This window comes from Phoenix dactylifera, chromosome 6 (assembly GCF_051530095.1).
Source record: "Phoenix dactylifera cultivar Ajwa chromosome 6, Ajwa_hap1_PhDact_Kaust_v1.1, whole genome shotgun sequence".
Classification (NCBI taxonomy): domain Eukaryota; kingdom Viridiplantae; phylum Streptophyta; class Magnoliopsida; order Arecales; family Arecaceae; genus Phoenix; species Phoenix dactylifera.
In genome coordinates, this window is record NC_143195.1 from 6288980 (window position 1) to 6361068 (window position 72089).

The 72089-nt window shown below is 37.1% G+C and overlaps 2 protein-coding genes and 1 pseudogene across 3 annotated transcripts; 2 read left to right on the plus strand and 1 right to left on the minus strand.

Annotated features, from left to right (window-relative positions):
* Window positions 1-771: 771 nt before the first annotated feature.
* Window positions 772-7395, plus strand: LOC120108050 (uncharacterized; annotated as a pseudogene). Its single transcript, XR_016395674.1, has 10 exons — window positions 772-1906; window positions 2006-2547; window positions 3788-4251; window positions 4345-4486; window positions 4651-4996; window positions 5079-5150; window positions 5242-5454; window positions 5554-5576; window positions 5901-5923; window positions 6285-7395. The product of XR_016395674.1 is annotated as an uncharacterized LOC120108050 (transcript).
* Window positions 7396-10897: 3502 nt separating this feature from the next.
* Window positions 10898-32310, plus strand: LOC103714957 (ubiquitin carboxyl-terminal hydrolase 9-like). The gene is made up of 13 exons (XM_008802448.6): window positions 10898-11445; window positions 15226-15450; window positions 16487-16631; window positions 21778-21837; window positions 21921-22016; window positions 22601-22996; window positions 23141-23281; window positions 26997-27167; window positions 28400-28657; window positions 28743-28891; window positions 30413-30979; window positions 31071-31347; window positions 31533-32310. The coding sequence occupies exons 1-13, from the start codon at window positions 11297-11299 to the stop codon at window positions 31701-31703; spliced, it is 2805 nt and encodes a 934-aa protein (XP_008800670.5). The 5' UTR covers window positions 10898-11296; the 3' UTR covers window positions 31704-32310.
* Window positions 32311-46671: 14361 nt separating this feature from the next.
* LOC120108394 (glucan endo-1,3-beta-glucosidase 11-like) lies at window positions 46672-49319 on the minus strand. Its single transcript, XM_039121995.3, has 2 exons — window positions 48049-49319; window positions 46672-47951 (listed from the first exon to the last, which is right to left on the minus strand). Exons 1-2 carry the CDS (start codon window positions 49213-49215, stop codon window positions 47838-47840), a joined length of 1281 nt encoding a protein of 426 aa, XP_038977923.3. The 5' UTR covers window positions 49216-49319; the 3' UTR covers window positions 46672-47837.
* Window positions 49320-72089: the final 22770 nt, after the last annotated feature.

The following is a 72089-nucleotide window of genomic DNA, read 5'->3' on the forward strand; positions in this document are numbered from 1 at the left end:
ATATGGCTGAAGCCACAAGATCCGTTGGGATTGAGGTAGTCCACCTCTCAATAAAAATGTGCCGAGTTTTGAAGATATGATGCATTAAAGTGCTTTCAGAAGTAATAGATGTAGATGAGCAAGAAAATACAGACATCGTTAAGTTTCCCTTCCCTGCATGGGAGGGAAGTCCACCAGTACTATTCCTGGTGGCAGGAGTCGGGTTGCAAGAAAAGTTTGTTTTTTTCTAATTAGGCCAGGTCTCGGGGCAACGCTCGGGCTTGGATGATACTGAGTCTTTCAAGCTGGCCCAATTGGGCTCGGACTAGAGTTTTTGAAAAAAATTTGAGCCTAGGCCTAGCCCGAAGCCCGAAAAAATTTCGAGCCAAGCTTGTGTAGAGGTACCCCGGCTTGCCTGGCCCATTTCCAACTCTGCTCCCTTGTCTCTAACGCCGAGTCCCCCCTCGCCGTCATCTGCTTGGCATTGCCGCCCTCCAATCCTCCTTCTGCCATGCCCACCAGGAGATCGCTGACCCTTGCTGCCATGCCACTGTTGACCTACTCCAGTCCTCCATGTCTCTTGCAAGCTTCGCGATCTTGTGTCCTATGCTGTCGACCACCTCAACCTCGCTAAGGTTGCCAATATCCTTGAGAAGAATAAGAGACCCCTTGCAGGTAGAAGCGCAGGCGAAGCCCAAGCGGTAGACGCTTGAGGCCAGATTTGAAAGCTTGAAGCCCAACAAATAACAAGCTCAGACTTGGGAAGAAGATCCAAAGGTCCGACTGGACCCAGCCCGGACCTGGCTTCATTAACTGATTCTTTGCGCTGAGCCTGAGCGGAACCCAGCCCGGCCTGCCCGTTGAACAAGTTTACGCGGGACGCCAGGGCGGCCACCATCTCGGACGCAAACCACATCGTTAAACCGGAACCCAGTGTCCCTCGGAGTTAAGGAGCCTTTACGCGTGGATCCACATGGAACCGGCAGCGCCGCTCGGCTTCCCCTGCTTCCGGACGGTTGAGGGAAAAGAAAGAGCGAACGCGGGAAAAAAAAAGAGAGACAGAGAGCGAGCCGGAAAAGAAAAAGCACCGGCATGAAGGGGCGCTCGCGCCGGCTGCGGCCGTCGGATCCGCCGGATGACTGGGGCAACAGTTCCTGGACGGTGGACTGCTCCTGCGGCGTGACGTTCGACGACGGGGAGGAGATGGTCAGCTGCGACGAGTGCGGCGTCTGGGTCCACACCCGCTGCTCCCGCTTCACCAAGGGCGAGGCCGCCTTCTTCTGCCACAACTGCAAAAAGGCCGGCTCCGCTAAGCGCCCCGGCCCTCCGCCCCTCGATGAGGCCGAGGAAACCGAGGTCGCCCAGTTCCTCATCGAGCTCCCCACCAAGACCGCCCCCGGCCCCAACCGGCCCCCCTTCCGCCTTTGGACCGACGTCCCCATCGAGGACCGGGTCCATGTCCTGGGAGTCCCGGGCGGTGACCCGGATCTTTTCCAGGGCCTCTTCTCGGTCTTCACCTCCGATCTGTGGCGTTGCACCGGGTACGTGCCCAAGAAGTTCAGTTTTCAGTACAGAGAATTCCCTCGCTGGGATGAGGAGGAGGGAGAGAACCTGGCCAACACGGGGGCTGACGTTCTGTTCTCGTTGTCGAAGGAGATTCTCCCTTATGTGCCCATGAGGAGTTTCGAGAGGAAAGTGTCTCCGGATGGGGTCAAGAAGCTAGAGGTAGAGAAAGTTTCCAGCAATGGTGGTGGCAGCTGCGGCCACTCAACGAGTGCTTCGAAGAAGGAGAGGAACAAGCTCCCGACCTTCGGGGCTTCTTCGGGTAAGAAGAGGAAAGAAGAGTCAGGGGAAGAGAAGGACCGAAGCGCAAAGAAGAAAGCCAGCACTGATGTTGATAAAGCTCTGGCTGATAGTAAGAAGAGAGGTCAGTACCGCATAAATTGTTCTTGAATAATTTAAATTTATTTGTTTATTGATTCTTCAAGAATTTGGTTTTCTTGTCTTTCGGGGTTTATTGTAACAGGTTCCGTTCCTATCATTGATGAAGGGGTTTTCCAAGTTGCAGAGTCTGATGTTCCAGATGGGAAGGGCAGAGATAGGAAGGAGGAGATGCCGGTGAAGCCGACTTCTACTGATCTCCCAGAAGGTACAGGTAATTGTGATGAGCACAAACACCTAGTAGATGTTAAGACTTCTGTGGGAGCATTGTCTGAACAGGGGCTGAAACAAAAGGGTTCGATGGAAATATTCGTGAAGGTTGAGAAAGTTGATTGGCCGGATCCTGTGAGGATGGAAGTTCCTGGAAAAACTGATGCTGCATCTGATGGGGAAGGAAGTTCTCTGCCTAAGGAATCCGTGAAGGAAGAGGTATGCTTTAACTTGATTGTTTTTACTGTATTCATCTGCTTCGAGAAATTATTGTTTGTTTGGAAACTATTCATTGCACAAACCTTACATAAGATGAATTCTAAAGGCTACCTGTGCATCTGTCAAATAATCTTTAAAGGTGATGGATCCCACAAAGGTTCTTGGGAAGAAATAAAAACAGAATGTAGAAGCTTATTTGTAGATCCGTGAACTCAATCTGATGATAAAAAATTGTCACATTCTTTTCTTTCTCTTTTGCACCGAACAAAAGGATTAGGAAAGTAATAGAGAAAATGTGCAATTTGATTTATTTAACAACCTTAAAAGAGGAACAGAATACTCATATTGCACATATAAAAATAGGAATACGATTTGATGAGATGCATGTATATTGATCTTGCAGAAAACCTTGTAAAAGACAATATGGTAAGATGGAGAGCTTATTTCTGAAAGTGAATACCTAGTTAGGTGGAAATCTATATGTTTGAGTTGCAAATTTGTGGCAATTGTATAAGTTAGACTAACAAAAAATTGTGATGGATTTAGCAATGATGGAAAGACATGCTAGAAGGCATATCAATTCAGATTCATATATAATACATATATCTACACATATGCATTTATATGTAAATAACAATAAAGCAAACAAACATATAAACTGTCTCCTAAATGCTAAGATATAATAAGAATAAGTGATGCAAAAGTGGGCAGAATACCAGGAAATCGAAATTATAGGTTATGCTGTGAAGCTATTTTGAGCATGATAGAATATTGTTTGGTAAAAGTAACAATGGTATTTCAAAGTACTTTGGCTTCATGATAGAAGGATCAAGTAATGAGGCAATTACTTGACTAGTAATTGATTGAAACATTTTAATCTGATTTGAGAAAAGGTTAGTGATAGTACCAAAAGAGTTGGTGGTTATGAGTTAGGCAGTTTGGGTGACATATTGACCATTAGTTTGAAAGCAATGACAAGTATGCAAACCACTAATGGAGAGATGTAGTTGTTCTCAATCAACATGCTTTCACCCAAGGTTTGCCGTCTCAGTACTGAACCCCGTACTGGTGCCATACTAGTACAGTGTCGGTACAGTACGATATGATTTTTTTTTTGGCATACCGAGTGTCGATACGCCATCCTACCGAGTATTAGTACCAAACTAGTATGGTACGATATGCCCCGTACCGCTTGGTTCGGGCTGGTACGGCATAACTTAATTCACCAAAGGTCACTTAAAGCATAAAGTTCAGCAAATGCTTTTTGTTGTGTGTTGGACCCCAATAAAAATTAGTCTGAGATGTGCACCCTCTTCTAGTTTTTTTGATTGCTTAAAGACTATATAATTATTTGTAATATTCATTGATTGAATTATTTTGACTAAACGTTGAAATATTGAGTTGCACACTAGTTATTAACAATTTATTTTGACCAAAGGCTATTCATCTAATTGAACATCGAGTAAAGGTGAATATATGTAATGTTGGCAAGAAAGGCAGTGCAACAACCACTGTATCTTCCGAAGAAAGCAAGCAAGAGGTTTCAAGACAACCAGCAAAAGGCTGTCCAAAAGGTTTGATATCTTCTGGATCTAATCATCTCAAACAAGCAGAACTTATGTTTCTTCCTCTGAGCCTACTTCGTTAGATTCAAAAGACCAACTACACTGTCCATCATCAAAAGCAGAAGAGACAACAACTGTGTTAGGCTCTGGTGAAACGAATGAATCATCACAGAGTCAAACTGCCTTGGTTCAAATTAAGATGTCTTCAAACTTAAGCCAGAAAAATGAAAAGACCCAACAACCAAATCCCCAACCCGCATCAAAGGTGTTCAGTAGTTCGATGCCTATGCATCCGCCATCATCTGCTAATGCTACCACAACATTAAGCGATGGAAAGGTGAGACTGAAATCTTCATTAGCTGTGAAATTTATTTGATAAAGAAAAAAATGAATTGTGAGGTTTCTCAGATTCTCTTCCTCTGTTTGACAGCTTGCACTACTTCTACATCAAGAGCTAAACAGTTCTCATAGGGTTCCTAGGGTACCACGTGTGCGGCAAGCAGCAGGCATGCAATTGGCTCCAACTAGAAGTGTGCTTTCAAAATGGTCTTCCCAGAAAGGATCAGGTTTCGGTAAGACTAGTTTCCCATTTATCGTCTCTCTAGAAGTATAGCTCACAGTAACACTGATTTCTTTTTTTTTCTTCTGTGCTATGGTAGATTAATTGAGATGATCGTTTTATTATATTTATGCTGAGTACAGGGTTACTTGATTTAAGCTTTAGCGCATTTTGTAGGTTTTTAAGAGGAAGAATAAAGAGGATGCATCCAGAGAGAGATCGCACAGTTCTCATGGGATAAATGATGAAACCAGAAGTATGGGCAGGATGCAGTTTTCACCTGACAGGAAACATCAAGAATCTTCCTTCATGCCCAATGGTTCTGCCAAGAATGATACACAGAATAGAGCTTCTGATACGGTGACATCGGTGAAGAAAAATATTCCTCTTGGCTCCACTGTAGCTACAAACAGCGGTCCTCCTTCCTCTTTTGAGGGCATTGGATCAACTTCATCATCAATAGGTGACTTACCTAAGGATGTTCCAGGTGACGATGGTACTCTTGCTCCATGCACTTTGCCAGGTATCTTCCTGTTTTGTTTCAAGTGAAAGAGATCAAGTCATTGGTTCTGTCACCAATATTTCCTATACGTGATTTGTTGCAGGGTTAAGTGACGAGCTTATGAGTAAAAAACAGGCAAATCACATATGAGGAGCTATGTGATGCTGTTCTCCCTGTATGACTTCATTCTATCAGATGCTAATCTTATGAGTGTGTTTACTTTAGTTCTGATCTTGTATGTTGTTTCCTGTGTTACTATGTTGCAGTACTGGAATGATCTGAGAAAGCCAAATGGGGTACGCTATGCTTATCCTAGTCATTTATATGCTGTTCATGATTGCCTGAGAAACAGGACTGAATGGGCTCATCCCCCAAAGGTATGCATCGAACAACAGTGTCATCTGTCTATGCATGTAATTTGTCTTCTATTGTTTTATACTTTTGCGTTCTTCCTTATTTTCTTTGCAATATCTTTATGCTAGGCAACCATGCCTTTCTGATACATTAACCTATAATTTTGATGACTCACCATTAGATGAAGTCACTATCATACTGTGGTTCTGTTTCAATTAATGCAGGATAAGGGGTACCTATATGCCAGGTAATTATGGAAATTTTTGTATTGCTTTGCCAGTGTATTGCTGTGGATTCCTCCTTCCATGACTGCCCTTTCAAGCCGGATTAGATAGGAAGTTGGGAGGTTGATGTAAGGACATTTGTTCCTCATTGCTGGACCTTGAAAGGTATTACAAATAGCAGTGAATGCTTGTGTAAATAAATATATATTAAAGGCCTGTTTGTATGCCCAAGTACACTATCCATGGGTTCTTCCTTGCAGGTGGGGCTGCTGTGTAGAGAAAGAGAGTGAATGTACAAATAGGAGGATTCAGCATAAGCTGTTTTCCTTAGCCCTGAATTTTTTCAGGATGCTGGAATTCATCGAACAAGGTGATTTCTGCTATTTTGAAGATCGTAGGATAGTACGTTGCGTCCTCGAAGTCATAGAGGTTACCATACAAGTGAATTGGCTGTCCAGACAGGCCATTATGTAGAACTAAATTATTTGTATTTGTATTACCAAGACAGAACTAGCTCGGCATTTTTTATTGACTGTCCAGTTTATGGATGACCCTTGACTGGAATATGATACACCAAGCAATTACTTGGAAATCTTGTAATTAAATAGTCTGGAAAGTTAGCCCACAACACACCATAAAGTCCTACAGACAAGAGGTTAGTGTTACTTTTTTGGTAACAATTGGTTTGCTGTCCATCTTAGATGATCGGTCAGCTGCTACTGGTTACTGAGACATGGTCTTCTGCTGCTATACATGGATATTGTCATTGCATTTACATTTTTCCAGGGTCAGCTCTGTATTATCAAAGCCAGTTGTGGATCACTTGTTTGAATTTTTCTGCATTTGGCTGCATCAAAACTTGAATAGAATAAAACCTTTGCAGACCAATTCCAGCGAGAAGAGGCGAAAGCTTGATTCTGACATGCCAACCACAAAATCAGAAAATGAAAAGGCCAAGAACAAGGCATCTGGGGAGGTAGAAGATAAGAACACGGAGTTGCATCATGAAGATTTCCCAAAGGGCAAGTGAAAGGCTCGAAAGCGAAGACGGCTTGAACTACAGGGCAGGGGTGTGAAGGAAGCCCGGGAGAGACGTAGTCAAGGTGCTGCTTCGGACGATGATCCTGCTACCTTCTCCCATTCTAGCAATGAGGGCCACGAAGACCTTGTCAGCGAGGATGAAAGTCAGTCTACCGGGTCACATGCTGTTGAAGCTGAGCTCTCTAGTTCTAGCTCTGATGATGCGGAGTGATGCAATGGTGATGATGGTTTTTGGAAGCACATCATCTGAGAACATGGCTGCTCGTTTGACCCATCAAACTGTGATGTTTCTTTCGGTTTGCAGACCCATTGCACGGTCCACTCACAAATTTGCCCAGAATCTGTGTGAGAGATGCAAACACCACAGGTCTGAGAAATATATTTTTATCAGCACATGCACTTTGATGGGGGAGGGTATGCTCAAATTTCTGGACATTATGTTGTATCGTGGTCTAGGGACACAGCAAAGAAGTCTGCGAGTGTAGCATTAGTTCATGTAAAATCTGTCTAAAAGCTAGTTGTTTTCTGCTGTCGTAGCATGGTGGTGAACAAAATATAAGCTCACAAGGTTACTTTTCTCAATAATAGCAGCAATCTTTGTTTATGTCGATAGTCAGAAATGAATCATGTACTGTTCTTTTTCATGATCTTATTCTTTCTATTTCAAGAATTGGGAACGCCCACAACTTATATCCATAAACAATGGCTCTTTGCCAGTATTGCATCAGCTACAAAATAGTTTACTCTAGCCAATGAGCATGATAAGGCCAGCCTCACCTTAGGGCCCGTTTAGTTCACGGAATGGGAAAATTGTGGTCAACGTGAAAATAAAAAATATTATATTTTGGTTAAAGGTTTCAAAAAAGAAAGATGGAAAAGTATCTTTCTTATGGAATAAGTTTTCTATATTTTATAAAAAAAAAAATCAGATAGTATGTAGGAAAGCCACTTTTCCACGGCTTAGAAATTGTGGTAATTTTTTTTAGCAAAAATATTCTTAAGTCATCATGATTATTTTAATAATTATTTTTATTAGTTAGTCTTAGACTATTAAATACATACTATTAAAAATTACGACATCCTCAAGAAGTTGTCTAACTATTAAAATGGTTAGAACTTTAAAAACTCAACCCAATAAATATTTTAAATATTTTTAGTTTTAAAAATATTTAAAAGTAGCTATTAAAAATTATGCATATGATGTTTTATTGGTATTTTACACAATTTTATTAAGGATATAGCATGTATTTTACATAATTTTTGAGGAAAGTAGATGCTCAACCAAAAGTTTTTTTTCTATGTGTATTTGAAAAGTATTTTTTCGATGTCACTTTTCCATAGTCAACCAAATATGCAAAAACTATTTTCGAAGTATTATATCTGGGCATAAAAAAATATTCCAATGACGAAAAAATTTTCTCGTGAACGAAACGAGTCCTTTATAATGTGAATATCTTCAAAACCAATAGCATGATTGATGCAGTCTTGAAAGAGGGTATAGATGTTGGAGGGGATAAACTCACCCATTTCATAATAGATAATAAGATGAGAAATCACTTCCAATCTATACCATTCTTAGGTGAAGTTCTAGAGTTGTGTTAAACATTTTAAAGTAACACTTGAACTTTGTAACTTCTTATTGATGACCATGTGTAGACGAGATGGGCATATTATAGTATATGGCAATCTATATATACTAGCAGTCGCACATCTAATGCATGTTAAAAAATATAAAGTAATAAACAATGAGCTCAAGATATTAGGGGATTAAAGAGATAAAATGCATAGATTGGCGATGTGTAAACAACATATTTAGAGGTTTTCATTTTACAATAGAGTCTAATTATTTTGGATATTTAGAAAAAAAATCATGTAGATGAGAGATAAAAGTGCAGAAATAATAGATGTGCACATGGTATAGCCAACTTAGTGGCATTAATGCAGCCCTAATTTTTGGCTTAGTAAATATCAGTTTTTGTAACAATATTTTTAGCTGCATGATTTTTCTCAAGATCTGAAATTTTTTCTGATTTTATTAATCTCTGACCTTGACTAAGATCAAGTTAGATTTGAATCTAAAAATGATGAGATATGATTTGATAAAGATTGACCCATTATACATAGTATAACTGTTGAGTGAGTAGTATGTTCATTATACTATAATCTGATTTTTTGTTAGGCTAAATTTATATTTTATGATTGTTATCAGGACCTCTAAATCACCGATTACAATAAGGTCCCATGATTGTTTACACTAGATTTTTCATGTTTAATTTGTTGCATGTAATTCATTACAAATAAATTATCCGATACAACCCGGTTAGGTCTATGATGACTAGTTTACCTTGAAATCTATCACCAAATTAGAGATGATGATATTGGCTATTTCAAAATCTCGGTTATTGGTTGGATTAGTTTTGGACTGAAAAAATTAATCTAAACAATTTTCCTTATTGTATTTTGGATTGGATAATTATTTGGATTGAAATTAAGAATTGATCTAGAGTAGTTACAATGCATCTTCACTTTACTGAAAAATTGATGAGCATTATCACTTATTTCCATCAGTATTTAATTATTTTATATTTGAATTTAAGCATTGGAATTTATTTTCAATTCAAGTATATGCTAAAATAGTTAATAGACTCTATAGTTTCACTTATATCATAGGATGGTGCAAGTACGATACTTTTATGATCGCATCACGGGAATAGGTTTTTCACTGGATTGGTGAGACTTATCCTGAAATAATCATAATAGAATATCATTTTATTTAGTGAGAGCTACTGATCATATTTGGATTATTTTTTTCTTTTGATAATATCTTGGATTCATCGATTTGACATAAAAAATGAGCTATATATGCTTGTTATTGCATGGCATATATTTACAATTGCACATGGATGGTACTGCGGTATGTACCCATATGATATGATTGTTGAATATGATGTCAATGTATGTAATTGATTTTAATTATTGGTCTAATTAGTTTAAATTTTAATTCCCCAACATGACTTGTTAGGATGGTTTAGAAGACCATTGTAAAGAGATTATTAGATTAGGTACTCACCTTATCACCTATAAATCACCTATTTTTGTATGTATTTCTCAAATCAAGAAGACTACAAGGAGATGATCAGGATGCTTTAGAGTGGCACATTGACACTAATTGACTACAATTTAAGTTTATTTTTTTGGTTGTATGTGGCATCACCATCACCATCACCATCACCATCTTAACAAATATTTATTTTTTTATAGCTATCACTTGATATTTCTAGCTAAAAAAAAATTAGGTTAGTCTTATTCAACCTTAATGAGTGTAGTTGGTTCAATTAAACACGAAAGGAGAGTTGGCCTTTCTCGTTAATCCACATATTAATTGAAAGTTATTATTCCTTCTCCAGCCTAGATAAAAACATAATTTTCGTTAATGTGATCTCTTGTTGGTGTAATAGTATTTTGTCATATGCTAAGTTCGTATATACAAAACTCGAATCCTAGACTCCCTTTGATGCCTCCACTTACTGGACTCCCTCTATGTAAACCATATCAAGTCTTATGCAATCGTTTCTTTTCGGAAATATCATCTCCATGTGCTATGCTTTCTTTACTTTACACAATCATTCATATACACCCTAGTTAGTTAGTTAATGTCTTAGAAATAAAAGAAATATGTTGTCGAAAATAATGATGCATCTATTGAATTATATAAATTATAGATGATTGAAACCATCTATACATTCTAGCATGTACATTGTGCATACCCTACAATCAATAGCCAAGTCAACCCAACATAATCTAATCTAATCCAAATTGTGTTTTATGTGGCTTTTAGTTACATGGTTTGAGGTTTACTTGTCTTGAAGCTGAAGTTCCTTGAGTGGGTTGCCTGCTTATCCTTGGGGCCAAAGAAACCCAAAGTCTAGTTGACCACTATAGCCTTGTCATTTGGGTCATATTGACTGGTATTCGGACATTATGAACCGTGTCCTTCCGCGCGTACTAAATTTAAAAAAGAGACAAAAAAAAACCTAAGTTTTGGCCGGCATGCAAACTTTCTCCACCGTCTCCTCTTCCTGGATGACCTCATCGTGACTTCGGCTTGCATTTTTTGGCGCGAAAGAATGATTGATGACCATTTGATCTTACTCAACGCACATCTCAAAGCAAGCCGCCCTCACGCATCTTATGCACAGATCTCGAGGCGACTACTGTGCTATCGAACGGTGATTCGCGAAAAGGAAGGTGAATCCTTCTTTCACGCGAAAGATATAACCCAGAGCCCTTGTTGTATATTTCCAAGTTCTCTTTTTCTAATTTTCTGCGTCCTTCCTTTAACGGGATCATCCAGAGAGATCTTTCGTTGTTATAAAGCGGCTTCCGCTCTCCGAATTTCGCGTCGGCTACTAACCCCTGCTCCTTCCCTCTATCTCTATATATCTGGTCCAAGATCCTCTCTTCCCTCCCTTTTTTATTGGCTTCGATCTAGGGTTTCGAATCTCTCTCTCTCTCTCTTTCTCGCGATCCTTTCCTCACTTCTTCGATCGACTTCTCCCGGTTTCACTCTCCTCTGATACCTTTTCGATTTCGGAACCGTCTTCTCCGATCGCCACAACGGAGCGCGGAGTGCTTCTGGCTGGAATTCGAGAGCCAGGGGTCTTCTGTAAGTGGATGCTTGTTCTAGTTGTGGGTGCTTAGGATGACGATTCCCAATTCGGAGAACTTCCTCTCGGGAGGAAGCTCTGTTCCGTGCACTCCCGAGGAAGAGAAAGAAATCGTATTAGAATTGACCAGAGCCGCGGAGGCTAATCAGAAGGAGGGGGATCTGTACTACGTTGTCTCCCAAAGGTGATTCTTTTCTTTATTGTCTTTGGTAATGTTTGAAATCCATATAGCTGTTGTTTTATTCTTTATATGATTTTTGCCAAAATTTTGTATCTTTATATGACTATGTTAATGTAGTTGAAAATTTGGGATTTTAGTTTCTTCTGAGCAACGCAATGCATATGCTCGAAATTTGGTAAATATGTATTCTTGCGATGAAAAAAATATGTGATAAAGCTGGTTGCTTTTCGGTGCAAATTAACTGCGCTACAGTAGGTGTACCCATGCCATGACAATTCTTAAAAACAGTCTTTAATTTTTCAATATCTTCGCAATTGTTGAAGGTCAGCTCTTTAGATGACTTTCCTTTGCCTGGTAGTGACATGCCTAAATAAGATAAGAAAGGCTGTGAAGGCAGCTCAAATAAGTCATTAGAAACAGGGAGACAATATTCGAGAGTAGTCAAATGCTCATTGGATGGAATTTGATCAAGTTATGAAAATCCATCAATTCATGTGGAATAAAGTGTCAGGAGAAGGGTGGCATATGCACTTGGGGCGGATGTGCATCAGATGGGATTGGAAGATGTTGTGCAAATACATCCATTCTTTATAGAGAATGAAAGGAGTGAAATCTAACATTAGAAGTGACACCTTTGGAGAGAGAGAATGTGTGAGACAAGGTTTAGGGAGAGAGAGAGAGAGAGATGCACCCATGCTTCTACTCTTTCTGACCAATCCACCCCTATTAAATCCTGTTAGATCCGTGCTTCATGTCCCACATTAAAGTGATTAGTTATGTTTGTTATGAGTTTTCTTTAAGTTTTATTAATAAAAGAAGGACTTAATGAGGGATGAGAAACGATTTTGAGAGAGAGGGTGGTAGGTGACATCGTGTATGTACGTGTTTAAAAGACTTTTATGATATAAAAATTATATGCTAACTTGATAATCTATATTGTGTATGACCAAAGGAAGGTAAGGAAAAACACTAGTGAACATTTTTTTTTTTTTGCTTTTTAGAGTAGACTAGCTGCTACATGTGCAATGTACATGGACAGTCATCAAATTATTCAAGATCTGGAGTCCGACATGTGGGATGCATGCGAGAAATATTATTGATGGCTGTGATTCCCCATTGGTGATGAATGAGTCAACAAGACACATCAGCATGAGCTTTCACTCTGCATTTTCTTCAACATGGTGACAAATGCATATTACAGTGAGAAACTTAAGCTGGAGGAAAGAAGGTTGAGTGATCTTTTCAGCCCACCACTGGCACACAGTCTGCTATTACACTTTCAATCCAATAGATGATCTTAACAAAAAGTTGGCTTTGATATTTCTGAAGAGTGAACTATTAACTTTGAAACTTGAGGATAACAAACTCAATATTTGAAAAATATAGACAATAATCATACCTCATCACATGGGTTGTAATATGCTTTTGATCCCTTGATTGAATAGAGAGGTTCTTGAGTTATATTAGGACAACTGCCCCTAGGTTTTGTTGGATTGGTCCTCTAGCATGGATAGTTTCTTTGCGGTTTCACTTGCCAAAAGGAGAGAAAGTGCAATTTATTTCTCTAAAGTTAGAGACCACGATGTTGTGTACAGATGTGAAGTTACATGAAAAAGAAAATAAATTTGCAAAGAATAGGCAGTGTGTCATCAGGGGATAAGAAATTTTTGTCAAAAGTAAAGTTTCCTCTGGATTATCATGAAAGCTTTTATCTGAATGTTGTTAACTTGATGAAGGGGACACCCAGGTGGCTTGAAATACCAAGAATTTTCCAAGATGATGGTGCCTTAATATGTGATGGATGAGATTATAAGAAATTGCAGCTAGTTTAGGGATTGATCTCCTTACAAGACTAAATGACATGGATCTAATGCAGTGACTAGATCCACAAGTTGAAAATCTGATACAGGAAATAAATTTCAATGCAGAACAAAAGAGGGGTGATGCTTGATCGAATCCCCATTTTAAAGAGGTTATGGAGTTCACCATGCATAAAGAAGGTTAAAAAATAAACATATCAGCAATTTCTTTTTAGCAAAATGAGAACTAAAGGAAGAGGTGCTGTTCAACTGCTGTGTCAGCCCTACATTTATTCGATGTTGCTAGGGATCTCAGTCTTTAGGAGAAGTAGAAAGAAAGAATGGAAGGAAAAGCAGTCTAAAAAAATTATGGAATAGATTATTATGGGTTTAACTAAATCTCTAAGTAGCCTATTCCTTTTTAACACATTTGATAAATTAGAAAAGGTTTGCTAAAGGAGCTTAGAAGTGAATCTTTTGCCCAGTTAAATTTTAAATACTTCATGTTGTAACTATTTTTAGGCTCTAGGTTTTGGAGAAAATAGAGTATAGCACAGTGGAAATTGTGGAGACTTTGTATAGGCGAGATTATACCCATGGTGCACCATTAGATGCCATCAGTTTCCAGCTTGAACCTCATGCACAGGAAACAATCTATTGGACAACAAATTAGACATCGAGAAGAAAAGAAAGAAGGCCAGAAGTTCTATAACTTTCAATCTGTATAAGACTTACCTCAGATATTGTATAGTAGTCATGGGTGATGATGGAAAAAAAAGAGGAGAGCATGGAGGGGTAAGTTATTTAAGGGATGTCGATAAAGGACATTTTTTTAATAATCTGATGGGGATAAGGAGATAAGGCTGCAATTTTATTGGTGATATTGAATATTGTTCGCTAAACATAGAAGTTCAATGAATCTTGTCTTCATCAAGCTTGTGCAAAGTATGAAAGATCTTGAGATAACCTCTTCTAGGTTGTCATTTTAATTGGTAGGGCCATCTTACTTGAGAGGAAATCATGGGGATTGTGCGAGAGAGGAGGTAGCATATCTATAGTGGGCTTTAGCTTAAGTATGGAGGTGCTCTGCTTGGCCTCAACCTCTGCTTCCTACTTTATTTTCTTTGGATCATGACACCATATTGCATGCAATATTCTACTTTCTTCCTCAAAAGGAAGTGGTTTAGGGACTCAAAATGGGAAATTTAGGGTTTAAAGCTTTTTTTTATTGGTAAGCAAGTTTAAAGCTCTTCCTCAACTTTTAGGTTTTCTAGAAGACATATAATTTCAAAAGAACATTTAATAGTTCTCACTTGTCTCAAGTTTTCTTCAAGTTTGGGTTGAATCGTCCCTGGATGGTTGTGGAAGTTATTCTACTGCAGGAAACTTCGCTGATCTGAAATTCATTTTCAAGCTTGAGTCTTCCATGTTAGGGTTTTGTTGCTTCAGATTCAAGCAGTGCTTATTTTGGTTTCCAAATCAGGTCTGCTGCATGATGCCTTAAAGCCTATAATATAAAGTTTCATTTAGTGTCTGGTTGTATGATAGGACTCGATCGGTACATACGATGATGAATTTTCTATGTTTTTGTGGTAGTCAGGTTTCCTCAGCGCCTGGATATAGATATAAATGTCAGCTTTATGCCTGTATTTGACTTGGTAACAAGGGTTGCCCATTCTCTAGTGATGGAGTTGTAGATCATTTAACTGCAAGAAGCCTTTTTATGCTTCTCACTCATCACATATCTACATGTAAGATGTATCTTTTCTTTTTCTTAACCATGTTGTCAAACAATTTGGTATGGAGAAAGTTCTATTTCCTTTTAGTTTGAGAGTACATTGCAGTTCGTTTTAGGCTTTACAAGTTATATAACTCTCTTAGTCGACTATCTTTTTTTTTTTTTTTTGTTAAAGCAACTGAGCAAGCTTGCTCATAAATTTTAGTTGCATGATTCCGATGCAATATGTGTCTATTGCTTATGCAGATGGTGGAGGGACTGGCAAGAATATGTGGGGTTCGACAGGTTCAGGGAACATTCTAGCAAGGGCCATCTAAGCATCCTATCGAGACCTGGAAGAATAGATAATTCTAAGCTTGTATTGAATAGAACAGACACAGAAGGTAATGAACTTGATCTTCAGAGGCATCTGCAAGAAGGAGAAGATTATACTTTGGTTCCCCATGAAGTTTGGAAGAAGCTCCTTGAATGGTATTTCATATTGTAACTTTTTAAAGAAATGTTCTTTTTGTTATTAAACGATCATATGAAATTTTGACATCAAATTTTGACATCTTATGCAATGTTTCATTGACTTGAAATTTTAATACCAAAGTTTGCAATCTTGGTATTGGACGGACCTCATATCAATAACGTGGTATGATACATTGTCAACATGCTTGGTGTTAGTTCGGCGTACGGAGACTTGGTATGAGCCTGTATCAAGTCTTGATCGATATCGTTATGATACGGTACACCCAGTAAGAGGTGATGCACCCTAGTATGGTGAACCTTGCTTAATAATGTTGCAAAAAGAGTTTGGAATTTTTGATCTTTCTCTCTTATATTCTTTAACATCTCAATCTTCAATCCAGTGATGTTGTAGTGTTATTCCACACAGCTTGCCACCGATCCATAAAAGGTGATTTACAAAAGAACAACTGTCACTCTGAAAAGAAAGTTTAGAAATCTCAAAATTGTTAAAAATCTTTAAAAGTTTCAGAAATCATGAAAGACACTTTAAGAAATAAAATCTTGAAGACGATGTAAACAAGTACAAGAAAAAAAAATTCTTGGATTTAACAGTAAAATATCTTGAAAAGTTCTCTGTAGTTCATGAGATTTTTTGAAAATTATCAGGGTTCATGGTATCAAGTGGCTTTCAGAATTTTAAAAAAAAAAGACTTTCCTTTTTTTTTTTTTTTTTTTTTTTGGGGGGGGGGGGGGTGGGTGTGGGGTGTTAACCATTGGAACTCTACCTGTTCGTTTTAAATTTGCAAATTGCTAATCTTTACGGTAAGTTATGTTTGTTGTAAATAACGTGATTAGTAGTCAGGATGTTAAGAGACTTTCTCTAAGTTGCATGTTGATTTTGCACCAACCTTCATATATATGAGTGGTTACTTTAAGCTTCATATTATACAGTCAATTATTTACTAGTTTTTTTTCCTATAATCTGTGTTATCATATTTCCATTTTTTTCTCTCCAAATGCTTATTCACTTTTATCTTTCTGGGTTGTTTGGCAGGTATAAGGGTGGACCAGAACTACCAAGGAAAGTTATTTCTGAGGGTGTTATTGTTAAGGAGCTCAGAGTAGAAGTTTACCCCCTGTGCCTTAAAATAATTGATGCAAGAGACGACTCCCAAAGAACAATTAGGATTAGCAGAAAGGTACTTCCTGTTTTTTACCTTTCAGCATGATACATGCAACCTATATATTTCTAGTCATTTAATGTGGTGTGGTTGAAGAAGCTACTTTTTTAGGTAGCTAGTACTAATGTCTTTAGATAGCTAATATTTTTTTAGTGAGGTGCATTTTTAGATAGCTAATACTTGTTTAGATAGCTAATACTTTTTAGATACATATATATTTCTAAAATGTTTCAACTCATGTGGAAGAGATGGCTAACAATATTGAGAAAGGAGTTACAGAGATACGAGGAGAATCAAAAGAAAAGGGGCAATCTGGTAAAAAAAACTTGGTGGTGGAATGAGAAAGTTCAGTTGAAGGTTTAGGCTAAAAGCGAGTGCTATAGAAGACTATATAAAAATAGGAATAGAGAAGTGTGTGGACTGTGGAAGCTATAAAATGTCTAAGAAGAAAGTTAAAAAGGTCGTATTGGAGGCTAGTTCAAAGTGTATGAACAGTTATACTGCAAATTAGAAATTAAGGATGATGAGAAATGTATAAGATTACAAAAGCAAGAGAAAGGAAAACTAGAAACTTAACTTAGGTTAAATGCATCCAAGGTGAAAATTAAAATGTTTTGGTTAAGGAGGATGAACTCAAAGAAAGATGGAGTAGTTATTTTGATAACCTATTCAAAGAAAGTTATGCAGACACTTTAAAATGCCATATTAGTGCATTGAGGATAGGATGTTAAATACACACGAAGAATTAGCCTATCTGTGAAAAAAAGCTATGAAAAAGATGAAAATAAGAAAAGTGGTCGGACCTGATAGAATTCCTATTAAGATTTGGAAGTGTTTAGGTGACACGAGAGTTACTTGGTTGACTAATTTATTTAATAAGATTTTAAAGATCAAAAAGATGCCTCATGAATAGTGGAAGCACATTATAGTACCAATTTATAAGAATAAAGTTGATATTCAAAATTGTTCCAACTATCGTGGTATTAAGCATATGAGCTATACTATGAAACTTTGGGGGAGAGTGATTGAGAATGGATTAAAGTATGATGCAAGAATATCAAAGAATCAACTTGTTTTTATACTAGGAAGGTTGACTGTGGAAGACACTCTTCTCCATCGGAGGGTAATGGAAAAATATAGAGAAAAGAGATAAGGGTTTTGTATAGTTTTTTATGCATTTAGAGAAAGTATATGCTAGAATCTCTAGAGAAGTCTTATGGTAGGTGTTAGAAAAGGAAGGAGTTTCTGTTAGTTATATTAGTATGGTTAAATATATGTATAACGGAGTAGTTACTAGAACGAGGACTACTGGTGGTAATACTTATAAGTTTTCAATGACAATTGGTTTACACCAAGTATCTGCTTTAAGCCCTTACCTTTTTATTCTAGTATGGATGAGCTTATTAGGCATATTCAAAATGATATTCCTCAATGCATGCTATTTGCAGTTGAATGTCTTAGTGGATGAAACTAAGGTTGGAGTCATGGTTTGCTGAACTGGTCGGAACCAACCGGTTCAGCCTGTACCGTACTGGTGCCGGCCAGCACTTGTACGTTACAGCCACAGAACGGTTCCTTGCTAGTACTGGTGCGAACCGCACCGGTGTGGTTCGTACCAGTTCAAGCCTGGTACCGGTGCGAACCGGACCCGGTACCGGCACCGGGGAAGGAGAAGAGGAAGAAAAGGAAAGATGAAGAAAGAAGAGGAAGAAGAGGAAGAAGAGGAAGAAGAAGCCTACCTCCTCCCTCGGGCTGACGAGGATCATCCGTTCTCCGGTGCGGTTTCGGCCCCTTCTTTGCTCGCGGGAGAAGGGGGGAAGAGAGGAGAAGAGAAGAGGAGAGAGGGGAAGAAAGGAGAGGAGACAGTTCGGAAAGGAGAGGAGAAGGGTCAGGAAGAAGAATAGGAGAAGGGAAAAAAAAAGGAGAGGCCCGCGCGCAGGGGCATGGGCGCGAGTGGGGAAATGCGTCCTCGACTCGCGCCTGCGCGTGTTCCACGCGTAGGGAATCGCACGCGTGCGATTCCCCGTGCGGGCTCTTCGCGCAGGGCAGCAAGCCCACGCGGGTGGCCGAACGCATCCGCGCGTTTTTTTTAAGCAGAATCGGTTCGGTTCGGTACCGGTCTTCACCGGTATGTCAGTTCGGTCGGTTCCACGTACCTTGGTTGGAGTTAATTGTAAGTGTATTAGAATGAGTTTCAAGTTAACGAGGATGAGGATGGAGTATAGAATATAGTTTTAGTAAAATTAGAAATAGAGATAAAGGTGGAGTGAAAATTAAGAATCCCGAAGTTTCTAAGAGTGATCATTTCGGTATGCAGTATTGATTATTCATAAGGAGATATTGAAGAGGATGCTATCTATAGGATAAAAGTAGGATAGATAAAAGGAAGAAGTACGACTGGGATGTTATGTGATAAGATATTTGTCAAGTTGAAGAAAAAAATTTATAGAAAAGCTATATGACCAGCTATGCTTTATGATACCTAATGTTGGGTAGTTAGAAAACAGCATGTATACAAAATGAGTATGGCTGACATGAGAATGTTGAAATAGCTATGTGGTAATACAATAAAACTTAGAATGAGAAATGAAGTCATTCGTAAAAAGGTGGAGGTAGTTCCAAATAAGGACAAATTAGAGAAGGATGACTTAGATGGTTTTGACATGTACAACATAGGTTGAGGGATACACCAGTATGAAAGAGTATTTGATACATGTAGAATTAAACGGGGGTAGATGTAGACTGAAAATCACATAGAATGAAGTAGAAAGGAGGGCTTAATGTTGCTACATATTTCAAAAAGTGTGGCTCTCAACAGAGTGGAATGGAGGAAAAGGATTCATGCAGCCAGCCCTAAGTAGTTTGGGATTAAGGCTTAGTTGAGTTAAGTTGACTTTCAACTCGTGCAGTATGACTTGCATGCATAGGAGGTGTCTATGTTTATGCTTTTGGGGACCTTAAACATCCTTGTCTAAAGTGGTTCTTGTTAGTTGGTCACTCATTGTGATAATTTTCTATAAACCTTTGGCTTTCCTATGAAGATAATTTATTAACCATTTACATGTGTATATTAACTCTAATCCACTTTGCTATTTCATGTCTCATTGGTCAAATTCTTATTTCATTTTTGATAACCTGCTCCGAATTCACTGTCTTAAGAGTGGCACATCTTAAAAATTACCTCTCTTTTGATATCTTCAACTATTTTATTATGCCAGTGTATCTAAGCTTTGTTAATTCAGCTGTTTCCGTACTGCTCTCAAATATCACTAGCATGTACCTATTCAATCAATGTGACTATCCATGTCATCTGTAATGACCAATCCTTGTCTTAACTATTTTGGTGCTGGCTTTATGATTGAGGAACCAAACTATCATATCTTACTAGTCTTTATATATGTGATTACTGTCATGGCCACTAGAAGCCTTTAAATTAATTTATCAATTAGGGATGCAATTTATTTGTTTTGCAGGAATAATCAGGATGGCTGCTATAAATTGTCTGATATAACGGAATGTCTTCTTTCTCATTCTTTCTTTGTTCTTTTCTCCCATCTAAGCTTTTCTTTTTTCATTCTAACTGGAGTTGCTGACTGCCCTTACTCCTTTTTATTCTCTTTATCCTTTCTGACTCCAAGCAATGGAGAAGTGGAGAAGGGAGTACAAGAGCAATCACAAAGTAGGCTTGCACACACGAGCTCCAAGGGGATAAGAGCAAGATAACTTCAGAAGATCACACTTCTCTACTAAAAGAAGATAATTTTAATTTCAAATAACTTGTTCTTCCTACAAACTACCCCTATATATTGCATAGGCATGGAACATCTCCCCATCTCTTTGGAATAAATAAGAGAATTCAACCTTCACTAGAATGGATGAATACAAAATATGAGAAGACACTATGAAACATGGAATGCCGTACCGGCCGGTACGGGCCGGTACGTACCGGTCCGGCCGTGGACCGGTACCGGAACGGATAAAAAACCGGTATTTCCCGGTTTTTTATCCGAACCGGCCGGTTCGGAGCCCGTACCGGCCGGTTCCGGCCTCGTACCGGTGCGAACCGGCCGGTTCGCACCGGTACGATTTTTTTTTTTTTTTTAGAACCACAGCGCCGCGCGCTGTGGTTTTTGAAACCACCGCGTACCGGCCGGTACGGGACCGGTACCAACCGGTACGTACCGAACCGGACCGGTACCGTACCGGTCCGGCCGGCCACCGGTACGCCGACCGGTACCGGTACGGCGGACCTTGCTATGAAATGCTCAAAGACAACACATAATACTAAACTTTTTCACAAGAAACTGAAAAAAATTAATCAAATACTTAATTATTTATGATTAATGATAGGACTCCCATTTAATGCATGGATTAAAGGGCCAATTCAAGGGACACTTCTGGGATCACTCTCTCTGGTTCAGATTTTCTAGCTGAATCCTCCCGAAACCTTGCATGCATGCCATTTGCATTTGGATCCATGAAGTTGCTTCTAGCTATTTGATAAGAGGGCTAATGGCTCAGTGGTTGATGAGAATACTTTTAGGTTATGAATCTCAGTCAATATAGAATTAAACAGAATCTATGAGTGCTCGCTTGGTTGTTATAGTGCATGTATAAAAATATTTGTGCCATCTGCATGTGATATTAATAGCTTGAGTAAGCAATGATGAGGCATTGGACATATGCACATTCTTTCATCTATTAAATTCTCAGGTCCAGTTGAAAACTCATGAATTCTTCAGCATGTTATGATTTTCTCTGCAATATATATTGGTACCATTTTGATTTTGTGATTTTCTGGAATCACTGAAAAGTGAAAAGAAGTTTGTTCTTTGACTTTATGTACTGCAGTAACTCATATATCCAGACAAACACTCAGACATGCATGTGCCCTCATGTGCAAATGCACACACATAACATGCATTTAATTACCATCTAATAACATTATGGTGGTAGATGAACACATAACATTATGGTAGTTACATGCATGTTATGAGACATGCATGTGCCCTCATGTGAACACATAACATGCATTTATGAATTTTTGAGTATATAGTGGATGATCCAACAGGTAGTATAGAACCAATTTTCTTAACTCTGATCCAGTTTGTAGAATTCACAAACGAAATCTTAAAGATACTGACTTATGATTTGTTCATTTCAGGCTTCAGTAGGTGAGCTTTACAAAATTGTTTGTGCACTCCTTGAGCTGGAACAGTCGAAGGCATGTCTTCCCATTGTTAAGCTTTGGGTTCACTCTACATACATTTTATATCAGTTAAACACTGTTTTATATTTGATTTGCAGGCCCGTATTTGGGACTATTATGAAAAGAGTAAAAATTATATTTTGACCAACTTTGATCAAACCTTAGAGGACCCTCAGTTGCAGGTGGACCAGGAGGTAAGGGCATCAGTACATATTATTCTATGTCATGGCATGTTTTGGGACTTATTTGGGTCATCAACTCATTGTAGAAGTTACCAGTATTCTATGGAATGAACATATAGACTATAATAAAGATTGCGACTGACTTTTTTCAGATAATGGATCACTGCTGAGCTTTATCACAGCTCTTTCTATATTCTCCAGATTTATTTGTGAACGAGAATAGCCCTGGACTATTCTATAGCACTTGAATGTAATATCTATTCGAGTCCAAACTCCAAATAACATCTCCTTTGGAGTTGCTGAAAGTACTTTGCTCTCTCCTTAAACATCACCATTTGGAGGTTTTCTCCATGTCTATTCTTATGATAATTCTATCCTCCCAACATAATTACTGGTTCTTTCTTTTCTTCTTTTAATATGTTTTGAAATACAGAGTGTATTTGATAAAGATTTCTTGTACTGTTTTCTAAAAATATGGTTTGGCTTGTCATTGTTTAGTCTTAGTCTTTTTAAATGTTTGGACTTAGCAAGTTATGTCTGAATTAGAGTTTGGAAGTTCATTTGTTAATCTGCAAAGGCATTATTTACTTGTGCAGATTCTTTTGGAGGTGCAACGTGATGGGATTTGGCCTTCTAATTTTAACACAAATCCAACAGGAAATGAATATGCTTTGGTCCCATTGGAACCTTCAAGGTCATCTATTACAATTGCTGGAGGCCCCACTTTATCTAATAATAATTCAACTGGATTTGGCACCCATTTGCTACAGGGGAATAGTTTTAGCTTACCACTAAGGGATGCAGATGGTGATGGCATTTTAAACAATGGGTCAAAAGTAGATGGTCGCGGACTGACAGGATTGCATAATCTGGGCAACACTTGTTTCATGAACAGTGCCATTCAATGTTTAGTTCACACACCCCCTGTGGTTGAGTACTTTTTGAAAGATTATAGTGATGAGATAAATGAGGAGAATCCTTTGGGAATGCAAGTAAGATCCTTTTCTCGTTCTTTAACTTAGTTATTTACTTGTTTTCATATTCAGTCCATCAGGAAGCTATGCAAAATTCTATTAGCAGATTTTGTATAGGAAACCTCCATTACAAAGCTACGAATTTCTGTGATGATTGTGCAGGGTGAGCTTGCAATTGCATTTGGGGAGTTATTAAGGAAATTATGGTCATCAGGATGGACATCAATTGCACCACGTGCATTTAAAGCAAAACTAGCTCGGTTTGCTCCCCAGTTTAGTGGATATAATCAACATGATTCTCAAGTTAGTATGGCCATCACTATTGCATGCTTTATTTTCAATAGAACTTGATTTCCCCTTCATTTTTGCAGATTATATGACTTTTTCTTGTGTCTTGATGGTCATGAATACGTTTCCTTATGATTACACTAAACTTGAAGTTAGTGGAGTAATTGAAATATAGGCTTGGAAGTTACATGCAGATTATATTTATGAAATGTTCACAATTCTGTATGCAAGGATATGGGACTAGTCATGGGTTCAATTACAATATTGCATATGCTGAGTGCTTGGTGAAACACAGTTGTGTGAAGAGATTCAATGATACTGGTTCATATCATTGTTGCAGAAATTATATGTGGGATGTGGAATGCACTCTACAATGTCACTCTTGTTCATATGTTTGTCATTTAAAAACGTACTTACCAAGTATCGAAGAAGGCTACGAAAACATGAACAATATTGGTTCAATTCATCTTGTTCGTTATTTTCTGAATCTATTGATAAATGTACTATAAACTGAATTCATTAAAATCATAAAATTATATAAATGCCAGAATATTTCCCAAACTTTTACACCTTCAGTCCAATAATTCTTTTCTTACAATATCCCTTACAAAGACCAAGAATAGATATATCCTTAAAATACCCTTATGATTTTCCACCAACCATTGTGTTCTTCACATTCCAAGTCACCCATGTGCAGGGAACTCGTGAGACATATTTTTTGTTTATCTCGAGTAGCCAGAAAGGTCTCAGAAGTACACAACATGAGTTGCCCTAACTAGGAACTGGAGAAAGGAGGGACATGATTTAATTTTATAAACTTTTATCTTTCTTAAAATAAATCTTTTTTATGTTTGCTTCCTCATTGTACACAAGAGCTTAGCTATTCTTTCGTAACCACGAAATTGAAGGGATTTTGGGGGTCCAATTTTTGAGTTATACTTATTTAATGATGATCTCTAATACATGAGCTTGTAAACATGGGGTATTCAAATTTGAATTTGTAAACAGAGAATTTGAATTTCAGAGTTTCTTCTTCATATTCAAATTTAGCTATCGATTTAATCATTCTTTTCTCATACTCTTTAAAACTAATGCTTTTTAAGTGAACATGATATTTTTTCCTATGTTTTATGAAGTCTTAAATTTTGCTAACTAAATTCTGTTTTGAGTTCTCTTCATCCTTTGCATCAAACACTTACACTATCTTTTAATACCCGTGCCACTCCATTTCTCTCTGCTGAGACCCCTCTTTTTCTTTTTCTTTAAAGATGGAGGCTGTGCTTGTACATAACAGGCTTCTTGATCTGGCTTTCGTCAACCAGATAGGGGTGCATGAGCACCATGCATCATAAGTAGTCACTTAAAGTGAGGCTTTCTTTCGCCAGTGTGATCTGTTATGATGGTCATGTGATTAAAAAACCTAGATATGGTATTTGATGAAGGATTCTATAATGATTTTTCTTAGGGTTTGAGTAACTTGATGGATATGTGGTGAACAGCTTATCTTCACGGTGGAGAGCTGAATAAAAATAATTATTAGTTGTTTTGCTCCTCCCCAACCCCCCTTCTAGGGGATTCTTTTTTCCTCCTTTTCTTCCTCCAGCATTTCATTGTACACTTTTAAGCCCATCACATTACAGCTCTATTTTGTAAGGGTTACATCAGTTTGGCATTAGAGTTGAAGATTCCTTCATATATATGGTATACATGCCCATCGTAGTAGTTGAAATCTAACGAAATAATGTTTAGCAAGTTTAGAAAAAAAAATGTTGTAAGGGAGATTGAAAGCTTGATGATCTCTATAAATAATGAAAAACCATGAGGCTTGGCAATCTACTTTCTAGCTCATGAGACTGTATATAATCTGCGGAGAGTCATTCTTTGCCTATGAATTCATCCATCTCATCGCCACCTTTACTCCCTTAAATGAGGCTGATTGAGTTCCACTTCACTGAAACTCTTTTCCTATGTCATGATGTTTTTACAGATAGCGATAAGGTAAATACATCATCTTCCTTCCCTTGTAAATGTATACATGTGCATATGCATGTAAACCTGTAGGAGAAGAAGGCGCTCAAGATTGTCCTAGTCTCGAGGAAACAGACATATATTGGAGGGTCAGGGGAGTCCATCGATTGTTGAATCCTTATTCTTTTGGAGATTAGCTAAATCTAACTAATATAGTGATTTGTATAATCTCTAAAATACAGAATCGAGGTGGCTTCTCCACTTTTTAGCCACTTTAAAGTGTCTTACCCACCTCCTTTGGAGGCATCACCTGGGTGTGGACTTCTAGCATCTTGATGGATCTTGTAGATATTTGTGCATCTGTGCTGCTTGAGCATGTGTCATTATTCGTGGAAGTCAGTTCTGTCCATGATCCCTATAAGAAATTGATACTTGCTAAACCTTTCTCCAAATCTTTCAGAGAACATAATTGTGAACTTTTTGAAGTGTCATGATTGTCAAGAGGAACATTTTCAAGATGAATAAACCAAGGTTTTATTTTAGTTATCCCTTACAATCACAACATTGGATGATTCAGATGGTTCTTTCATGAGTCCCAGGTAATCTTGAGGATGAGCACCTTGCATTAGAAACAACTGATGTAAAATCAGTTTGTAAATCAAGAACGAAGCTCTGTTTCCTTGGAAGTCTAATTTGATGGATTCTTGCATTAGGGTGCAAGTGCTCCCTGGTGGTAGAGAGCTTACAAGTAACACGGCCTTGAAGCTTTGTGCTTCCTCACATTTATTTCTTTTGGGACCTAAAATTATTTAAGCGTGAGATGATTAGCCTAGGAATTTAGGTGTAGGAAAGCTTGATGTTGCTTATGTGGCAAGACAACTTTTGCTTTCTGCTCTGCTCCCCTTTCTTTTTGCGGCAATACTGCTTTGTACTCATGCATCCGGTCGGCCTCTGTGTCTGCTCCCTTTTCAAGAGACATATTGCAATTACTAATCTATGGTGGATTACAATTGTTTAAGTAAGAATAGGGAATTTGTTGCAGCCTTGGGTTTCATGTAAAAGAAAGGAATTGTATGCTTGATGCTATTTTATGTGCAGCATTATCTGTTTAAAGCATATTGTATGTTCAAGTTTTAACTGCAACAGACTTAACCATATGAAATTAGCATTCCTACATTTTGAGAAAATTTTCTTACTTTCTTTCACTTTTATGTTGTGCACTTGCTGAGTAGCAACATGATTAGAAAGCCATCTACAAGTCTTTATAAAATTTTCCCATTTGAATTAGTTGCTTATGTTTGTTGACATTGAACATATGGCGGCAACGAGGCATGGAGAAGGTAAAAATCTAAAATATGAGGAAAGGGATGGTTTGATTCTGAAAAATCTTCTGTAGTCATTGTTCAGATCTTGACTCCAATTTTTTAATTTTGTTTTTGCCTGTTCAATGTGGCTCTGCATCTTAAAAGATATCAATCGTGCTTTGTTTCTGCGGTGTAATTTTTTTATCGTGCTTCCATGAATACCTATCGTATATAGCATGGTCTCAGACACTTACATTACTCAGTAGATATTCAGTCCATTTCATGACTGTGTGAACATTTACATTAGTCAGTTACTTTTGTGGTAAGCCTAGATATGTCCATCTTGGTCCATTTTACTTATCAAGTTTTACAACTGCCATTGTCTGACAAGGAAGACATTGTTTCCCATGTCATTCAAAAATAATTTCGACATTTACAATTGTCATTTCTTTTGTCAGGAGCTTCTTGCATTTCTATTGGATGGGCTGCATGAAGATTTAAATCGTGTAAGAAAAAAACCCTACATTGAAGCAAGAGATGCAGATGGTTGTCCAGATCAGGAATTTGCTGATGAATGTTGGAAAAACCATAAGGCTCGGAATGATTCTGTAATTGTGGATGTTTGCCAGGTAAGTACTTGCTACACTTGCTCTTCTTTTTCTCTCCTCCCAACATTAGGATTAATGTTTCTTGGCTTCTAGATTGAAGATTTTTTTCAGGTGTTATGTGCTTTTAGTTCTCGTATGTTCTTCTAAGTTACCTATGCATTTGTTCCTTTTTAATAAATGAAAGATGGGATGTTGTCCTTATATAGTTAGACATACTTTTGGTCACTAATTCTTGAGGGTGGATTTTATCTGTCCTTTGTCATATTCAGAGGTAAGGGTGTGTTTGGTGTTGCTTCTGCTTTTATCAAAAGTTGTTCTCAAAAATCAGTTCTTAAGGTTCTTAAATAGAACTGTATGGTACTTTTGATGTTTGGTAATCACATGTTATACAACCGAATTTTTATGGATGAGCTTACTATATTTGAGATGTATGGAGCAATTTCATGAAAGAAGCTAGAATCTGGTTTTTCTAGCTTCTCTTAAAAGTGCTTTTTTGTTTTCTGCTTCTTGTATTAGTGCATCTCCGATGATGTTACCGAGCATTTTAAAGTACTTTTTTTTTTACTTTAAAAGCTGCAAAATGACTTCAAGCAAAACCAAACATGCCCTAAAGCTGCTTAAGCTGAACCCTTTTGCCGCAATTAATTTTTGAGGAATGTTTTCCTTGAAGAAAGGTGCTGCATATGTGCAACTTTTAATAACTGCATATATTTTCAAATTATCAGAAATAGTGTCGCCCATTGTTAGCAAAGACAAACAAAGAATAAGAGACACTTCATTGTAATCAATATTACAATATACTAAGATCAGTTAAGGATAAGCATGCGAGACATAGTTATGCAACTGGACATAATTTTTCTCATATTTTCACTAATGTGCTATTAAAATATTTTTATGCAAGTGATTTTTTCTGAAACGTTGATGGCAATTTAAGTAGTTAATTGCCAGATCCACACGCATACACACATACATACATAGAGACACAGAGAGATGGTCCTATGGTTTGGAACCCCCTATCCTATTATTGCAAATTGATGACAAATAATCTGATATAAATATACTATTTGTTGATGATAGCCTACAACTTCTTAGAAATAAAATAAGATAAGGGTCTTCATTCGGATCTCTTTCTTATTCCTTAGATGGACACGAAGATAAATAGTTTCAATGGCATAATACAATGTTCTGATTTGGTTTAGGGTTAGAAGATTTTTTTCAAGATTTTTGACAGTGAAAATGATGGACATCTCCAGGGTCAATACAAGTCAACATTGGTATGCCCAGTTTGCAGCAAAGTCTCTGTAACATTTGATCCCTTCATGTACTTGTCATTGCCGCTACCTTCAACAGTTACGCGGATGATGACTGTTACCATATTCAGTGGTGATGGGAGTTCTCTCCCCATGCCTTTCACTGTAACTTTACCAAAAAATGGTTGTTGTAAAGATCTAATTCGAGCCTTGAGTACATCTTGTTGCTTAAAGAGTTCTGAAGCATTATTGCTTGCAGAGGTAAAATTTTGTGACTGCTTATTATCTATATATTTTTTTTAATTGTAGTACTACAAAATTGCAGCATCTACTTTCTGATTTTCAGGTTTATGACCACCGTATCTATCGCTACTTGGAGAATCCCTTTGAGTCACTCTCTAGTATAAAAGATGAGGAGCATATTGTAGCCTACAGAGTTCCAATAACTCATGATAAATTACTGAGATTAGAGATAATGCATAGGAGAACAAACAAGTAAGTTCTTCTGGATCACATTCAATGATTGTCCATACTGCCTCTGTTTAAGAGATGCTTCATATTTAATATTTACACGTATTCATAAGGTTATTACTAACCATGATTTTTTTTTTTTTTGAAAAATTTGTAGTTTGCTAACTATGGAATGCTCACTTGGTTTACTTGAACATGCATGAATGCTGTCCAAAGCAACACTTACTGTTGTCTTTTGTTTATGATGTCTTTTACTATGTTATGATGTCTTAGACAAAGGATGGTTTTCCTTCATGTTCTTAATGTTAACTGCATGCAATTGTTTCATTCATAGGTTGTACCTTTTTTTTTTAACTATTTGTGTCTTTTCCATTTTTTCTAAAATGAATCTGGTGCTGTATTTCTGTCTGCATACCTGTGCACATGCATGGGTGCATGTGGGTGAACTTTGTGCGAGAATGCAGTTAACTTATTATCCTTGTACACTTTCATGAGACTTGTAATCGAGGATCCTTCGGAGGACTGAGTCTTGAATTGTGAGGTCATCATTGCATGGGTCATTGGTTGCAAGCATAACCGCACTTCAGAAGGATGGGTTCATCACCATCCATCTTATAGTCCTTTCTCTTCAGTTGAGGTGATTGAGTGGAAAAGTAACCAGAACTCTTGACATTATATACAGTAGATACATTAACCACTGGATGGAAATGCAACCAATATTCCAAGATTTTAGGAAGAGTTGAAGACACAACATAGGGTCATAACGGGGGTAGAAATATAGACTTGACAACTTGTTCTGTAGTAATGTAGAAAGCACCTGCACACACATGGTAAGGGGGCCCTTGGACATGTGTTCAATGGTCAGATTTCTGCAGAGTGGAAGATTGTGGCGTCACCCACTGGTGGAGATGCCAGGTGGAGATCATAACCTGGCATTGACATTATTATAGTACAGGTTTGATCCGTATATGATTTTCTGCATGCACAACAGTAGTTTGTCACCACCAATTGAGGGTATATCTACTTCATTTTTGGCATTCAGTGCTTGGTATTTATTTTTGTAGTAGTCAGAACATGTTTCATGTTGTTCACGATGGTCTTTCATCTGCTTCACTCTTCAAGATCTACAAACATCAACTCTGTTTTGGTTAAATAAATTTCCTATTTTTTCAATTATCTTTAGAGCTTTGGGGACATTCCATGCTTCTGTTTGCAAACTCATTGATCAGCATGGCATTGTGGCACGGTATGTAAAGAGATCTCCGTTTCCACTCTTCTACTTAATAAATTATTTATGTTTATTATCAATTTCTTTGGGATTTCTTTTTTGAATTCAGTATTGGTTTAGTGGATCTGTTGATGTTTTCTTTTGGGATTTTGATAGCTTAACCCATCAAGTTTTGGATTTTTGTGTGCTTTCTTTTGTTGTACTTTTTATTGGTTTTGCTGGGTAGTATCAATGCTTTTATTTTAAAACGACAATTTTGTGGTCAAATGTATACTTATGAACTCACTGTGATACTCATCTAACTCTTTATTATCCAGATTTTTATCCGAGCCTCAGTTTAATGTTCTCAGGAAGCTTATTGGAACTCCCTTGGTTACCTATATATCCAAGGACTCTGTAACTGGGGCAAACATCCATGCTGCAGTGAGTGCTGTGCTTGCACCATTGCTGCGAGCAAAAGCATTTCCTCCCATGAATCAGGTCAAATTTAGCAAGGAAAATGGTGGTGGGCCAAGTTTGGATTCTATTGTTCTGACAGATGATGGTACTTGTTCAAGTGACAAGGACATATCCACATCCAATATGGAATTGGAAGAGAGAGCTAATGGGCTTCCATCCTTACAGCTTGCTTTAACTGATGAGAAGGGTGTCAGCAGAACCTTCATTGACACTGATTGTAGTGTTTTTCCTGTATCTTGCATAAGGGTATTGATGGACTGGTCAGACAGAGAACATGAACTATATGATTTCAGCTTCCTTGAGGATCTACCTGAAGTTTTCAAGTCTGGATTTATGTTGAAGAAAACACGGCAGGAGGCAGTCACTTTGTTTTCATGCTTGGAAACATTCTTAAAGGAGGAACCTCTAGGCCCTGATGACATGTGGTTGGTCTCTTTGCCTTTTAATGTGCACGACAATCTGAGAAGCTAGGTTTTTAATATTTTCAATAGTTATGATTCCTTTTCTTTGTTGTAGGTATTGTCCTAGCTGCAAGGAACACAGGCAAGCAACAAAGAAGCTGGACCTATGGAGGCTGCCCAAAATCTTAGTAGTTCACTTGAAACGATTCTCTTACAGTCGATTCTTGAAGAACAAACTTGACACCTTTGTGAACTTCCCTGTTCACAATCTTGATTTAAGCAAGTACGTGAAACACAGGGCTGTTGGTCCCCATTCTTATGTATACGAACTCTATGCTATCAGCAACCATTATGGTGGCTTAGGTGGCGGTCACTACTCTGCATATGCAACGGTATTTACCATTGTTATGATATGCTTTATGTTTTCTTTTCTTTTACTGGAGCTTCATATTGTCCTTGATAAGCTATAGAATATGATGATGATTGTATTTGGCGATATTTATACTTGATTCATTGCACATAATTGAGCAAGAGCATATGTACATATATTTGATTTTTTTTTTTTTTGATGTTTCAGTTAATAGAAGAGGACAGCTGGTATCATTTTGCTGACAGTCATGTTTCCCCTGTGAATGAGGATGAAATCAAGACATCAGCAGCTTATGTGCTGTTCTATCGGCGAGTTAAAGATGATTCCAAGATGAGTGTGGAGGAAACATCATCCTCCACTAATTCAACAAGTTGCTGAGTATGGAGTAGCATGGGCTTCACTTTTAAAGCCATGATTCAGTTGTTCTGATACTGCTAGAAATGATGACCAAGTTGCTTGAAGTAGCTGACTCTGCTGCTATGGTGTTTGTGACGGCCCTGGTTGTGGGGTGATAAGCAGGAGTTTCGGCTTGTCAACTGGCTGTCGAATATCTGTTGCTCTATACATGTTGACAGGCCGGAAGTGGTGTCCAAATTCTAGTTAGTACAGCTGATCAGGCGGCTCATTCCTGTGTTAGAAATTTTGGGTTTGATCTTTTTTATATTCTTGAGTATTAATCATTATATAAGGTTATGTTACCAAAAAACTCATTATATAAGGTTCCATTTTTCTCTCTCTTCCCATTTAGTGGTGAAATTGAGTTATTTGTGTTCTTGATCTATATCAAATTTTATACTTCTTTCTGTAAGCACTTTTACCCATGGGCAGGGTACCTAGGGTTATCTAGACTTTTGCTTGTAACCTGCAGTTAGTTTTTTCTATGCAGGCAACTTCACATTCCCTTGGGCTACATTTGTTTGTGGCATAGGTAAAACTGGAAGCCAAACTTGGAATAATGAGAGTTGTTTCAGGTGGAATTGTTGTACTTGGTGTTTATTATGGTTCTGTCTGTCCATCTGATTTTATTCTATCTGGAATTTCTGCATTTTGGTTGGTTTCCCTTAAGTCTGGTTTAAAAATGAAAGAACTTTTAGTTTATCTATGAAGTGATAAATTTACCCTTCTGTTTGGATGTTGGAAATTTGATTTGGATTGTTTGTTTGGAAGAATCTAAAATCATATATAATGAGGCATTACTAAAATGAACTATTGCAATGCTCTAACCTGCTACAATCTAAGATAAAATGTCATACAAAATATATTGAATAGGTGGATTAGATAGTTGGATGATCATCATTTGGACAGATTGGGCGCATGGTAGGGTCATTGTCTTGCCATTTTGTTGCTGCAATGGTTACAACATTGGGTTCTGCAATATTGCACATTCTGTGACAAAAGGATCATTTTTATCCAAAAAGAAAGAAAGTTAAAAAAAGAAAAAGTCGCTTGAAATGCAAGTTTGAGCTTCTTATGCGTGAATACTTTGTGACAACCTGTTTGATTTGTATAAAAAGCCTGTAGCTCTGTGTCAGAAAAGTAAGAGAAAAAAGCTTGTGGATGAGTTTAGATCTGTCTTCTTGTCTGCCCTCTAGCTAACCTGTTATGAGATTCTCAGTGGCTCTTGCAGGTGGAGTAAGCTAAAGAAAGGGTCATTGGGGGAACTTTTTTTGTCATGAAGAGTTTATGTTGATAGCAAAGTGATAAACAAAATAAATTGTCGACATGTATTTGCCATTCCAAGAGATATTGCTTTATAAGTTCTACGCATCAACATTTCTTTTTTTTCTTAAAAAAATGATGTGGGAAATAGTTATCATCTATTAAGCACTCAAGAGATGAATGGATGGTTTCTTTCATACAATATGAAGGATTGCATTGCTGGACTTTCTTATGAGAGGCATGGACTAGGCTCTGAAATCCATTGGAAAATCTCTATTTCTATGTCATCTTCTCATATCAAGTCTAAACAGATAGCATCTTTCACATTTAATGCTGGTGATGCATCTTTCACATTTGTAAAGAGTTTGTGGTTTTATCAACTGAAGTAAAGGCTGACCTTAAGAAGCTCAAGACAGATTATAGACAATAAATAGACATGAAATCTGTAGTTTTAATGAACTTGTTACCTTGTACCCATGATTTATTGGAGGCTTCAGCACAACCATGACGCCAATTATGGTGTAAGCAAGGACCTTTTTTCATGATGGAGTAGAAAATGCTTTTGAGCTTATAAAGAAAAAAAAAATGATCAAAGCATCCATCCTTTGTTCACCAGAAAACAGAAAAATCTTTGAGGTTGCCCATGATGCATTTTATGTTAAACTATATATAAGTGCTAAGTCAAGGAGCTCACCAAAATTATAGAAGATTTCCTCGGATGTAGTCATGTAGGCTTTAAAGTACAGGCAACTAGCACCATTAATTTTTTCATCTATCTAGAGTTTGTTTTGACTATACTTCTTGACATCTGTCAAGAAAAACTCTGTTCGAGACACATCAAAAGAAAGTATTTGTGAGTTCTAAAAATCATTTGAAACACAAGCCAAAACTTGGGAATAGAGCAGTTGACACTCTAAACAGATTATATTTGCTGATGAATTTTACTGATCCGATCAAGAAGAAAAAAGAATTTTCGCATTTCGCTCAACTTAAATCTCTCCAAAAAAAAAATTTAAAAATATAAAAAATTATGAAAGTAGGGTTTATGTCTCCTTTTCTTTCATTGATGATGATAAAACTAAGGTATATGACCTCTATGTATAATGGTGAGGTCCATCCTTATACAATTGAGATCGAATTCCTCTTCTAGTTCTAATAAGACTCACTTTTCTAAAATTGACATGATTAGCAAAAATAAACTCGAAAAAACTAAAATTCTACAAAAGGTAGATTTGATTTTTACATCAACTTTGTTTTCTGTCGCTTTGTTTGATTCTTCTCGGATTGGAAGATACTTTCGATCAAAATCTTTTTTGACTTTCGATTTGACCGGAAATTCAAACAATAAAATTTGGGTTTGATCGCTAGATGCACTGCACACTTTAAAGAAGGTGCCATATTCTCAAAAAATTATTTATTTTTTATATTAAAAAAACATCTCAATTGGGTATCACATAATTAAGTTATGGCCTCTAAAAATTTGACTCTCAACTTAGGTTCTTAATGCGGCGAATTTCGCTTCTACACCCTTTCCAGTGCTATCCGTAGTGGCTAAAGTAGTCTACATCGAATCTGATAATCTTTTTAAATCACTGTCTACTAAAATCATCAATTTTGGAAAAAAAAACAAAGATAATATGAAAGAAGATATACTCTGACAGCATTTACAAGGTTCCTTAACATGAAAAGTGAAAAATAAATTCAGATTTATACTTGAAGGTGATTATCACTTCTACAGAAACCGAGTGTGCACTTTTAAAAGAATTCTCATCTACGAACTATATGCCAGAAGGCTGCACTGTAGGGATAAAATTTATTAATTCTTGAGAAAACATTCTACCAGCAAACCATACAAAAAAATGGAAAAAAAATGTTAACAAGTCTGGCACAACATATAGAGTGCCAAATACCAAAGGACAAAAGAAAAAACATGGCACTTTCTGCTATTTGAGAAGCCTCGTATTTCATAGTTGGGCTTCTGAGGATTGACAAGTACTTGACTTTGTTTTCACGGTAAATAGATATTTTGAAGATGATTCATTTTTTTCTTTACCAAGGACATCTGATATTTCATACATCGCCGAGTAGTTTTCCAATGAAGTTCTCAGGCTTTATAGATTATCCAAGACTATTGTCTTGAAGACTTTATGATCAAAATGTGAACCAAGCTACAATTATGACGTGTTTTCATCCTTACGTTGATGGATAAACTGAAAATATTGGTAAAAGTATGGAAAATTCGCTAAGGTATCAATTTATTGGCCATTTATTAGTCTTGGGATACTGTTCATTTAGTAGTCTTAATCACAGAAGTGCTTGTTCTTTTGAAATCAACACAGATTTTGCCACATCTATATATTGACTTGCTACAAGTCCCAGTTCATGCCGTATCAAGGATTCTGAAACTTCACTAGATATATTGAGGGCATCTATGAAGAAGAAGAGGATTCTAAAACGAACAGGATAATTCCAATATTAAAGTTAATAAGAGTCACAAAGACATGCAATGCAAGGAGACAAAGTGCTAGTTCTCATTTGACCTGAAAGGTTTGCACCTAGAATCTCTCACAAACCACAGCCAAGATAGGAATATTAAGGGTAGTGAAGTAATTGAAAATTTGAGTAGCTTAACACAGATCTCTACAAGAAGTACTAAGCCAAATGTTCATCAAAATTAAATCTTTACAAGACAAAGGAGTTCTTATAGAGTTTAAGGCCCAAAAAATTAAAAGAAAATTTTACAACAAATTTCAGCTTTCCAAACATTCTTATGGTGCCAAAAACCACTCTAGAAGCCAGACTTTAGTGCAACATCAGTATGCATCAACGTCCAATTTTAAAATCAGAGGTAAAGAGATTGACTACTACACCTTTATCATCTAAACCTTCTAATGGCATGAATCTTAGGATTCGTTTGATTTATGGGAACAGGGGAGAAGTGTGGTCAATGGAAAAATAGAAAAATGCCTCATGTTTGGATGGAATTTGCAAAAGAGAAAAACAGAAAAGTAGTTTTTCTATGGGAATAACATTCCCATATTTCATGAAAAAAAAAACTATATAGGGCATGAAAAAGTCTTATTCCTATTGGCTAGAATTAGGATTTTTTTTTATACTAAAAGTACCCTTAAGCTTTTAGATAGAATGGGTAAGATCTTTCCTTTTATTGAGGATATAACATGTATTTTATGCAACTTTTCCAAGAAAGTGGATTCTTAACCAAACTTAAGCTACTTTCGAATGTATCACTTTTTCATGGTCAATCAAACATACAAAAACCATTTTCTCAAGCACAATATATACGAGCATCAGCTTTCAAGAAAAAACATTCCAGTAAGAAAAAATTCTTTCCGTAAACCAAACAAGTCATTATTGCTTGGGTTCTGATGCTACCCAACTTCAACAACGATCCTAGTTATTGATGAAGTCAAACGACAATTAGCCCCTAGCCATGCAAATCATTCTAGTGACAAGAGATTTACCTTTGGCAATGCAAGACTATAACAACGTGAGTTTAGAATTCTATATTACCAGACATTTATACCCTTCTTGTTACCAGTATATATCGTCGTGTACTCGCCTATATTACAGTGTATGTATTAGTCAATATTGGTATGTATTGGCATGCATCACGCTGTAACTGAAAGAGGTTGTGAAGAGCTCTTTCCACCATGGCATCCTGGGGCTCTTATTGGGGGGCTTGGATGAATAGAGGAGCCTTAACAAGAAGAGTAGCAGACTTCTGGTAACAAAGAAACCGAAATCCAACTGCACTAAATTCTGTGAATGTGTTTCCGCTTAGGCTTTCCTTTTGTTTTAATTCCTATTTCTACTCAAATTTTTAGTGCCCCATGAACAATTCCTGCTGATTTTGTGGAGCCTAGGAACCTATAAATCGGACATGTTGTACTTAGTTTTACGCAACAAACAATAACATTTGCTAAAATTCTTCTTATTTATGTTAGAAACCATGATGAATCTTGCGGAGTTGAAAGGAGGAGCCTAGTGCAACATTGAGAAATTTGGACCTAGACCTTATGAAAATTGAAGGTACAAGTCAAAGGTTCAAAAGGAAGGGAGATGTGAAGTCTTCACTTTTCCCTAATTTATTTTAGAATTCTAAAAATTTGTCATTTTGATTAGTTGTTTTGCATTCTTTATTTAAAGATACTTCCACTTTATTTGCGAAAATGTTCCTTGTGCCGCTCTCAGGGCGCATGGGATAAGGGACCGTTCCCCTTACCTGCATTATACTGCTACAAAATTGGCTCCTCACCGGTGACTAGACGGGGTTTTTTTGGGAGAAAAAAAAAAAATCCTAAGAAGGTTAGGACCATATAAATTTAGCTTGTGGGTGATTCTTGAGTATATATGATATTGTTGTAAAAATTTCAAAGCAACATAATGCATTTTACTCATATTATGATTTGAAAAAGGAAAAGTTAAGGAGAAAGGGGAAAAGGAGAAGATAGATCAAAAAGGGGAGAGAGAGAAAGGGAGATAATAAGAATTTAAATCCAATCAAATACAGCTCCTTGGTTGTTATGGTGCAGCTCCTAGATTTATGCTTATTTCTACTGGTAAAAGAAGCAATACTGGATGTAAGGATCTATACGGGCACATATTTAGCTCCACGTCGGTTATATACTTGATAGATCTTGGAACCCAAAAAATAATTTTTGACTAGTCTTTTTGGTTGACATTGTGAGTTGTTATATATTATCTCAAAGCAGACCTAGTCCATGGCCCATGTGGACTAGAGGACGCTGCAAACGAGCCCAATGGGGCTGATCACGAGCCGATCGTGTTGTTTGTGATTGGATTTATAGTACTTATATATAAATTTATATGGATTTGGACCCTTAGCTTGGCGATGATGCTAGAGTTTAAATGGGAGAAGTATGCGAGAATTTGTAGGAGTATGTATTTCATCCTACATCGGCTATACGCTAAATAGATTTTAGGTACTTATATAGGGCCAAGAAACTTAAATAATATTTTCTAGCTAGCCATTTTAGGTGAGATCCTGTATTGTTACAAATAATCTTAGAGCAGACTCAGCCTATGGCCTATATAATTGGGGCCCTTGGGGGATACTGCAGCACAGGCCTAGTGAAGTTGACCACAGGTTGAACATAGTGTTTCTAGTCAGATTTGTGATACTTGTGAATATTTTGATTTGTTCTTTATTAAATTAATTTTTAAGAATTGAAGAAATTTTATTATTGCTCTAAAATTATTATGATTTAATCACCTTGCATGCTTGCATAGCTCACCTTGCAGGTATATGGCGTTTGTTATGCCCTTGATTTGGGATATGACCCTAGAAAAATGTTTTTGAGGGTACAATTGAAAACTCATAGCTGTCAACATATTTAAATGAGTGAACAACATTTATATATTAACAGTTCTTAAAATCACAATGATTAAAGGGGGAAGCTAGATAGCCAACTCTAAAATTTAATTATATAAAGCATGTAATTTTGGTCTGTTGTGAAGAAAAAAAAAAATCTTTATGTTTTTACTAAGACCATCCTATACTCGATGCATTAAGAAGTTACCAAAGAGTGCCATAAAAATCTCAATGTATGCCATGCTTTTCAAGGGGGCTCTTGATGAAAACTTTGCATTTGCTTTGCATCAATCCTAAATATGATACACAAAAAAAAAAAAAAAAAAGAAAACACTCATACACACCCTCCTCCCCTTCCCCCATCCCTCATCCACCACGGGGAAAAAGAAAAAACCTGTTCTGTGACACAAAAATTTAGATATGCCAGGATCTTTAGCTTCAATCTTTCTATTTTATTTAATGTTCATCTTTCTATTTTGTTGAGGAATATCATATAAAGCTAAGTTTAAACCTTTACCTCCTTGAGCCAAAATTAGTAGTGCAAATTTAATCAATGAAATTTAAAGATGACGCTAGTTTTCATTTACCAAAAAAAAAGAAAGAAAAAAAAACTTTTTACAATCAAGCAAACGAGCAGGAAATTTCATCATAAACCATAGGATCCCTTTAACGAAAACATTAAAAGCAATATCCTAATTATTTGAAATAATATGTCGAAATTTAATTAAAGGCCAACTTAGTTTTCTACAAACATGTATTTTCTTATGTAAAATATTCAGAATTAGATTTTATAACTAATAACTTCATAATTACCAATTTACCATTTGCAAGCATGGTATATGGAAAAACAAGGTGGAAAGAGATCTACTTATGGTCACGTAACCACATAAATAATCTCCCAACGTCATTTTTAATTATGACAATTTAAGGAACATGAAGCTGGAGCAAAATTCCATATGCTATCTAAAAAAAAATTATTGTTTTTAAATATTAAAAATTGGAAACCAAAAACTCGAAGTGATATCATATGCTATCAAAAATGACATATTTAGTTACTTAAATCAAAGATATTAACACTGAATGACTGAATAGCAGGGGAAATATTCAGCTTAAAAAAATGCTTCCTGGGTGTCTTCTAATATTCTCCGTAAGTCACGTACTGCTATTGGATACTGCCTCGGTCATGCATGCACCTGCTATCTAGAGTTGGGCAACGGGCCGTGCCGGGCCGGCCCGGCCCAGGCCCCCCGGGCCCAAATTCTAAGCGGGCCGTGCCTGGCACGGCCCGTGAGGCACGGAAGGCCAGCCCGGCCCGGCCCCCGGCCCCTCTATTGGTGGGCCGGGCCGGGCACGGCACGGCACGGGCCGTGCCAGGCACGGCCCGTAACGGGCGCAAACGGGCCGTGCCAGGCACGGCCCGCAACGTCTCTAAACGGGCCGTGCCTGGCACGGCCCGTAACGGCTCCAGACGGGCCGTGCCTGGCACGGCCCGTCTGGAGAGGGGGAGGGAAAATAGCCGTTTCCAGCGGCTATTTTCGGGAAAAAGTCGATTTTACCCCTCCCAACAGTCCAATAACGGCTGAATGGAGGGGTATTTTGGGAAAAAAAAATTTGGGCTTCTATAAATAGCCCATTCCTCCCTCATTCTCACCACACCAAACCTCTCATTCTCTCCTTCTCTACTGCTATTATTTCTCTCCTCTAAAGTGCTCTTCTAGCAATTTAATTTTTAGTTTGTTCAAGTGCTACACAAGAGGAGGTTCCTGTTGAGAAGAGAAGGTCGCTTCTGTTGAGAGCACAAGAGGAAGCTCGGAATCTCGGCTCTGCCTCTGCCCTCCGACCCTCTACTCAATTCCTCCTTGCGGTTAGTTTTTATTTTTTGAATTAATCATAGATATGTCATCTTTTGAGGAAAGTCAGTTTGGCATTCCTGTTTCTGAGGGAGAAGAAACTAATCCCCAACCCCCTGTTCCTAGTTCCTCTAGAACTGGTGAACCGAGTGAAGGTCAAACCTCTTCTCGTAAGAGGACTAGTACTGTATGGAATGAATTTGATAGAGTTATGGTTGAGGGAGTCTGGAAAGCTAAATGTAAAAAATGTGCCAAACTTTATAGTTGTAGTAGTAGTGGGGGAACAGGGCATTTAAAAAGACATCAAGAGAGTCATAGGATGCATGATTCTCATGCTCAAACTCAAAGTAGCCTTAATATACAAGGGGGATTACTTGTAGGTAATTTTGCATATAATCATGAAAATCAAAGAAAAGCACTTGTAAAATGGATAGTTAAGGATGAATTACCTTTTAGTTTATGTGAATCTTTTAATTTTGAAGAATATGTTCAATTAAACCTACAACCTGCTTATAAAAGAACTAGTAGGCGTACATTTAGAAGAGTAGCTATGACCAATTTTTTAGCAATGAAACAAAATTTAATTGAAACACTTTCTACTTTAAATGTAAAAATTTCATTAACTTCTGATATTTGGTCAGCATCTGTAGGTAGTAATTGTTTTATTGCCATTACTGCTCATTATATTAATAATGATTGGCAATTAAATAAACGTATTCTTGCTTTTCGTGCTTTTGATTTTCCACATTCTGGGCAACAAATTTCAAATATAATTTATCAAACTGTATGTTCATATAATATTAATGATAAAATTATGTCTATTACTTTTGATAATGCATCTAATAATAATTCTGCTGTTGTATTATTAAAAGACTCATTGCATCCCATATTAGATGGAAATTTACTGCATATTAGATGTGCATGTCATATCTTAAATCTTTCTGTTCAAGCTGGCATGGGCATGATTCAAGATGTGATTTCAAAAATTAGAAATGCAGTTTCTTTTATTCATGCTTCTAGATCAAGACTTCAAGAATTTAAGGAATTATGCATAAATCATGGTAAACGTTTTAAAAAATTTAAACTTGTTGTAATTACTCGTTGGAACTCCACATATAGCATGATACATGATGCATACCCATATAAAAATTTATTAAGTGCATATATTAATGATCGTGGATTAGGATTTACATTGACTGAAACTGATTGGAATAAAGGAAAAATTTTGGAAGATTTTTTGCTTAGTTTTTATAATGCTACCAATGTTCTTTCTGGTATTTATTACCCTACTTCATGTTCATTTTTACAACAAGCATATATAATTAGTCAAAAATTTGCAGAACATAGATATGATGATGTTTTAATGCCTATTATTCACCTAATGGAATCTAAATGGAATGAGTATTGGGACAGGATATGTCCTATGCATAACTTAGCTGCTGTATTTGATCCTAGAGTTAAATTAAATGGCGTGCTAATTTTACTTGATGCATACGCTGAAAATATGAATCAAGATGCTGAATCTACTAAAGATGAGCTAAGACAACTTCTTTATGATATTTATGCTATATATGATGAAAAAATTCGTGGATCTAGAACACAAATACAAACCTCTATTCCTCCTTCTAGTAGTTCTCGTTCGTCATCTATTTTTTCATTCATTGCACAGAGAAGACACACACATGCTTCAAGTTCCTCTTCATCTTCTTCATCTTTAAGTAGTGAACTAGAATTTTATTTACGAAATGATCTTCAGTCTGCATATGATGAAAATCAAATAGAGAATCTAGATGTATTATCTTGGTGGAAGAGTGTTAGAAATCAATATCCTGTTATGTCTGCAATTGCACGCGATATTTTAGCTGTGCCGATGTCCACGGTAGCATCGGAATCTGCTTTTAGTGCAGGTCGGCGTGTTCTTGACGAAAAGAGAAGTAGGATGACGGGCAAAACGGTGGAGATGCTTCTCTGCTTCAAGGATTGGCTGGATGCTGAGGCAAGACTTCAAGATAAAGGTGGACATAATACAACATCCTCTGATGATGATGATACAAACACTACTGAAGACTGAAGACTGAAGACTGAAGACTGAAGACTGAAGACTGAATACTGATTCACTGAATCACTGATGATTAGTAAGATTTCTTAATTTTTTATAATTGTACATTTTTATTGTATTCTGGAGGTCAGACCAAGGTCCAAACCTCGGCCCTTTCTTAGTTTCTTATTATATTCTAGAATCTAGAGGTCAGACCAAGGTCCAAACCTCCCTTCATGTACCATTTTGATTTAAATTAATAAACTGGTAGGGGTCTATGCCAAACCCCCCACCATTAAGGTGGCTTTATATTCATAAATCAAGATTTCTTAGTGTTCAATATTTATTAATTTATTAAAAAAAATTTATCGGGCCGAGCCGGGCCCAGGCCCGGACCGTGCCAGGCTCGCGTGCCAGCCTGGCCCAGGCCCTTATGGGCCGTGCCGTGCTGGCCCGCGGGCCGTGCCGTGCTTGGCCCGCGGGCCTAGACCGGGCCGTGCCGGCCCAGGCCCGAAGCGGGCCGTGCCTGGCACGGCCCGTTGGCCAGGAACCTCTAGCCCAGCACGGCCCTATCAAAGGGGCCGTGCCAGGCACGGCCCGGCACTGTAGCTGGCGGGCCGTGCCAGGCACGGCCCGCTTCGTGCCGTGCCGTGCCGGACCGTGGGCGGCCCGGCCCAGTGCCCATCTCTACTGCTATTAGTGCTGAGTATTTAACAAGAGAAGCCTGAGATCATACACATTTTTAAATGCTAAAAGCCTGAGAAAATTTTAAATTACTTCATCTCCACCAATTTTTCGGACAAGTAAATAAAAAGAATATGTGACACATCGAGAAGTGGCTGCCCAGGGTCTTAGCAATACGAACTCAGAGATCATGTGACCCACATCGCACCTTTTTTTAAACTCCAACCGCGGGAATTCCAATTACGGGGAAAAGAATAATAAAAAAAAAGTTGCACCTACAAAAATGAGTGCCAGAACACGAGGTCGACGATAAATCCTCAATCCCTAAAGTAGCATTTGGTGACCCAAACAGGATCATTAAGATAATATTAGATTATTGGTGTTCTTTATTCCAAGATAATTTGATTCTCGATGATCTTAGATCACCATTTTTTATATACTATGTATTAGTGATTAAAGATTTCTAAATATTTATGAATAATTTGTTTAATATTCTATAAAAATCTAAGATCATGGACCACATGACACCAAACTATCCTTGATATATTCTAGAAGAAGAAGAAGAGAAGTTGCACTTAAAAAAAAGAGTACCAGTCCATAAGGTCTGCAGTCCTCAATCCCTAAGGGACTGTACGTTGAACTATCATCAATTAAAACCATCACTGCTTGAGATTTAAACAAAATAATTATGCACTTTTTTTTTCCGATCAAGCTAGAGAGTTTCGAAAGTTATGGAGATATTGAAGACGATTTTTTTTTCAGTCTAAACTCAAAAAAAAAAAAATGATGGAAAATGAAAAAAATAGAAGAAGAGTTGAGACCCTGTGCATGCTTGATAGCCACCTATCCAAATAGCTTATGTTGAGACGCGAGGTATAAGGCCAAGATTAAATGCTTGTGAAATGTATCAGGTGATCTTCGGCTTCATTAATAACTAATGAGGGTCAACTTGCTTGGATTTGGAAGGTAAGAGGGTCATTCACCCTCGACATCATCTTTTCTAATGGAGACTAGCTTGTAGCGAGCTTCCTACTAGAAGTCATTCAAGTGCACGAGGTTTGGTTGTATATATGCTTCATGCCCAAGGTGCTTAGGGTTTTTTTACAGTGTGCTATGTACACCATAGAGTGCCGTGCAGTGCTGGATGGCCACTATCAAAAGATGGACGACCATCAAACAAGGTACATATCATATATCTTTTGATGACAATCATTCAATACTGCACAGCAGAGGCTCCCTGCTTGCATATCAGATACCTATTACATGGCTTGATGAATTATGTAGCGTAATAATGGCTCGGAGACCCTTATCTGGGGGCTTTCCTTGATCTAGGTCCCATTATTCCCCACGCAAGTGCATTCGGTACCGCCTCGGTGGAGTTAGGAGGAGCTCGGGAGGGCTTATGATGGCTTGTGATAATGCTATGTACAACCTATAGGCTACGTCCATTTGGTCTGAGGGTGATTCTTCTATCACTACCAGCTCAGCATATGATTCTACTCGTTCATCGTCTATTTGGCCTTCTTATTCCCCTGAGCTGGTCATTTTGTATCTTCTTGCTATGTACAACCAATAGGCTACGTCCATTTGGTCTGAGGGTGATTCTTCTGTCACTACCAGCTCAGCATATAGTTCTACACGTTCATCTTTTATTTAGACTTCTCATCCCCTGAGTTGGCCATTTTGTATCTTCTTGCTGGTACATTAATTTTGCTCTTCTGAGCAAATGCAATGGAAAATCTTGAGCTGATGTGAAATTTTGCATGCACGCAGGCAAGCATAAGTTATGCCTGGTTTAACCCTTCCTTCTTATTTTTAACTGAATAGTGGAGTCCTGCATGGATATTTCAAGTCATTGAATATGGTAGATTATCTTTAAACTCTTCTATACCAAAAATAATGTGGTTGGAAAACTTGTCGAAAAATATGCATTATTTTATACTATTTAAATTGTATAATTTTTGAACTATTTGATGCATGGATTAAAAATCGTAGCCTAAAAATAGTAGAATATGTATTGACACTTTGGAAAAAAAACAATCCAAAAACAGTATTTTCATCTATTTACGCTGCAAAATTTAAATATGAAGGAGTTTAGTTGTTGCATACGAATTTATAAAGTTCAAATCTTTCCTTACCCAGACCAAGGTTTAGAGTTAAAAAGTTTAATCCATGAAATTTAGAGACGCTCTAACATTTTATAATTGAGTAGACTGTCCAAGCAATCCATCATAAATCATCGACTGCTCCTTGATATTATCGATGCCATCTACAAGTATTTTAATAACAAAAAGCCTGTGAGCACATGCATGCATGTTGAATAAAAGGCAGAGATACCTTAGATAGCCTCAGCTTTACAACGGATTTTAAACCTCGATATTTAGTTATCTTGGTGAGTTGGTAATTAAGTCTGGATGACTCAATTTTAGATTTATGCCAATAAGTCAAAAAAATAAAAAAGAAATTGAAGTTTTTCAAAATCCCAACCGATATAAAGCTAAAATAAATCTTATTTTTAAATATTAATCTCCAAATTTATCAGCTAAATTTTTAAAATTTTTAAAATAATTATTGATCACTATATTTTTAATTATGTATATATATATATATTATCTAACAGTTCTCCATGACGATATAAACCGAGAATATGGTCTAAATCAAAGCCAAACCTTGAGCTTATTTATTTTTTAAATAAGAAAACACAAAATCCTGTCTGCCGCATTAGAGTTCTTTTTTACTTTGCCACCCTACCACGAACGTCCCTTCCCGACGAGCGATCAACAATAAGCTTTCTTCCCAACCAACATCCGACGATAAATCATTCGCAACCGGCATTCGCCCTTCCTAATCAGACTTTTCTGATAATTCATTAAGATTAAGCTCTGACCCACGGCACCTTACATCTCTTTCTTATATGGATGTTATATTACTTAATTATTTTTAAAATTTTTTTCTAATTTGACATTTAAGACTTATTAAAATTAATGATTTGACTAATATTTTATTAAGTTATAAATTAAACTATTGCATAAAAATAAACCTTGTCCCTTAAAATAATTTTGATTTTTTATATAAAAAAATAGATTCAGTAATATCGTTAATTTAACTAAATATAAGTATAGATTTTATAAATTAATAAATATAAGTGTAATAAACATAATTTTTTTTTAAAAAAATTCAAAACTTCCGACCATGGGTACGGTTTCCAAAGAGATAAAATTAAACGAAATGCAACTAAAGAAACTAAAAATTTGAGTTCCCACGATGGTCCCCTGCAAACCCTCCAATTACAGCAGAATTTCACTTGGAAATCCCCACCCACTGACCCACCATTAAATTGCCACAAATATATTAGTTTCACTTGGAATTTCACTTGGAAACCTCGATATTTAGTTATCTTGGTGAGTTGGTAATTAAGTCTGGATGACTCAATTTTAGATTTATGCCAATAAGTCAAAAAAATAAAAAAGAAATTGAAGTTTTTCAAAATCCCAACCGATATAAAGCTAAAATAAATCTTATTTTTAAATATTAATCTCCAAATTTATTAGCTAAATTTTTAAAAATTTTAAAATAATTATTGATCACTATATTTTTAATTATGTATATATATATATATATATATATATATATATATATATATATATATATATATATATATATATATATATATATATATATATATATATTATCTAGCAGTTCTCCATGACGATATAAACCGAGAATATGGTCTAAATCAAAGCCAAACCTTGAGCTCAAGAATTTATTTTTTAAATAAGAAAACACAACATCCTGTCTGCCGCATTTCAATAAAAAATTATATTTTACACTATGGGCACCACACCAGCCATCCAGCATTAAAAACAATCTAAATTAAGAATATCACTATTCCATATCCCACAATTAATAATTATTTTATATAACTTTTGCCTTTTGAGTAAATTACAAAAATTTTCTTAAAATTAGAAATAAATAACACTAAAAAACCTATGCTTGCCCCACTGAAGTTTATTTTTATCTAATACTTCAACCTATAACTTAATAAAACATTAGTAAAACCGTTAACTTTTAATAATATTCTAATGCCACGTAAAAAAAAATCAAAATAATCTTAAAATATCTTTTTGAGATTTATACTTATTACACTTATACCCAATATTTTATAAAAACCTACACTTGCACCTATTTAAATTGACAGCATTAGTAAAACTATTTATCTACTATAAGAAGCTAAATTATCTCTATAAAAAAAATAAAGCACCTATTTTACTTTTTTGACCTTCAAAACTCTTCAAAGTATTACGTCTTCAAAAGTTTTTTTCATTTGGAGATTAATAGCTAAGAGTTCTTTTTTTACTTTGCCATCCTACCACGAACGTCCCTTCCCGACGAGCGATCAACAACAAGCTTTCTTCCCAACTGACATCCGACGATAAACATCCTTCGCAACCGGCATTCGCCCTTCCTAATTAGGCTTTTCTGATAATTCATTAAGATTAAGCTATGATCCACGGCACCTTACAATTGTTCTCTTTCTTATATGGATGTTATATTACTTAATCATTTTTTAAAATTTTTTCTAATTTGACATTTAAAACTTATTAAAATTAATGATTTGACTAATATTTTATTAAGTTATAAATTAAAGTATTGCATAAAAATAAACCTTGCCCCTTAAAATAATTTTGATTTTTTATAGAAAAAAATAGATTCAGTAATATCGTTAATTTAACTAAATATAAGTATAGATTTTATAAATTAATAAATATAAGTGTAATAAACATAATTTTTTTTTAAAAAAAAATTCAAAACTTCCGACCATGGGTACGGTTTCCAAAGAGATAAAATTAAACGAAATGCAACTAAAGAAACTAAAAATTTGAGTTCCCACGATGGTCCCCTGCAAACCCTCCACTTACAGCAGAATTTCACTTGGAAATCCCCACCCACTGACCCACCATTAAATTGCCACAAATAACAAAACAAAAAAATACCATGCCGGCGGCCGCATTCACCACTCTTCGCTGCCGCACCCACTCCTCCTGAAAAAATATACATTATTTCAATAAATTAGTAAATAAAAATTATTTTTTAAAAAGAAAAACAGGTCGTCAAAATGTTCTGGCTGGAAAACCTTACCGTGGCGGCCGCCGCCGAAATGCTGTAATAACCGGAGGAGGACTGGCCGGAGGAATCCCCGCTCCAGCCCGTAGCACCACCAGCTCCTGCGCCGGTGGCGGTGGAGTTGTCGAGCGTGAAGCCAAGCTGGTACGCCGGCGTCCCGTCGGCCTTGAAGAGCCCGTAGTTCCTCTCCGACGTAGGGCCGGGCTTTAAGTTCTCGTTGAAGAGCGCAAACATGTAGACCCGCAGCGGCACCTTGGGCACCAGCGGCGTACCCTTCCCCTCCGCCACCAGCTTCATCAAATTCCGGTTGTAGGTGGCCGCGTTCTCCGCCGTCGCCCCCGCCTCGTCGGCGTCGCCGGCCGACGGCCACCCGGTCTCCGAGACCCTGACTTCGACCCCCTTGGTCGCCCCGGCGGCGGCGATCGCGTGGTAGACGGCGTCGATCTGGGCGTGGAGGAGGCTGCCGTACTTGAGGCCGGAGCGCGGGTCGACGACGGGGGCGGCGCCGGGCTGGAGGAGGGCGTAGTCGAGGGCGACGCCGGAGGGGTCCTTCTCGTAGGCGAAGTAGGGGTAGGCGTTGATGAAGAAGGGGGAACCGGTGCGGGCGTGGAAATCGAGGAGGGGACAGACGAGGGGGAGGAGGTCGCGGCGGAAGGTGGCGGTGGAGGGCGGGTAGGAGTCGCCGAGGACGGCGAGGGAGTGGGCGGTGGTGACGGCGATCTGGCGGTCGAGGCCGAGGGAGGTGAGGGCGGAGTGGAGGTTTTCCATGGCCGGGAGGAGGAAGCGGGGGAGGGCGGTGTTGTTGCTGGTGAGCACCTCGTTGCCGACGGTAAGGAAGGCGATCTTCGCCGCCGGGAGGTAGGCCTGGACATTGGACCGCACCCAGGCGAGGGCCTGGCCAGCGTCGCCGGCTAGTTTGGGGAGGCAGCGGTCGGGGAGGCCGACGACGAGCTCGATGCCGGTGTTGGCGAAGGCGCGGATGGCGGCGGGGTCGGCGTCGTAGAGGCGGACGCGGCCGACGCCGATGGTAGAGACGAGGCGGGGCACCGTCTCCGGCGAGGGTAAGTTGTTACCCACCCGGCCGTAGTTGATGCCCACGAGAGACACGGAGGTGGCCGAGCACGGCGGCGCCCGCCGGAGAAATCCCAGGAGGAGCAAAACTAGCAGGGAATGCACCGACATTGTCTACCAAAAAAGCGTGAGTGTGAAAAGAGTGAGGTGGTGGAGAGGGGAGATTCATAGTTGGATTTTTGTCTGAGGCCGGTAGAGGAGGAGATGGGGATCTCGGGTTCTGGTGACCGGGCGGTGAGGGAGAGAGACAGGAGGAATCTGATGGTCTGGTGGTGTCAGTCGCTAGTGGACGAGGACAGGAATGGGAGGGTACGTATAAACTTTTTTCGCTTTTGCGCTAAACTCAACGGCAAACATTTGACACGCCCCACCCCCACGTGATACTGCCGCATGGTGGCGGAAGCGGGGAGGAGCGGCTGCTTCCTTGCTTGCGTCCTGAGATTGTCCTGTTCCTTTCTAACTTAGTTTCTTTCCAGACTTAAATATCGCTTTATATGAAAAAAAACAAAAACACATATATATCGCTTTATATGAAAAAGAACTGACCCTTGAGTTCAGATCTGACTTTTGTGGCTGAATCAGTGCTAGATTCCATGACAGTAATGGGTGATTCCAAGACGGTCTTGTTTTCAATTTTGCACTCATTCTAGGTCATCTGAATTATCTTTATTTAAGTCAAATATTTAGATATAATATGGGCAATGAATGTAAGATCAAGTTTTTCTTTTTAGGGTACTGTACGTAAGGGGGAAGTCTCCGTCATAATAGAAATATATTACAGAGACGGAAAAAATAGATTGGAAACAAAACAGAACAGAGATATCGGGAAAAAAAAAAACATATATTCAAAGATGTGATAGCAAAGGACTCCCTTGTCCAATTGATTATGGTACTTGAATCGCCTTCCATCCAGATTCTTCTTAATTTAAGTCCAGCTTTTGGTACCGAAAGAGCTTTAAATGTTCTTTCTCTAATAAATATTGGGGTCGTTATGATCTCGAATAACAGATCCTAACCCGGCTTCTCCATTCTTTCATGAAGTGTTGAAATTCACCTTCACAGGCTCCACAAAAAAGAAGTACCCCATGTGTCATGCTCTCGACCCAGATGGTAACAGATATAAATATAACGGATCATATAAACATGTAAAACTACAGGCCATATCATAAAATAAATCATTCGCATAACCAATTATTTCAAAGTAACATAAATCAAAATATGTTAACTAATTCAAATCAAATAAAATATTCTAATTAAATTAGTCAAAACTAGAACTCTAATAATTGTGGATATTATGGAAGATCCAGCGCATTCCCTCAAGTCTCGAGCAATTATAATTCAGAATTTGAAAAATAGAGAAATAAGAATAATGAGCTATACTAAGCTAGTAAGCAATATAATACCACAAAGTGGGGTCTAAACATGCTAAATCAATAATTAATTAAAGAGTATGATACTGACTAGAAATAAATTAATTTTTGAATAATACATATATCTCTTTTAAAATTTATTATTATTTTTATAAACTGATACTAGAAATCCAGCATCAGGCTATGGCCACATAACCTAGTGACATGGGTTAGATACAGAATGCACCACTATTCTAATCACCGGTGGCTGGGTGTCGAAACCAGATTCTCAGATTACAAGTCGACAGGGCCAATGAATAATGAGATAATAACCGTGTTGAGAATGCATACATATGAAATAAATTTCATAATTTATCTAATCATATTTTTCAAATTCATAGCATAGCATAACATACTTAAAAAGATTTACTATTGTGACAATAACATGCCCGACCCATTTGACTAAGTATAAAACAAATATCACAATCATATTTAATAAACTAATTATTATTTTACCAAAAGTAGGAAAATACACTTTGAAGCATTAAGTTATGTACTTCTTCTTGCTTCAAAATCCTACTTTAGGTAGATGGATCAGGTTTACATATTTTAATACCATTAAAAACCATTAATTTTATTATTATTTTAAAAGCCAAGCAAAGTCAAAAGTTAAAAGAATATTAGGAATATGGCCTCATGCCCCCAAATTAGATCGATCAGGTAGTAGTGCCCGACTGCCCAAGTCGGTTCGGGCAAGGTAAACTTAACTGATCAAGATAAGCTATGGTTTAAGTGGCACGTCAAAGGTAACCAAATTTTAGAGGTACTTAAAAAGATTGGGGGTACTGGTCCATAAGCTGCAGGGTATCGAGGCGGTGTAAGGCGTCCACCCAGGGGTCAACTTGGATCTGAGTAAAGAAAGATAGGATCTTATACCATGATCCCCAGGCCTAGCTTAGAGAGAGAAAGGGGAAGAAGAGAGAGAGTCTTAGTTCAAGTTCAATCAAAGGGCTAGGTTCGGTTGTCTATGGCAAAAATCATTTCTGCATTAGGTCCATGGGCTAGAAAAGATAAACATACTTCAAGCTTTCAAAAAGGTTCAAATATTTCTCTTTCATCTCATCCTCCAATTCCTAAGTAGCCTCACGTTCAATGTGATTACTCCACTGAATTTTGACATAGGGAATCATGCGCCTTCTTAATTCTTATTCCTTTCTATCAACAACACATACCAACTGCTCATTATATGACAAGTCTTCTCTAAGTTGCAAACCACATGGTCTGCATCTGTAACATACTTCTGTAACATGGAAACATGAAATACATCATGAACTTCAAATAGTGAAGGTGGAAGTGCCAATCTATATGCTATAGCTTCAACTCTTTCCAAAATTTCAAAAGGTCCAACATAACACGGACTGAGTTTTCCACGAATTCCAAATGACATTATCCTTTTAGTAGGAGATATTTTTAAAACTATATGATCTCTAGTCTGAAATTCTAACTCTCGCCTTTTATTGTCAGCATAACTTTTTTGTCTACTATAAGCTATTTGCAAACATTCTCTGATTAATTGAAGTTTTTCTATTATTTGCAGAACAATCTCGGATCCATAAATTTTCTTTCACCTACATCATTCCAACAGATAAAAGATAAGTACTTTCTTCCATAAAGAGCCTCATAAGGAGCCATTTTAATACTTACCTAGTAACTATTATTATATGCAAACTCAACCAAGGACGACAGTTCCAAAACAAAAATCTCTCATATCAATCGCACAAGCTCTCAACATATCTTTCAAAATTTGAATGGTCTTTTCTGACTAGCCATCGGTTTGTGGATAAAAAGTTGTGCTAAAACTAAGAGTAGTCCCCAAAGCTTTATGTAAACTACCCCAACAATAAGCCACAAACAAGGAGTCCTTATCGGATCCAATGGTTATAGGAACTCCATGCAACCTACTATCTGCTCAACAAAAAAGCTCTATAAACTTTTTCAATGTCATTTCCATTTTAAATGCCAAAAAGTAAACTGATTTTGTCAATCTATCTATAATTACCCATATGACATCATAACTTTTAGGAGTACGAGGCAACCTAGAGACAAAGTCCATTGTGATGTGTTCCCACTTCTATTCAGAAATTAAAAGAGGATGCAACAATCCTGCCAGTCTCTGATGTTTTACTTTAACTTGCTAACAAGTCAAACATTGTGCTACGAACTGTTCAATCTCTCTCTCTCTTTATGTTATTCATTCAGAATACTCTTCAAATCCTTGTACATCTTAGTACTCTCAGGATGCACTATGTACCTGAAATTATGAGCTTCCTCCAGAATTTCTCTTTTGAACTTAGAATCATTTGAAATATAAATTTTTTGTTATTGAATTTCAATGATCCATCCTCATGCTTTCTAAACTCTGACTAAGAACCTGACTCAAAATCACTTTTGTAACTGAGGGTCATCTACTTGTGCAATCTTGATTCTTTCTACTAACGTAGATTGGACATACAAGTCAGCCCAATATATATTAGGGTCATGCAAACATATCTTGATTTCTACTCTTCTCCAATCTTTCAATATGCCCTTTTAAGAGGTGAGTAAAACAACTATACTACCTGAAGATTTTCTACTCAATACATCAGCCACCACGTTAGCTTTTTTTAGATAGTAATGTATAGACAAATTATAATCCTTAAGCAATTCTAACCATCTTTTCTATCACATATTGAGTTCCTTCTATGTAAAGAGGTATTTTAAACTTTTATGATCAGTGTACACCTTACATGACCTACCATACAAATAATGCCTCTAAATTTTAAAAACAAATATGATGACCCAAAGATTGATTCATAGATTGATTTTGATGATCACAAAACCTTGAAGTATAGATACTAATGTTTATGTTGCAAGGAGAAAGATATTTATTTTGCAAGGAACATAGCAAGTTGGAAGAACACAAGAAGGCCTCCAAAGCTCTCAAGTTGGAAGAAAGCTACAATTTATTGGCCCAAGCTTAAAGTTCAAAGGATTCAATTTGGAAGAGTAAAATCAAAGGAAAAATTCAAAAGAATAGTCTTCGAGTCGACTCCTGAGGATTTCGAGTCGACTCCTAGGAGTCACAGGCAGAAAAGTCAGAGAGCAGTTTTCGGGTCTGAGATTCGAGTCGACTCCAGTGGAACGCGAGTCGACTCCAATGGTTGGTAGGTCGACTCCAAAGAAAGCAAGAGTCGACTCTCAGCGGAACACAAGGAAAAAGTCAGAGAGCGTTTTTGGGACTCTGAGATTCGAGTCGACTCCCGCATTGCACGAGTCGACTCCGAGACTCCGCGACCATCAACAGACAGAAAACCAAGTTACTGCCTCTGAGATTCGAGTCGACTCCCAGACAGCTCGAGTCGACTCCAAGACAGCTTCACATCAAAAAGGCAGAAGACCAAGTTTCGCAAACTGAGAGCCGAGTCGACTCCAAGGAAGTTCGAGTCGACTCCAAGACTGGACGAGCCAAAAGACAGAGGATCGGGAGTTCGGGCTCTGAGATTCGAGTCGACTCCCAGGACAGTCGAGTCGACTCGAGAGGACAAAATTCAAAATTGGATCCACGGACTTCAGTGGATGAGCCGACTCCGAAATTGCCAAGTCAGCTCCAGAAGTTGGCGAGTCGACTCCAGGTTAAGACGAGTCGACTCCCAGTCGAGGCAAGCACATTAATTCAAATTTGGAACAGTGGCCGAGTCGTCTCCGGTAAAACACGAACCGACTCCTGCAACAGGCGAGCCGACTCCTGATCGCGCGAGTCGACTCCGATCCCAACGGTAACATTGTCAGGAAATACAGACTGTGTCCAACGGCTCTTTTTCTTGTCTCTAACGGCTATATTCTTGTTTCCACGCCATCTAAAGCTATAAAAACAAGAAGAGAGCTAGGGGAGAAGTCATGGAAGTGGGAGAGATCATTTAGGAAAGAGATTCCAAAGAGATTACAAGGGAAATCTTCCATAAGCACAAAAGGGCCATTCAAAGTAAAATAGAGAGAAGAAGAGCATCCAAGTGAATCCCAAAGCTTCCTCTCCATCCGTGTGCTGCCTCGGTGATCCTCTACTTCGTGCCAAATCAGAAGAGGGTCAAGTAAAGAAGAAGCCGAGCTCCTTCATCTTCAAAACTCGTTTGAGGGCTTCTCTTTACTCTATTTGTTTATATTGTCATATTTGCTTGTTTAAGAAGCTTTGTTTTGTTTTATACTTTGTTTTAATATCTTGTAACTTGATTCAATCAAGGGATTGAATCAAGGGGTTAAGGTTTGTTGGTGAGCCAAAGGGAAAACCAACTGTGTAAGGTTTGTTGGTGAGCCAAAGGGAAAACCAACTGTGTAAGGTTTGTTGGTGAGCCAAAGGGAAAACCAACTGTGTTAGGTTTGTTGGTGAGCCGAGGGTAAAACCAACGAGAAGGGTTTGATTGTGAGCCCGGAAAAACAATCGGAGTGGTTCTAGTCAGTGAGCCTGGGAAAACCGACCGAATTCGTTGTGCGCTCGTAAAACAACAAGTTGGGTTGTGAGCTTGTAAAACAACCGGCTGTAATCGGTAGGATTATAGTGAAATTCCCAAGAGGTCTTGGGGAGTGGATGTAGGTGCTGGGGTGCACCGAACCACTATACATCTTTGTGTTTGTGATGCCTTATCTCTTGTATTTCATGCCTTCCATTCATGCTTGATTGTGTAATATCTCTAGCTTTGTTTTCTATAGAGTTATAAGTGATTTGCTTAGCTTCCACTCCATTCTTACCATACACATAGATTAAGATTGATCATACAACTATAAGGTAATTTTAGATCAATTGCACCCTAAAGCCATAGTATAATTGCTCTAGCTTAATCTTCCACTGCTTTACTTGTAATTGCCTAGAGCTTAAGTAAATGACATCCTATTATTCTGCTGCAGTCTATTCAAAGTAAAAATTAGGGAACATAATTTTTAGAAAACCCAATTCACCCCCCCTCTTGGGTTGTCACCTTGGGCAACAAGTGGTATCAGAGCAGGTGCTCAAATATTATTTGTAGTCTTAACCGACTAGAGCCAAAGATCATGACAACTCAAATAGATAGTTTTCTAGGAGAAGGACAATCAATTGATACACCTCCACTATTTAATGGCATAAACTATACACATTGGAAAATACGCATGCGCATTTTTATACAATCAGTTGATTATAATTTATGGAGCATTAAAGTCAATGGAACACACACAAACACTAGTCATAATGAGAAAATGGCACAACAAAATTCAAAAGGCATGAACCTACTATATTGTGCACTAGATAGGAATGAGTTTAATTGCATATCTTCTTGCATGACTGCTAAAGAAATATGGAATATGCTTGAAGACAAATATGAATGCACTAACAAATCTGAAACATCATGTGTAGAAGGAGAGCAGTATCACATTAAAAATCCATGCTTGGTGGCACAAGAGGTACATGCTGAAACTGAAAGCAATTTTACATTTGATGAACTCCATGATGCCTTTTCTGATTTGTATTTAGAATATAAGAAACTTATTTGTAAGAACAAAAACTTGAAGATTGAAAATCAAATTCTAATAGATGAAAAACTGAAACTAACCAGTAAAACTGAAATCTTAATTAAAAAAAATCAAGAACTAAATCAAAGAGATCAACTTCTCACTGAAAGTCATGATAAACTTAAGAAAAACAATGAGTTACTTTCAGAAGATAACAGAAGATTAACTAAAGAAGTTGACAGATTAAAACCTGTTGTTGAAAGATTTACCCTCAGCTCTGAAAAATTGAACCTAATGATAAATAATCAAAGAGCTGAATTTGATAAAGTTACATTAGGATATCAACCTTGGTACACCCAAAAACCTTTTAAGAATATGTTTGTTAAAACAGTTTTTAATTACTCTAAAACAGATTCTTATAAACAAAAGCTAAGTAAAATCTCTTCTGTTGTTCCTAAATCTATACATTATAAATTTGATGAACCAAAAAGGGAGAAACAGAAAATTAAAAGTTTTCCTACTACTCATGTTCGATCTAAGTTTGTTAAATTCAACAAGAGGATACAGAAATACATCCCTTGTAATCCTAAAATCTGTAAATTCATGGACAAAATAGCTATTAAGAGAATATGGGTTTCAAAAGGAATAATTATAGCTAACCTACAAGGACCCAAAAGAGCTTGGGTTCCTAAATTGAAAATATGATTATTCTTTCAGCATGCATGTCTAGCTATCCAAGGTTCTAATGAAAGATGTTATCTAAACAATGGGTGCTCTAGACATGTGTTAAAGAATTGAATTTAAAATGTAATTTAAAAGAATGATTTAAATGAAAGAAAGAATGAAATAAGTAATTCTTACATCTTCTCGTATTGAAATTACTTTATTAGTTGATTAAAACATAACTTGAAAGTATTAATCATTTTTGTGATATAAGTGATTTTTTTTGGTATGAAAAGAAAATATATTCAAATCACTTCATTTTTATAGTATGCTCCACTCACTATTGGATAAGTTGCTAAATGATTAATTAATTTATTAAGAATAACTCTATGAATTCTCTATATGCTTGATTAAGAATTTGTATCCATGGCATTATTGTTTATTAATCATAAATATGATAATGTGTACTTGGTATGCTTTGGAATATATGCACTATGAATACCAAGATTAAAGAAACCATCTTTGGCATATAAAATCAACTCATGCCAGTATGTACTTAATCTCAAAAGACCTTGCCATAGGCTTACTTAGATTATCTACTTAAAGGTCAAAGTTTTGCTATGCATGCTAACTAAGGAAACAAACAAAAGTCATTTCTAAATCTAAAGATGTTGTTTCCATCTCCAAGTTTTTCAAAAGCTTACATTGGATTTATTCTTGAAAAATAAAACTGAAGTATTTTTCTGTATTTACTAAATCTTGTAAAAGTGGTTCAAATGATAAAGATTTTCAAACTGTGAAGATAAAGAGTATCATGGCACAGTGTTGAAAACCAAAATCCTGATAAAGGTTATACAGAAAATAATATTAAATCCAATGATTTCAGCACCAAGGACACCATAAGCAAAATAGGATTAATAGAATTCTTGAAAAAATGAAAAAGACAATTATGTATGATAGTCATCTACTTAAATAATTTTTAAAAGACTATCATCACTGCTTGTCATACATATGATTTCTATTTTTGATGAAAATTTTGATCTTCTGAAAAATGAAAAATGAACCATTGCATATCTTTCATATTTTTCAGTCGTACATGTTATTATGAAAATAATGCCAAATCTGATAGAGATATGTCTATTCTTGGATATCATTCATCAAGCAATGCATATAGAATATTCAATGAAAAGATTTTAGTTGCAGAAATATCAAGTCATTTTATTCTTTATGAGACTAATGATTTATTATCAAGATACTAAGATCAAATTATATATGTATATGGTTAATCTTTTACATATAACAATATGAAAACTTGTTAATAATTATAACAAAATTGAGTTTTTTCAGAAATGCACTTAATGAAGAAAAATTGATAACTACTAAAAGACTGAATCAAGAAAAGATGAAATAGATCTTGATTCTTGCATGATTAAAAGTAAAGATCACCACTATCATTTGCTTGACTCATGAGCTTTATATTCTGTCAAATGAATGTGTAGAATTCACTCCTATGTGGTTATTTCATTAAAAAGTAGATCTATGTCAAATAACCACCATATTTAAAAATTACACATTACATATATGATAAAGCAATATGTGATTTAAAACAAGCATCAAAAGCTTGATATATAAAAGCTTAGGTAACCTTGTTGATAGAAAGTAATAGTGATAAATCTATGCATCAAAAAGAAGAATCTATGATATCTTGCTTGCTCATAGCACACATTGATGGCATCATTTTTGTTCTACCAATAAAAATTTATATGAATAGTTATATTGCAAGGTGAGTTTGAAATATGATGAATGAATTAACATCTTCTCTCAAACTCCAAATTAAGACAAACAGAAAAGGGGATCTTCATTGACCAACGTTAGTCCACAAGAAAACTCTTATGGAAGATTGGCGTGAAGAAGGTATATCTATGACCCCATCTTGTAGAAATTGTAAAGGATGAGCAAAGTAGATCTATTGTTTAAAGGTGTATTAAAGCATGATAGAATAATTATTTTATCATACAGCTAGTAGACCAGATTGTATGCTCATTATGTGACCTTGTGCAAGACTTCAATCTAACTTTAATTAATCATATTTTATTGATAACAAATACGTCATAATCTGAATTTTGATAGAAACAAACGTTTAAGATAAGTTGATTAAAACTTGGTTAACACATCTTATTGATAATTATCTTAAGCAAATAGAATCTAAACTAAATTGAGTTGACCTTGATAAATCTGTCTATTGCCTCACATGCTTGTCCTTGAACTATCTTGGTTAATGAATCTATCTCTTTAGTTCAAGTGATATGTGCTTGCTTATATTTAGGCAATCTCTTGAGTAAAGTGACTCAACATGCAACTATTGTCATATCTTATATTGAGTCATCTAGTTAAAAATATATATGTTGGATGAATGCTTTGTATCTTAAAGAAACTAATGATCTTCCTTCAAGAAAGAAAAATGAGAAATTTCAACTTGAAGGATATCTTCATGTAAGATACACTAAAGATTCACATGCAAACAAAAGAAAGGATCTTCTTCAGCCAAAAGTTCACACATAAGAAATCTAGTTTGGCTTGAAGAACATATAATGAATAGGTAATTTAGATACCTTTCTCACAAATTAGTTGAGCAAAGTCAGTAACTTAAACCTTATTATGGCATGATTAAATTCTTTAATTATTAATTTTTGATATCATGTCTATATGTGTATTGACTGACTTATACTTTTAGAAATTATTTCATGGTTTGCCCAAACTAAAATATATCTTTGCCTATGTCATAACCATGAAATACACAAGTATATGCTTAAAATTTTGATGTAAAATAACTTGTGAGAAGTTATGAATCCTTGAGCACAATGAAAATGTTGTTTGCATAATATACATCTATATGATACATAAGATTATCTCTTTATTCTACTCTTTCATGTAAATTACTTGAGAATGACAAAAAGAGAGAGAGATAAAGAAAAGAAAATGGACATTGTTCAAGAGATGAAAAATCTGAGCAAAGGCAAGTACTTCAATCTTAAGGAAAAGCAAAACAAGCATAATATATTCGGCACATTTGGAAGGGATAAAATCTATAATTAATTACACTCAAACAGGGAGAGTTTGGAGTGAACATTTTAACCTTTCTATATTGCTCATCATAGGGATGGTGCCAATGGGGAGGCTAGTGGTAGTACCCGGCACTATTTGACCCAACTATTCGGTGTAGGGCATATTAGGGACGGCACAAGAGGGAGGCTAGTGGTAGTACCTCGTGCCCCTTTCCAACTCCACCGGATAGGGAGCAAATAGAGTATAGAGCATAAGAAAGTAAAAATGAAAGACAAAGTTAATAAAAGTATATAAGAAGAATCAAGTCAATTTTATAAACACTTGAAAACATACTTTAAGGATGAAATCAGTGCAAGATTATATATAAATAGGGGGAGTTTATTTGAAAAGGAATAGATTTTGATTCTTGACATGCTTGTTCTTAGTATTTTAATGCATGACTCAACACATGATATATTTTGCATATGGTATGATGTCTTGATTTATGGGTTCTCAATATTTTGTAATGCTCCATGCTTGGACAACTTGATTGAATGTTTGGAATATTACATAAAATTTTTGTTTGGTATTATTGAAAAGAAATTTTCAGATTGGTTGTTAACAATCATCATTAAAACCTGAAAGTTGAATAAAGGAGAAGAGAAGGATATCTCTATTTAGGAAAAATAAATTGATTCTGTTCTATCCTTCAACTTGCCTAAATTTGGTATATAATGTTCAAATTCGTACCAAAACTCAACATTTAATATAAAGATTCTGAATATGCTCTTATATGTTTGAAATATGTATTTTCAATCGTAATGATTTAAGATGAGCTATAATGTGGAAGATACATATCTCAAATTATGATTTTGAAAGCCTCAATTGAAAATCCTATGTAATTCAGAATCTGATTTTGTATACAAGTTTAAACTCAATATGATTTCTAAATAAAATCTTAATATAAGAAAAATAGAATTAAAATTTTGATGCCTTGGTTGATTGCTCCGATACGCATCCGAAATATATCATTTCTTATCTTTAAAGTGTACTAATATTGGTCCAAATGATGTGTCTTTCGATGATTTTGATTGCAAACAAAAATTTCTAAATATATGATCTTATCTTGATATTAAAAAGATTTATTGTGTTTCATATATACATTGGTGAAAAACTATGATTAAGAAATTGAGTTCTATAAATATATATACCTCAATGATCATCTATATGTTTTTCTCTCCTACATTCTTAAAGACTTCCATTAGAATATATATATAGAGTGAATGATCTTAAAGCTAGAAATATTTCAGCTCACTCAAATGATTCTTAAAAGAAAGAAAATGTAAATGTTTTTGGAAGAAACTGAGCTACAAATGAATCATTTTCTGATTAATATTTCTATACATTTTCTCTAAGATTAGGAGAAAGCATAACTTGTGCTTAAAAGATTAAAAAGGGTGATTGCTATAAATTTTGAATAATTCTTGATCACTCTACATTCTCGATATCATAGAATTTCAGTTTTATTCACGCTTGTCATTAAAATCTGAAATTCAACAAAAGAAAAGAATGATTGAAGAGGAATGCATCTTTTGAGGGGGAGCTTTAGATATCTTATCCTAAAGTTACTTTAATTTGATGCATACCTTGATTTTTATGGATTGATTTTGATGAACATCCTTATATTGCAATACATGCTTTAATTATAAGTTTATACCTTAAGATGAGTTCTATAAAGGTTGTCCTATCTCAAACCTTGAGTCTTATGAAAATAAGCTGAAACTTATAGAAAACATATTTTTGAGATTGACAATTTTATTGAACATTATCTTAGGATTCTAAACTCTTAAATGGAATGATCAATTGAGGGGGAGAAAGAAAATTTCAGAAGGAGAGGTCTTATGGAACTTAATCGCATAAATCTATAACTAAAGGAGAGAGAAAGAATACTAAATGAAAAGTGATTCTAATACTCTCCAATATGTATCATCTGAAATTTAAATCTGAAAATCTTTATGATACACCTTGAGGCGTGTTATTTGGTTAGTATATCTCATGCATCACTCTTGAACCAAATTGCAAATCTTAAGAGCCTCTAATTTAATGAAAAAGGAGGAGAATAATGTGTTAAATTTTCTTGAGTATCTCTTAGAAAATTTTGTTTTAAACTTCACTAATGAGCTCTAATTGGCTTGCTTTTTGGAACTTCAATTTTGTGCAAATTCATTATTTTATGTATCAAATTGTGCTTATTTTCTAAAGAAATAAAAGAAAGTCTTTAAAAGAGCTCTAAGATGTATCAAAAATTGCATGAATGTATATTTTGATATTTGTGCCCCAATGCTCCTATTATCATAAAAGAACTTTGAAGTCATTAAGAGAATTAATTAATTTGCTCTCATGGTTGATAAAATACTTAATAGATTGGGCAAAAGGTCCTAAATGAACAAGCTTTCATACTTATTATTGAAGAGAGGTTAGATTTCCATTCGTGTGGTACTTCTTGAATTAACTTAAGAAAGATTTCACCTACACTTGCTTAGAAAACTATCTGTGGTATCACATTCGATGTGTTCTGCTCTGAAATTATCTTAATTGGCTCTGATCTATGCTCATTAATCTGATTCTAATATTATTGCCTTGAGTTATATGATTCATATCCTTGCAATAATTTGACTTGCAAATCAGAGTACAATAAGGAAAAGAAATATATGAGCATTCTGATCTTTGTGCTTAATGTTTCACTATCTTTTTGATGTTGTCAAAAAGGGGGAGAAATATCTAAGTATATGCTCATAATGCCTTTATGCTTTGAATTGAATACAAATCAGCTTAAATTGAAATATGTTGATTGTGTTAAGCTGATTAAATCTAAAGCATTATCATGAAGTATGTTTTTTTTTAAATATATATGTTTTCTACTTCATGCAACTTAGCTATGTATTACTTCTAGAAATCAATATCTTTTATATTGCATATACTCCAAGTTTTGTCATCATCAAAAAGGGGGAGATTGATGACCCAAAGATTGATTCATAGATTGATTTTGATGATCACAAAATCTTGAAGTATAGATACTAATGTTTATGTTGCAAGGAGAAAGATATTTATTTTGCAAGGAACATAGCAAGTTGGAAGAACACAAGATGGCCTCCAAAGCTCTCAAGTTGGAAGAAAGCTACAATTTATTGGCCCAAGCTTAAAGTTCAAAGGATTCAATTTGGAAGAGTAAAATCAAAGGAAAAATTCAAAAGAATAGTCTTCGAGTCGACTCCTGAGGATTTCGAGTCGACTCCTAGGAGTCACAGGCAGAAAAGTCAGAGAGCAGTTTTCGGGTCTGAGATTCGAGTCGACTCCAGTGGAACGCGAGTCGACTCCAATGGTTGGTAGGTCGACTCCAAAGAAAGCAAGAGTCGACTCTCAGCGGAACACAAGGAAAAAGTCAGAGAGCGTTTTTGGGACTCTGAGATTCGAGTCGACTCCCGCATTGCACGAGTCGACTCCGAGACTCCGCGACCATCAACAGACAGAAAACCAAGTTACTGCCTCTGAGATTCGAGTCGACTCCCAGACAGCTCGAGTCGACTCCAAGACAGCTTCACATCAAAAAGGCAGAAGACCAAGTTTCGCAAACTGAGAGCCGAGTCGACTCCAAGGAAGTTCGAGTCGACTCTAAGACTGGACGAGCCAAAAGACAGAGGATCGGGAGTTCGGGCTCTGAGATTCGAGTCGACTCCCAGGACAGTCGAGTCGACTCGAGAGGACAAAATTCAAAATTGGATCCACGGACTTCAGTGGATGAGCCGACTCCGAAATTGCCAAGTCAGCTCCAGAAGTTGGCGAGTCGACTCCAGGTTAAGACGAGTCGACTCCCAGTCGAGGCAAGCACATTAATTCAAATTTGGAACAGTGGCCGAGTCGTCTCCGGTAAAACACGAGCTGACTCTTGCAACAGGCGAGCCGACTCCTGATCGCGCGAGTCGACTCCGATCCCAACGGTAACATTGTCAGGAAATGCAGACTGTGTCCAACGGCTCTTTTTCTTGTCTCTAACGGCTATATTCTTGTTTCCACGCCATCTAAAGCTATAAAAACAAGAAGAGAGCTAGGGGAGAAGTCATGGAAGTGGGAGAGATCATTTAGGAAAGAGATTCCAAAGAGATTACAACGGAAATCTCCCATAAGCACAAAAGGGCCATTCAAAGTAAAATAGAGAGAAGAAGAGCATCCAAGTGAATCCCAAAGCTTCCTCTCCATCCGTGTGCTGCCTCGGTGATCCTCTACTTCGTGCCAAATCAGAAGAGGGTCAAGTAAAGAAGAAGCCGAGCTCCTTCATCTTCAAAACTCGTTTGAGGGCTTCTCTTTACTCTATTTGTTTATATTGTCATATTTGCTTGTTTAAGAAGCTTTGTTTTGTTTTATACTTTGTTTTAATATCTTGTAACTTGATTCAATCAAGGGATTGAATCAAGGGGTTAAGGTTTGTTGGTGAGCCAAAGGAAAAACCAACTGTGTAAGGTTTGTTGGTGAGCCAAAGGGAAAACCAACTGTGTAAGGTTTGTTGGTGAGCCAAAGGGAAAACCAACTGTGTTAGGTTTGTTGGTGAGCCGAGGGTAAAACCAACGAGAAGGGTTTGATTGTGAGCCCGGGAAAACAATCGGAGTGGTTCTAGTTGGTGAGCCTGAAAAAACCGACCGAGTTCGTTGTGCGCTCGTAAAACAACAAGTTGGGTTGTGAGCTTGTAAAACAACCGGCTGTAATCGGTAGGATTATAGTGAAATTTCCAAGAGGTCTTGGGGAGTGGATGTAGGTGCTGGGGTGCACCGAATCACTATACATCTTTGTGTTTGTGATGCCTTATCTCTTGTATTTCATGCCTTCCATTCATGCTTGATTGTGTAATATCTCTAGCTTTGTTTTCTATAGAGTTATAAGTGATTTGCTTAGCTTCCACTCCATTCTTACCATACACATAGATTAAGATTGATCATACAACTATAAGGTAATTTTAGATCAATTGCACCCTAAAGCCATAGTATAATTGCTCTAGCTTAATCTTCCACTGCTTTACTTGTAATTGCCTAGAGCTTAAGTAAATGACATCCTATTATTCTGCTGCAGTCTATTCAAAGTAAAAATTAGGGAACATAATTTTTAGAAAACCCAATTCACCCCCCCTCTTGGGTTGTCACCTTGGGCAACAAAATACAATAGTTGCAAGCTCAAGATCATGTGTGGGGTAATTTTCCTCATAAGGCTTTAGCTGTCGAGAGGCATAAGCAATTACCTTGTCATTTTGTATCAACACACAACACAATCTTTTTTTTGAAGCATCACTATAAATGATTAAACCTCCACCATTATAAGGAAGGGTAAGGATAGGAGTCGATACCAAATATTGTTTAAGCTCCTGAAAGGTCTGTTCACACTTATCTGACCACTCAAACTTAACTCCTTTATGAGTTAGTCGAGTCAAAGGTGTGACAATGTAAGAGAAACCCTCAACAAATTGTCTATAATATCTAGCTGCGTCCAAAAAACTATGAATCTCAGAAACACTATTCGGCTTGTTCTAGTTAACCATTGCTTCTACCTTCCTTGGATCTAAATAAATCTCCTTTTTAGATATCACATGCCCTAGGAACATCATACTGCTCGACTAGAATTTACTTTTTTTTCATTTTACCATACAACTGTTTCTATCTCAGAGTTTCTAGAACAATCATCAAATGCTGCTCATGCTCGACCTAGCTTCCAGAGTAAATTAGAATATCATCAATAAAGACAACTATAAATTTGTCTAAAAGGGGTTTAAATAACCTATTCATTAGGTCCATAAAAGCTGTTGGAGCATTTGTCAATGCAAAGGGCGTGATCAAAAATCCATCGTGTTTGTACGGCATACAAAAGGCGTCTTTGGCACATCTTCCACCCTTATCTTCAATTGATGGTACCTAGAACGGAGATCAATCTTCGAGAATAATTTGGTACCCCTTGACTAATCAAACATGTCATCAATCCTTGGTAGAGGTTACTTGTTCTCTACTGTCACTTTATTTAACTCCTGATAATCAATACATAGCCTCATACTATCATCCTTCTTCTTTACAAACAATACTGAAGCTCCCTAAGGGATAACACTAGGTCTGATGAAGCCTATATCAAGAAGATCTTGCAACTGCTCCTTTAGTTCCTTCATTTCAATTGGAGCCATTCTATAAGAAGTTTTTAGATTGGTGCCATACTAGAAATCAAATCGATTGCAAATTCATCTTTTCTATCTGGCGGCAAACCAGAGAAATCTTCTGAAAAGACATCAGGATATTCATTTGCCATTAGAATATCTTGTAGTTTCTGGTTTGCTTGTCTGATATCAACTACTGTGGCTCTATATATCATACACCCTTTTTTGAGTAACCGCTTAATTTGCACAGCCAAAACAACTCGAGGGAAGTATAATCACCACTACCCATAAAACTAAATGTAGTATCCCCAAGAATCTAGAAATTAACCTATTTCTCATAGCAATTAATAGTAGCAAAATGTGTTGCTAACCAGTCCATACCCAAAATTATGTCAAAATCAAGAATTTCTAGAACTATCAAATCAGCATTCAGTTCTCTATCTACTATCTGAATTGAACAAGACTTGCAGATTTGATTAGCGATCACACCACCCTCGACAGAGGTGCTAATATACAGATCAAACTCTAATGACACATAGGAAAACTTATATTTTTGTATAAATATAAATGATCAAAAGAATGTGTAACACCATGATCAAATAGCACACGGGTATAAACAAATGAAATCGATAATATACCTAATACCACGGTGTTGGATGTATGAGTATCTTATTGAATCAGTGCATAAACACAGCCCTGAGTGCACGGTCTCCCCCTTTTGATCCTTGGGAGAAGATGACTAAACTGACTTAGCCAGAGCAAAAGAAGCTTGCACTTGCTAGGCCCTAGTAGCTTGGGGATTCTGAATTGATTGAGACTCTTGAAGATTCTGAAGGCACTTTACTATTATATAGCCTTACTGGCCACATTTGAAACAAGCTCGAATAACAGTTTACAATCCTCGGTTATATGGACACCACCACATGCTTCACATTTAGTAGACTTTCCATAATATTCTTGCCTCCCTGAATGCCAAGACTTGTCACAAGATTTCGCAAACCTGTCAGTGTTCTATCCACTGTAAGTATCAAAATCTCTACTCCTCTTCTTTTGCTTCACACCTTTAGTATCTTGAGTTTCTTTCCAAATAATCACCACATTATTGGCCTTATCTACCAAATCATCATTGTTTGCTGAGTGCATTGCGACCAAACCCCGATGTAAGTGTGGCTTCAACTCTTTTTCAAACCTCCTTATCTTGGACTCAACATCCTTGACGAGGGTAGGAGCAAATTGGGACAGTCTGTCAAACTCGATCTCATACGCATCCACAATCATAGCTCTTTAAAACAAATTAAGGAATTCGCTCTTTAACTCTCTTAATCGACTAGAAGGAAAATACTTAGAATATAAGATAGTACAATATCTTTTCTAGGTAACTAGCTCATGATCGTGAGCTAATGTGCACTCCACAGACTTCCACCAATGATGAGCTTTGTCCTGAAGCATATAGGTGGCAAATCTGACTTTTTTTTCACAGTGCACTCCATTGTCCTAAAAGCTTTCTCTATCTCATCAATCCAAGCCTCGGCCTCATGAGGATTAGTAGTACCTTTAAAAGCCGGAGGGAGCTATCTTTCTAAATTCAGCTATACCCCTTTTTTGCTCAGTTGGACCAACATCATGCTGGACTGAGTGCTGAGGTTGCCGCTTCTGTTGACGTACTAATCCAACAACTTCCTCAATTAGTTCAAGCATCTGAGTTTGGTTTCCAACTACATCCCCTTGTATCACATTAGATGACTTATAATTGGCTGACTCAGTATTGATTGACCAGCCCCATCTTCTTGGTGAATTCCAAAAGCCGCATTCTAGTGCCTCGGACTCCAAGATTTCTCGGCCGCTTTGTTAGTATGGGCAACATTCTGATTTAGTAAAACTAAAACAAACATCACAAATAGCATCCAAGCAAAATAGCACAAGGTTATTAACAAGAAGCAAATAATATTGTCCCATTGTCTAGTTCCTACCCAACTATCAACCTTTTCAATGAATCCTAAGGATCTTAAAACTTAGGCTCTGATACTACTAAATCCGTCATGCTCCAAACTTAGAATATAACAGATGCCGCATACCTGTATAGAGAACCATACAAGCATGTAAAGGCTACAAAGCATATCATAATCTCAAAGCAATAATAATTATTTGATTCTTGAAAATTTATTTAATCATGATCTAAAACAAAACATTCTCAAAATCAATTATTCTAAAGTGATATAAATCAAAACATGCTAACTAATTCAAATCAAATAAAATATTCTAACTAAACTAGTCAGCACTAGAACTCCAATAATTGTGAATATCTACGGAAGATCCAGCATACTTCCCCAAGTCTCGAGCAATCATAATTTAGGATTTGAAAAATAGAGAAAGAAGAATAATGAGCTACACTAGCCCAGCAAATAATATAATACCACAAAGTGGGGTCTAAGCATGCTAAATAAATAATTAATTAAAGAGAATGTTATTGATTGGGAATAAATTAATTTTTAAATAATACATATATCTCTTTTGAAATTTATTATTATTTTTATAAACTAATACTAGTGACCTAATATTAGGTTATGGTCACATAACTCAGTGGCATGGGTCAGCTATAGAATGCACAAAGTACCAGATACCACTATTCTAATCACCGGTAGCTTGGTGTCAAAACTAGTTTTTCAAGTTATAAGTCGATAGGGCCAAAAAATAATTTTTATTGACTGGGCCAGATTATAGCCATGTTGAGAATACGTACATATGAAACAAATTTCATAATTTATTTGGTCATATTTTTTAAATTTTATAATATAATATATAACATATTTAAAAAGATTTACTATTGTGACGATAATATGCTCGACCCATTTGACCAAATATAAAACAGATTTCACAGTCATATTTAATAAACTAATTATCATTTTATCAAAATTCGAAAAACACACTCTAAAGCATTATGTTACTTACCTCTTCTCGCTTCAAAATTCTATTTCAGATAGGCGGATCAGGTTCATCTATTTTAATATTTTTAAAATACTATTTATTGTATTATTATTTCTAAAGTCAAGCAAAGTCAAAAATTAAAATAATATTAGGAATACAACCTCATGTCTCCAAATCAGATTGGTCCAGTGGCAGTGCCCAACTGCCCGAGTTGGTCCGAATAAGGTAAACTTAACTGATAAAGATGAGCTATGGTTTAAGTGTTTCAATAAAGGTCAAGGGTAACCAAATTCTAGAGTCACCTAATAAGACAGGGAGTATTGGTTTGGTAAGTTGCCTAGATATCGAGGCGGTGCTGGGTGTCCACTTTGAGGATCAACTTGGATCTGAGCAAAGGAAGACAGTATCTTATACCAGGATCCCTGGGCTTGGCTTAGGGAAAGAAAGATGAAGAAGAGAGAGTCTCAGTTCAAGTTCAATCAAAGGTTTGGATTTAGTTGTCTATGACAAAAATCATCTCAGCATCAAGTCCATGAGGTAGAAAAGAGAAATTAACAACTAGAAAAGAAGAATAGAATATATATGTATATAAAGAAATTAGTAAATAAATAAACGAAACTAAAATAGGAAGGAAATAAGAAATAAAAAGAAGAAGAAACGAGAAGGAAGAGAGGGAAGATGAGACAAGAGGTAGGGGTCAATGTCGTTGCACCCGGCCGCGACCCTAGCGGTAGTTGAGTGCGACCCATTAGCCGGCGGCCGTTCGAACGGCCCTGCAGAGTCCACAACAACCATAATTACTATAACATATTTGGTCAACAAAAAAGGGGGAGAAGAAGCAGAGGATCGTGATTGCATCCTCTATTTCAATCCCCTATTGTTTTGAATTGTAGGTTGAAGTCGGTTGGGCATATCGACTTTAGTCCAATACGGCCCAGTCTAGGCCGGTTCACACACCATGTAACCAGTTTAGATAATTGTCGGATTGAGGTCACTGAATGTGCTGCCGGTACCCCAGAACCATGGCATGTGAAACCTGGTTGTATTCGATGTAGCTTCATGATATTCTTTTGCAAGACGTTGGGCATGATGATGAGAAATATGTCTTGGTTTGGACTGTTTCCCCTGAAAGAGATGCTCATTTCCTGCAATCCTAAGCATCCATCCGACATAAGACATAAGAAATGTATCTGGCACTCTCTTATCCAAAAGTCATTTGGTTTTGCATGGAGTTGAAGGCTGCCACTGTTGGGTTGTCCCTTCCAATATCATTCCAGACTTCTTCAGCAATTGAGCAGGTAATTATACAATGATGAATATCCTCCTTTATACCTTGGCATAGATCATAATCATTGCTTTGGTTATGGAGTCGTCCCCATGCTTCTAAAAGATCTTTGCATGGCAATCGGCCCCAAGTTACTTTCCACCAATAAAGCTTCACTCATGGAGCTGCTTCTATTTTCCAAACCCATTTGAAATCATTAGCTTGATCAAAAGGTGCTGCAGAATCCTCCTTGATCATTCTATATACTTCTCCAACTTTTAGATTAGTAGAGCCGGAATCCGTCCAAATCAATCTATCTTCATAATTGTTGCTTGGGGATTAGAATGGACATCACTTGTTCAACTGTCTCCAACGTGAATACTTGCGTTAAAAGCTGATGATTCCATGCCCCATCTGTGCTAATCGGATCTGAAACTTTCCAGCAGTCTAAGGGATGGGGCTTCGATTGATAGGAATATTACTAATCCAAGGGTCTTGAAACGTACTAAATTAATTTTTGCCGTCTCCAACCTGCCAATAGAAGGTTTGTTTTGCCCGCTTTGATGCCGAACATATAGCTCTCCAACTTGGTGAAGACCCTTTTCCATATTGCTAAGTGTCCCAACTTGTGAAATTATATTTGGCTGACACCATTCTTCTCTGTTTAGTTACAAACTTCCAGCTGCGCCTTTGCCATGAATGCATCTCTTCTGATCTTAATCTGTTGAAGTCTAAGACTTCCTTGGCTTCTTGTCATATATACTTTCTCCCATGATAAAAGAATGAAGTTTCCTTGAGTCTTTATCATGGCCCCATAAGAAAGCCTTAAAAATCTTCTCCAATTCATCTATGACCATCCGTAAAACAGCAATATTGGCCATAACGTAAATGTAACTGGATGCTAGAATGGACTGAAGTAGATTAACTCTTCCTGCTGAGGATAAGTGCTTCCATTTCCATCCCCCTAGCTTGCTATTGATCCTTTCAAAGAGCGGGCAGAAGTCACGTTAAATGAGCTTTCCACCAGTTAGAGGAACTCCAAGGTGCGTCCACTTGCCAGTTTTAACTGGGATGCTAATTATACTTAAAAGACATGTTGCTTGTTGGGTGTCGTAGTATGCTGGCTTATAAACTGAACTTGGGATTTATGGATATTGATTTTTTGGCCTGATTGGTTGCAGTATTCAGTTGGAATCTTCCTCAAGCTTATTGCATTCTTCTTGTTCGTGTTTTTTGCTGCCAAGAGAATCATCGGCAAACATTTAAGTGTGATATACTGGCTAGGTCCTTGTGATTTTGGTTTATATATTGTCAAAGCGCAGCTATCAACTGCTGCCTGCAAAGACCTAGATAACATAGCGCGGTGGAGAGGAGGAGCGGTGGCTCGACAGTTTGATGATACCTGGATCTAGAGACTACGTGTTCATCCATGCGTCGCACTATTCCTATGGAAGGTAGCATGGGGTTGTCTACCCACTAGGAGTGTTCTGATGCGGCGGGGAGTACGGATAGCTGCAGACTGTGGAGTATGTCCGGAGGTGGAGGAGTCTATCTATCATATGCTAGTCGAGTGCCCGCGGGCCAGTCAGATCTGGAGGTGTGCAGGGCTCTCCTATGACCCGGGGCAGAGGTGGCCGTTCATTGTTGAGTTCCTACGCTTCCTGGAGGCCCCGGGGTCAGGGCTTGGGGTGGAGGAGAGAGGGACTCGTGTTGCCTATCTGGCTTACCATTCCTGGTTGGATAGGCATGCATGAGTCTTTGAGGGTCGCAGCTCGCCCCCGCGGGCGGTGGTGGCTAGGGCATTTTTGCATGCAGAGGAGTTTCTTAGCACTGCTGTGAGTTCACCTATCGGGTTGGCCAGGGACATCTGGGGTACCCCTTTTGCTCTTGTAGTGCCCAGATATATTTTCGTATCCTGGGTACCCCCACCTCCTGGCTTCCTGAAGGTAAATTTCGATGGTAGTATGGCCGCTGATGGGAGAGGCGGAGGTGTTGTAGGCTTTGTCATTCGAGATCATGATTCCAGGCTAGTGGCGTC

What these genes read in the sequence shown, in the direction of transcription:
- LOC103714957 (XM_008802448.6), top strand. Translation starts at nt 11,297, where the DNA reads ATGACGATTCCCAATTCGGAGAACTTCCTCTCGGGAGGAAGCTCTGTT. An exon ending in AGTTGCAGGTGGACCAGGAG is followed by an intron (nt 22,017 to 22,600) that starts GTAAGGGCATCA and finishes TTACTTGTGCAG; the next exon opens with ATTCTTTTGGAGGTGCAACG. An exon ending in ATAATCAACATGATTCTCAA is followed by an intron (nt 23,282 to 26,996) that starts GTTAGTATGGCC and finishes TTCTTTTGTCAG; the next exon opens with GAGCTTCTTGCATTTCTATT.
- LOC120108394 (XM_039121995.3), bottom strand. Translation starts at nt 49,215, where the DNA reads ATGTCGGTGCATTCCCTGCTAGTTTTGCTCCTCCTGGGATTTCTCCGG. An exon ending in TTTCGGCGGCGGCCGCCACG is followed by an intron (nt 47,952 to 48,048) that starts GTAAGGTTTTCC and finishes ATATTTTTTCAG; the next exon opens with GAGGAGTGGGTGCGGCAGCG.